At 38.4% G+C, this 72,089-nt stretch overlaps 1 long non-coding RNA gene across 1 annotated transcript; it reads right to left on the reverse strand.

Moving 5' to 3' along the window:
* Nucleotides 1-11,029: 11,029 nt before the first annotated feature.
* LOC136018982 (uncharacterized) lies at nucleotides 11,030-54,485 on the reverse strand. The gene is made up of 3 exons (XR_010614690.1): nucleotides 54,410-54,485; nucleotides 49,026-49,149; nucleotides 11,030-11,145 (listed from the first exon to the last, which is right to left on the reverse strand). It is a non-coding gene; the product is annotated as an uncharacterized LOC136018982 (long non-coding RNA).
* Nucleotides 54,486-72,089: the final 17,604 nt, after the last annotated feature.

Genomic DNA, 72,089 nt, shown 5'->3' on the forward strand with positions numbered 1-72,089 from the left:
GACAAAATTACAGTCATGACATGCACATCCCACAGGCGTACAGGTCAGGATGTATCTTTGTGGATCTATGGTATCTGTTTGACACTCATATGCCTCTGTTCTACAAACAATCAGGGATGATTTTCTGCCACAAGGAACAGCTGCTAAATCTCCCCTTTGCCTTCACCTCTCCTCAAAGGAAACAACAGAACATACCTTTGTTTTTGCTTCTTGCCCTTGCTCTGGTAGTTCAATGCTTTTTCCTTGTTCACTGTATAGCTTCTCTCTCTACCTCTCTATAGCTGTTTGGTTTTACCTATTTTATGCACAATATGCACAGAAAATTGCAGGAATAACAAATATCCATTGAAGTTTGAAAACAACAGCCTAGCTAAGATACCGGTCTCCCAATTTTAGCATCCTCTACAGGTGCCTGATGTACTTTTCCCCCCTTGTTCCACATTTCAGAGTAGGCTATATGAATGCAACAGAAGGAGACTACTTATCTCCTAGCACACGATTCATTTTTATCACTCATTATGGACATGTGGGTTTACAATCTGTAGCGGCTGGGGTGCAGGGGCAGCGAGGAACAGAACTATGGTGAGTGTCATCAAGCATTGCTCACTGATCTAGCGCTCCTCTAGGCAACAGGAGGAAAAGTGCAAGGTCACTCACGAGGAAAATTTCCCTTTTAGGTTTGAACCCGTAAGCATGGAGGGTGCGCGGGGCAGGAAACAGATTCCTGGTCAGAGCTGCAGGGCTGCACAGTGCCAGGCAGACTTTGGCCCACAACACCTATCTTACTTTCCACTGAAACCTGAGCTGGAATTGTGGGAAAGTAGGACAGTGCACCACAGCCTGTGTCCTCTCACCTCTGCCCTGCATGAGGTTTGACATACATATAGTTTTTAATCTACAACCAAGTCTGCTACCACAGTGAGAAGGCTCAGGTATACTGAGAGACCTGTGGATTATTTGTTGTTTCACACATTCATGATATTGCACTTTAAATACTGTACCTAGTGCCAACAAATTGCAGAACTAAAACTAAGCTATAAACATCTAATTTTGTTCCACAAAACAAGCATAATAAAATAATTTTCACAGACAGCTGCAAGAATGACTGGGGTTCATTGTTCCTACTAACTCATAGCACACTTAACTCCTGAAAGGAACTGACAGAGCACTGCAAGCAATAGAGAGGTGACTTTCATCTTGACAAGAAATATCTCCATACATAGACTGTCAAAAACTAATAGGAAAAATAAAGTGAAAGAACTGGAATAGGAGATATCTTCGAAGGCAGGAGGGGATCATCTTCTCCTGAAAGAAGTATTTTCTGCCTTGTGTTCTGCCCAGCTTCTCAGCAGGACAAAATTCACTGAAAACACCATTAATTAATTAATTCCCAAACAGCAACACCTCTGTGAGAGATGCCACCCTGTGCACCCACACCATGAGGCTGGGAGCTGTTGAACATAATTCAGCACGTGCAAGCGTCACCCTGTGTCTTTACAGGCCAAGCCACAGGCTTAAACCAACTTCAGCTTGACCACAGAATCACACCAGGAGATGGCTGAACTGACACTGTTGTGTTCAGCACTGCCTGAACGAAATCAAATGAAGATGTTTTTGTCCCCACTCTGAACACCCAGGTAACATGGCTCAAATACATCCTATTTTAATCTGTTGGGAACTCACGCAACAGGAAGGTTTTTATGTGACAAGACATGCAAAGGGTTGCAGGCCTGAATTTTGAACTCAGATACTTAAGTCTCAAGCTTTTCATCCTATGCCTATATCCCCCTTTTTGACCTGCAATTCAGCAATAAATAAATGTAAAAAAAAAAAAAAAAAAAAAGATATGAGTTAGTCTTTAAGATACTGAGGAAATAAGATAATACACCTAGCCTACAGCAAAGCTAACCAGTATAATTACACCCCCCTCCCCCCCCCCCCCGTGGATCTTTTGGCTACTTAAATTGGGGGTGAGGGGACACAGACGGGGCGTGCGTATCAAGAAAACCATGTTCTCTCACACTGGGATAGGACATCTTTGCTGTAACACCAGAATTTCATTTGAATAACTTGAAGTGTGATTTGCACCTAGATTTCCTGCTTTCAATTTTACTCTGTTTACATGAGGCGAAACTGACTGCTGCATCCAGGGAAGATGTTAAGCAATGGCAGCCCATGCACTGTTTTATTTTGTTACATTCACACATTATGTCTTTGGATGAGCCCAATCTAATTTTAAATCTAACGGACTGCTGTAGGATCTGAAAGAGCTGATCCTGTACGATTTGAAAGCAAGTCTTTGAACTGAGATCTCAAGAGATAAATGGCAAATACATTAACTTTGCCACCTCATTTTCTTTAGCTTACAACTTTATTGTATTTTTCATGGACCTCAGCAGTCATGTTTTAATCAGGTCCTTTTGTCCGATATGATAACTTGGTTTGCATCTTTCTTACCTTAGCCCACCGCTCCACAGAGCTAAGCAGATAATAGGATGACCTGGTACTTATTCAACTAAAGCAAATGTTAGAAATAAGATGCTAAAGGAACTTTGACTTTCCTAAAGCAAAGAATAGATTTACCAAAATTATATCTACATATTGGCAGCAAACACTAAAATAACCCCCTACCTATGCTATGTATGCAAGGCAAATGTGAAAAAGGATTTTAGCTCAAGATAACTGGCTAGACAACCTGGTCTTAAAGACAGTTGCTGTTTCTCCTAAGTGATCCCACACAGGAGGCCAGCAGGTGCCATATTTCAAATCATATGAAATTACAAGTTAGCAAGCAGCCGCTCCCCATGGGCTCAAATACTACTTCTTACAGGCTCAAAATAGGACAGAGGCTGGAGGGGAATTTTATACTCTTTCAAAGGGAATTTCTTTTGTTCCATTCTGATGACATCTGTGATTTTTTCTCCCCTCAAAATGTCCCCAGAAATCATTATAATTGTGGACACATCTATTAAATCTGCAGCCCCCCTTTGCTGTAATACCAAACTCGATACATACTTCAACTCAAAAAAGGTGCCAACAGCACCACAAAACACTCATTTTGTTTGTTTAGAATATACCAATCCTGAATAGCCTCAAATTTTCACATACTCGTCCTAAAGGTTAAAATGATGTTCTAGTCACTAAAACAGCATGTGGATTGTTTCCAAAACCTGTTTAATTTGAAATACTTTTGTAATCTCAAAACTAGGTGCTTTTTTTCCTCTATAATGTTCATAATCTCCCCAAATAAATTCCTTTGCAATTGGAATTTGATTTCAAGTAACACGTCCCATATTTTTTGCATCAGGTTCTATTTCTTTCCACTGCCTGTTTTTCAGTTCGCTTTTGTCCCCAATAAACCACATTCTAGAAATATCCTGCAGGACTATGGCAATATTTTAGGTTTCACATAATGGAATTCCATTTCTGTTTCAGGCAAAGTGTAATTTTGCCTCAATCAGCCACTAGCCACGTTCGCAATTAGACTGAAGTACACTTTACAATAAAATGTGCAAAATTATTGGGGAAAAAATACATACAACTGAGAAAGTCTCAACTGTGGGTAAAATAAATATAATTGATGCATCCTTCAGTCTGCAGCATTGATTATTATTTATTATTACAAACTCTTCAAAACAGGATGATTTTATGTCAACATGTTATTTTAGGAAGTGCACAATTAAAGGCAGTGCTATTTGCATGGATTGATTCATAAAATATGTTTACAGAGATGTGCACTTTTACTTGAAATGAGTCAGAATAATAAAGAGAAGTCAAGACAATCTTCAAGCATTATAGCTGAAAAGAATATCTAAGTTTTTAAGTATGCTTCAACTAAGAGAATAGTTTTTGTACAAAGCCAGAATCTCGGTATTTGTTTCTTTTTGTGCAGTCTGGCTGGCTAAACTTAAGGAAACAGTCACAATAAATCCAGGGGCACTTTTATCCTCTGTCACCCACTGAATCTGGAAACTCCTCTTGAATAGCAAGGACCAGTCCTATCTCCTTGCATTGATCTCCTTTCCAAACAGAATACCGCCACACTTTGATGCGGCATATGGAAGGAGAAGGAAGTAATAATGAAAATCAATGGGTCTAGATATTCTCTATTTGCAACTCACCTGTCGTTCACTCTGGTTCTGTCTGTCCCCAGGAGAAAAAGGGATTTAAATGCATCTGCACTTTTTTCATTTTAGGTTATTTGTAGCCCTGTGCTGCAGCATTAAAAAGAAAAAGGCACCTGAACTCAGGGGAGAATTGGTAACATTCACATATGTGTGCACGGACACACACACTTTGTTTTAAACATTCACAGTTCTCACATTATACTATAAAAACCAGGACCGAACATCACCCTCACTCCTATTACATTGCTGTTGTCACTCAGTATTTGCAAAAATATTTCAGCTATTTCAAAATATTAGTTTAAAAATAATTTCTAAGCATAATTTCTACTATAATCTATGATCCCATAAACACACCACTGTACAGACAGCTCAAGAGAAATAAAGGAAGGGTATAAAACAACAACCAAACAAAACTAAATCACTTCAATTGGACAGCTACCGCAAAACAAATAGAGTCAAATCAGTACAGAGCAGGTGAAGGGGGCGCTAAATCCATGCTGGAATGCCAGCAAAGCCCCTGAGGTAAAGTAGTGGATTGGGATGAGTCACACTAACTGTCAAACTCCTGTCAAGGGAACCCTCATCTCACCTATGCTTTAAAACTTTCCTCTTCTTTCCAGTGCTCGTACTTCAGAATTTATTACTCTGATTTTTTTTTTTGTTTAAAGTAAATGAGTATCTGTCTTCCCAAGCACTGGTTTTCATTATGCTTTTAACTAAACAACTCTGTGCAACAAAACCTCATTTCTTCCACCAAAAATCAGCCCAAATCAGTTCAGAAAAACCGCTCAGACAAAATAGTGGGCAGGATGAGGCAGACTGAATTCAGCTGTGAGGCCTTTGTCTGCTGTAAATCCCAGGAATGCTTCCTAACTCAGCAGTAAAGAGGGAAAGATTATTATTTTAAAGTTTTTTCCTGTAAGCTCCCAACTTCCCTGTGGTTTTGTTATCTTTGTAAAACTTCAGTTGACTGGGTTTTTTTCATAGGAAATACGGGTTTCATCACTAGAGTCTGGCTGTTTAAAAAAGAAAGTAATGAAAAAGTGTAAGTTTTGGTACAGCTGCAGTCCCTGAGCAGCTCAACCTGCCTCATACAATGGAGAGAATATTCTGCTGCTCAGTAAAGCATCAAAAAACGACACTGCCTCATTGAAGAGTTTTAGCACAATATCAGGACATTATCTGCTCTGACAGTACGTAGGGGGTCCTCTTTGCTGACACCAAAGATGGAGTGAGCAATGGCAGAGCTAGAAACTCTGTTACTATGCAGATCCACCAGTGATTTACCCTTTGAAAGACAGGCAAAACCACAGCGGAGGGTGCCTCTAGCTTGGAGACTACAGCCAAGTGGGTCCATGGCCCGTTCAAGGGAAGGTTTATTCCTTTCCCCTGCTCCCTGCACAGTTCCCCCGCATCAAGCCTCTACATTTGGGCTAGGCGTGGAGGAAAGGATTTCCCCCTGAATGCCTTCACAACTTCATCTAAAGCATTATGAATCACTACTGTTCACCAGAGACAAGCGGCAGCAATTTACATTCTGTGCAAGCCCACCAGCATCTAACTCCTCTCCACTGCAGCTCCAAGAACAACTGGGAAGACAAACCCAGATCGGACAGGTGTGCTGGGTATCGCTTCAGAACAGTTGAAAAGAAAACAAAATTAGCAGACATTCAAGTGCTGTGTGCTTTTTTACCCCCTCCGATCTTGTGCTTCAGAACGAAAGCCCAGGATTCACGGTCTTGCCGGGTGCTGCAGGACTCTGCATACCAGAAGCTGGCATGCAGTAAGAGGCTAACAGCAGGAGCCATAAGCACACGCTATCCCCTGGCTTTGAGATCCCGTGCTGAAGGCACAGGGCAGCTGATGGCAACTGCAGCTAAAGCACACTACGTATTTAAAACAAAACACCTCTTCCAGTGTTTAACACTTACTGTAAAATGTAAACTGTATTTCTGACCACCCTTTTTATTTTCCCAATAAAACTTTCTTAATGCTAAAACGCAAGACTGGAACATATTAACTTCAAAGACACATAATGGCAACTAAATGGCAACTGCTCCTTGATCTTGAATTCCATGAAATTTCAGGTCATTGTGGGGAAGCCAACAACCAGTTTAGTTAAATGCTTAATGACATAAAAAACAGAGATTGATTGCCATAAAACAGCTCCTAGGGACTACAGAATGAGAAGACTCTCAGAAGTTATTTAACATTCCCAACTAAATAGAAGAAATATTTGGTTACAAAGCTAAGTTCCTGCCAGCCAGTGAAGAGAAAAATGTATGTATTTTCAGAGAGAAAACTAGGATAATCTTAAAAAAAGTTAGCAATAAAGTTCTGTTTCATCCACTGACTTTAAAAGTATATTTCAGGAGGATATGAAATAGAAAACAATGCAGTCGCTTTTTAAGCAATGCGAACAGCACATAACTTTATATCCTACTATAGCCTACAAAAATATTTATCTTCTCCCTGCAATTAAAAGCAGAGCAGAAGTACTCCAGGACTTAGAAACAAGTAACGAGAGGCTGTCAGCACTTGTATAGGTATATGTCCCTTGGCTAGCAGGGAGATACAAGCGGGGAGGGGTGTCCAGGGTGTCCAGTGTGCTGTGCTGAGCCAGCAAACACATTCACATCACCCTAACGAGGGGGTTTGTCTCGTTGCGGGCGAGCTTTGAGCGCCTGGTCCGGCCGTAGCTCGCTCCTGCAGCATCGCAGGCACAAGACAGATGGCAGTGCAGCCCAGCGAGAGCTCCGGCTGCCGTCCTCCCTCTGGGTCTAACTCCTATTATCCACTTGTAAATTAACCTGTCAATTTATCAATCAACACCATCTTGATTCTCCCCTGTTCCACTGCCCAGCATTGCAGTGAATTTGCCTCGTAAATAACTGGGAGCCCCATGTTTGTTAGTATTGTGAATGAGTTTATTATCACTTTGATGACTGCTATGAATCACAAATGCTGCCGAGAGCCTGATAAGGGGGGGGGTGGGGGCGGTGGGAAGTACATGCACACATTAACACAGTTGAAACTATTTGGGAGATAACAGATCGAGTTCTAGTGATAGCAAATCATTTCAACTGGGGGGAAAATGGCTAAAAATTGTAGGGTTTGTGTTGGCTAAAACTCTGAAAGTACAAAATATGAAATAAAGAGGAATAGGATATTGTGTCTAAAGCTCAGAGCTATCTTCAGTGCTACAGTGCTGGGATATTTCAACTTGGTCCTAGAATTTCTGAGGCACTATTAGATTTGATGCCCTATCTTCAAGCTTCGGAAGGGAAGAAATATCCTTTGAGACGCAACAAGTATTTTATATATTTATTTTTGCCAGTTAAAGATGACAAGATCTGCAAGTCATTTATGCTATGAAAAAGCTGAAGGAATGCAAATAAAAGACACATTCAAAAGCAAGTTAAAGGGAGGAGGAATTTGAATATAATCTTTATGATGAGAAAAATTCTACATTAAGAACATTCAAATGTGTTTATTGAACAATTTTGTTTCTCCTGATGAAAGTCTCAGTGTTGCTCAAGTGGATTAACTTACTTTATAGACTCAAAAACTTTAACAAATTAGTGTTGCCTACCTCAGCATTTAGCCTTTAAATCATATTTAATAATCTATAAAATAATACCGTGAAAGTACAACCATTTTAAAGCAGTCCTTTGAGACATCAGGGTTCAGTGGCATATTTGCTCTTTGAAGCCAAATGAAACATAACTGAGATCTAACTAAATTATAAACTGCACGTTAAAAAAAAGCAGATGTTTGACTCTTTTTAAATACAACCGATCTTTTGCCAAGTGTAAAGACCAGTGACTGGCTGAAATACATTAGAAATCTTAAAATACACTGAAGTTTATTTAGAATGTATAAGCAATGTAACAAAAAAAGAGGCAAAATCTGTTATATTTTATCACTGCAATTTTTTGAGGTATTACAATGAGAGTAAATGGTAAAGTTGAGTTAAAATCTGAGCAGAGTTTTATATACAGAATTAAAGAGTCATGGGTTTTATAAAGCAGCCAACACATTCCTATCCCTTTTCCCCACTTGCATCATTTTTTGGTGTATTTACTCATTATCATAACTTTACCACATCTTAATTTCTTACATGATTCTTTAAAAGTGAGTAGAAAACATCACTAAACCTTGTAATGCTTAATTCTGGTTTTAATTTTACAAGCCTGGTTTTCCATAGGAAACATTATCTAAATTCCAAATAATTTTAGAAAATAGTGATGAATAGGCATCAGTCACATTCTTAGAGCTGGTTTGCTGCTATCTATCGAATTCCAGTTAATGTATGGACTGAGTGCAGATCCTACATAAGTTAAAAATCCTTATGGAATCTGAGTTGTCCATGTATTTTAAAGCCGAATAACCTAGTTCAACCTGAGCTGTGCATGTAAAACTACAAGCTGTGAATTGGAATGCCTGGAGTAGAAAGAGACTTAAAGGACAAGGTAAAATAAAACATATATAAATATTTTCTAGGGCTTTTTATAGCCTTACTGAAAACCTAAAAACCAGTTTATGGAACAAAGGGCAAGAAACACACATGCCCACAGAGAAACAGTTGTCACACAGCAAAATCTCTGGCACAATTAAAGTGGAGGAGCAGGGTGTATACTCAACATTGTTCTGCCCACTATATCATTGGTGGAAAAGTAATGGAAAATGAAATTATTTGCTAGAATGCAATTTAAGGAATCTGATAGGTTGTCCATTTTATTCAATTTATAATTAAGATAGTGTTTAAATTTGAAATGAATTCTATATATGCATGTTCAATAGGCTATAGCACAACAATAAGAATGGAATCACATCTCATTTTATCATAAATTGTGTAATAAGCGATAAGGTAAAAACTAGGGCTAAAATCCTGCCAGCAAAAATGAAAGAGAGCGACCTCAATTGCCCTAATTCATTCTGCTTTCTTTCTTTCTTTTTTTTTTTAAACTCTTCATTTTCCCTCTGTTCACATTATTAGCTTACACATGAGTGCATTATTAGAAAATAACAAAGCCAAACAGGGAAACTTGGAAGAAGCAGGAGATAGGATCCCCTCTACAGCTGAAAGGTATTCTCATTTCATTGCTTAGGAGTTGCAAAAATAGTTTTCTTGCCAGGGAAGGACAATGACCTCTCTCTTTCAACAAGCTTGGTGGTTGGTCTTTTGATGGGAAAAACTAGGGGATACAACATCTGGTAATTTGTGTTCCTGAGCTTAGCTGAGGTCTTAACGATGTAAGCAGATTATTCCTGAAGAAGAACAAAAAAAATTCCGGAAGACTCAATGAACTATTTAAAGTTATTAACTGGGGCATTCTGGCACTTCAACACTCTTTTCGGATTCCTTTTCCTTTTAGACGCTTGCCTTCTGATCAGCTTGTTCTAAAAAAAGAGCTCTACCACCTTCCAACCTCACCACACTTGTCTGGTGGTCCACGCATGTTCTGTCATGCGTGCCAAGTCCCCCTTTTTTCCCCTCCACTGCAAGGAAGATGATTATTTTTTTGATGAAGTTTTTCCCTGCAGAACACTGAATGCTTGTACCACCCCCTCTGAGCTGCTGTGTGGGTCAGGACGAAGAGCAGTAGCCGAGCTCAGATTAAGAAAGAAAAAGGAAGAAAAATTGATGGGTGGAGAATGAAGGAAAAGATAAGTTATGACTACTCTTGAGCAGGAATTTCATGCTGAAAACAAATATTCCAAGGAAAACATCCTCTAATTCCTTCCTCAACACCCTTCACCCTGCTTTAAACAGCTATGCACAGTTTTAGCTCTTATTCCTTTACTTGCTATAAGTCTTCCAAACATTTTAATTGCAATAGCGTAGTGATTTAAAACATCTGTTGAGTTTCACTGTTCCTTCTACATGCAATAGACACATATTACCCAGCTTACACACGAGACAATAGTCCAAGTTTAAATTAGACCTGTAGTTTACTGCCTGCAAAAAAGTCATGTTGTTGAATGGAACAAATGACCAAGCTTCCAAGAGAATCAATATCTGTTAGATGTAAAAATGGAGCAAAATCTCAAACTAAGTCTAACCTTAGTTACAGATTTTAGTAGGGAAACTCAGAATTTAAAACGAAACCAGAGAATTAGAGCAAATAGACAAATAGACAAATATTTCAACCAAAATTCAGTATGCTGCCAATTAAGCATGAAAAGCAATGCAGTCCCATCAAAAACCTCTCCTCATAAGCATTCTTAGGTCTTTTTTAACAGTCACTGCATCTTTCAAATGTATTTCAACAGACTCATAGGAACAAACTTCATAGAAATATACAGCCTTAGACTACTATGACCTGGAGCACTTGCAGTCGTTAGTACCAGCTACTATGAGCTAAATGGCTAAACACTTCATTTACATTCATCTGGAGTTGACCATACTAGGAAAGTCATGATATTCTGGTACACTGAGCTTCAAACTTAGAGTACTTTCCAAGACTTTGACAATGCTTACTATAAAACAGGAAATTTCTATTGGCAGTACTCATTTCCACACAACTTGAATGTATGTTCTGTATTTGTTCACTTTTACATTAAACTCAATATTCATTTCCTAATAGAACAAGTACACAATTTGCCATGTTTATTTTAGAGCATTACTGAACCTCTGGAGGAGTTGTTTTGTTAAATTATAGTTTTAAAAGTCCTGTGCTCATAAATTAAGAGCTATCCTATGCTAGGGAATATTCTGGAGCAAAAATTCCCTTTGGAGACTTTCAAGACCTTTGCCCACATAAAAACTGGAGGATTATTTTTTGTAATGTGCTCTGTATCTGGAAATTAACACTAGAGAGTTTCAGAAGATGACTTACAACACAAGCTCTGCCTATGGTGTGGCCTGGTATCAAGTGAAGTAAATAAACCAATACAACTCCAGTATCTTAAATCTTTATTTTTTCTCTATGGTTTTAAGATAAAAAATTGAAGTAATGCAAAATTCTTCAGTCAAGCTCTTTGTAGCAGACATCTGCCATTTGCACTGGAGGGACTGGAAAAAAAAAAAAAAGTCCATTCAACTCCTGGATGCAGAAATAAGTTCTATTTCTTTCCTTTTTTGTATACATAAATACTTTAACTCCACATAAAACGTCACATTTACCTGTAATGTTTGACAGTTTTGCCAGCAAAACAATTACCCCAAAACATACATTTTTAATTGACTCATTCCTTTCATTCTGTACCCTAAGCCAACAATAGTGCAGCGTATGCTGCTGCCCCCAAACATCATAATACACTGATGTCAAAGACGTCATCCTTCTAACCTCGCCCAGATCAGAAAGCCATCAATGAAAGACAGCTTCACGTTCTTGACAGTGTACAGATGTATTCTTTATGTCAATAAATAGATATTTTCTGTTTACATTATTGGCACTGAGGTCTTTGAACATGAGACAATTTGTAGCATGCTTCAGATGTCCCATGTAATTAAGAGCACTGAGGTTCTGAAAGACACATGAGTCTCTTGCCTATCCTAGCTTTATGGCTTTCACCTTTTGGGTAAGATCAGCAAGTACCACCCTTCATTGCACATAGATGTAACACAAGGGAACTGCTGGAATTTCAAAGTTTCATGTTTACTGGCAAGATCTGGTGCCTGTTTTTCTTCATACAAAAATAAGACAAAATCAAAGTACACAGAGCACTGTGCACATTGTACACAGCATGTGCTTCGCTTCAAGAGCCAACTCAAGTAGAAAAGAATTTAAGAGTTGCAAAGACAGATATAGCACACTGTCATCACCAGTTGCCTCTTAGTAAAGCAAATCCTGTTTTTCTAACACCTACTTCTTTGCGAGAGTGCTTTATTCCCCATTGTTTACTTTTTAGAAGTAGAGGATCAGAAAAAGTGTTGACTCTTTTAATACATGACAAAAAGTTTTACACTGAAGTTTTTCCTCTTCCCACACAGAGCAAAAGTCTCAAACCTTTATTATCACACAGCATCACAGAACAAAAAAAATCAGCATGCTGCTATGCCTTCATTGTCAGCCTAAAGGGAAACAAATCCTTGGAAAACCAGAATACCTATAAAATTGTAAGAGTAAGAACAACACTAAGATCTTTGACAAATCATGACAGATGTGGGTTTGGAATTAGGGGTACAGCCGCAAAGCTCTCGGCCTTAGTGGAGCAATGCAGACTGGTCCTAGAGGAGAGGTAGCTTTCAGGCAGCTTCATTTTCAGGGTTCTGGTTATGTTAAATCAAAACTTACTGGAGATTCTAGTTTGGCATCACAGACTACAACCAATCCACCTGCCTCTGTGCAGATACTGAACTACCCAGAGGATTCTCCTTGGTTAAATTGTGGAATTCTCTTGTAGGGCTCGCTTCACAACGTAGCACAAAAGTGACAAGCCTTGTGGATATGATCAGACTGGAAGTATTAAAGACAGATTTTGCATTGATTTACACTCTGGGCAATGCCCTGAAAGAGCAAAGAGGATTTCAAAAGGTTGTAGCGTATGCCTATAGACCATTACCATCTTTGTAAATAAAACTGGTGAAGTACAGAATAGAAAAGTAGACTGTGGTTCCGAAACTCTCATGCACAATGAGATTTTAAGGGCTAACTTTTCAAGGGGGTGGTAAAACAGCAACCTCTTGAAGATTCATGTGTGGTATTACAGCTTCAAAAGCGGATGCTTGTACCCACTCTGCACTCACTAATACTGTATATTTACAGGTGACTATACTCATCTTTCTAGGCAAACCTAAGCTATTCAGAACTCACATACACATGTGAAGCTGCCAGCTCTAGTAGCTGACACAGATACACATCAAGAGAAGGCAAAGTATCACCTTCAGAATGAACCATTTGACCTATGTCTGATACATGGGTATGCTCCAAACATGCACAAAAAGTACAAATCAACAAGTCTGCTCCTTGCACCAAGATGTGCTATTTCTTACATTGCTCAGCCTCTACTAGAGTGGGACAGAAAGTAAGTTGGTTGTTTTTGTAACACTACAACACTACTAAAGACCTGTAAGAGAGGTTGAATATGGATCTGGAAAATAACAGATGTCAGGGCATGTCATATTACTGCATACACAGGAGCATCTTCCTACTCATGTACTTCCATTTCGTTCAAAAGGACCACAATCAGAGCAAAGTAGTACTCAAAGTCACAACATTTAACAACAAAAACAACTTAGTCATTTGGCACTAAAAATAAGAAGACATTGTGATGTTTACAATAAGAGAAAACAGACAGAGGTATATCAGAAGGGGGGAAAGAGCTTTTTAACAGGCTACTTGAAAATATGTTTTAAAACAAATAACCCCTATAACCTCTACAAACACTCCTGCCAAGACTGATTCTGCACAGGCATGCAGGCCAAATATGGGTTCAATGTGTTTTTAGCCTCTCTAAAAGAGAAAACAATGTTATCACAACTATACTTAAGACATCTAATTGGTACAGTAGTGATGGCTTTTGAGATGGGTGGGTAGAGAGCAACTTACTTATGGTGACATTCAAAACACAAGCCTGTGAAATACTCTGGAAACAGACCAACACTATGAAAGATCCCAAATTTACTGCAACGATATCATCATCAGGTCTTCATCATGAAACATCTATCTAAAATTGGATAGAATTGCCACCTACCCCTCCGCCCTGATCTGTTAAAAACCAGAAGATAAAGTGAGTTATGTCCCATTAATCTTTCTCATAGAAGAATCAGACAGATGGGCTGGATGAAGCGGAGGTGAATGAAGAGAAGCACCTGCTATTTTCAGGGAGCTGAGGGAAATTGGTAAGAGAAAAAAACTCACAAGTGGGCGGAGAGGGAAGAGTATTGCTCTATTACTGGATACCTTCTGAAAAAAATGACTGATAGGCCTTATGCATCTATGATAATATCTGCTCACATCTCCTGGTGGGGGAAAAAAACCAAACAAACATCTCAAAAACCCAAGGATGGCATTAGCTTTACAGGTCACGAGTCAAAGAGGCTGATGAGCTGTCAGAAAAAATTACATAGCAGTGTGAAATACATAGGAAAATGTCTAATTGCTGTAAAGAGTCTGATGAAAAGGAGTGATGAATATCTGTTCTCACAGCAAAGGAAGATAATGCTGTCTGAGAAGTCATCTCTGCTCAGAAAAATCACATTGTGTGTCCTCCTCCAATTTGAACCTTGAGATGGAGGGGGGTTTGTAAGAGAGGTCCTGGAGAAGTTTCTCAGTGATGTTTTTATTCAATTCAATACTGTCTGGCAGATACTAAAGAAAACTAAATATACCTTGATTTATTTTATTTTTTTGTTTAACGACATTTTGCACATTTTCTTCTGTCACTGAACAGGGACTTCAAATGCTTGTGCCAAATGCTGAGCAACAGAACTTTCTAGAGTCCTGCACTGCGCCAGATGACAGGAACTACCACGTTTCATAAAGAATCAACCCAGTAGATAAAGAGCTTGTTGGAAAAGTAAAAGAAATCGCTAAGTGGCCAGTTTCAAAACTAATTATAAAACGATGAGTTTCAATAGATTTTCGGGTGGTTCTTTAACACAAGGGTAGCTCTTACTGACAAAACAGGACACATATTCATGCAAATATAGTGTAGATTTCAGCAGGTGTAGTTCAGCAGCCTCTAGCGATAGTGACAGTTCTACCCCCGAGTACCTGGGGCCCTTGTTTCAGTGAAAAGTCGTTAGTAATGACATTTACTGAGTTAGTTATTTCATTTACTTAACACCTTTGTTGCACAGTATTCCAATGAGTAAGGAGGATGAAGTGGGTTGTTTCTGTTCATTTCTGGTGAACAAACACCAGCTTGCCATTAAGTACCTCCAGTATAGCTGATGTAACTATCCAAAGCACCTGATAGACACCACACTTGAAAGTAATGCCTGTAAACCCATTCAAAAAACACAAGAGACATCTTTAAAGTATATTGGGGGGGGTGGGGGAGTGCAAGTTTCAATTCTAAAAAGGCATCTTTGAGATAATTTTGTCTTACCATGTTTCATTGATGTAAGCCTAAAAGCTGAGTACTATTTACATACATGATTTAATAATACTCTAGAACTCATTTCTAAGAATTTACTTATCTTTAAGAGTACTGCATTTAGTCAAGTTTACATTGCATCTATTTATGTAATGTTGTTTTTCTTTAAAATCCACTAAAAGGTGTTAATTAGAACTGGGTGATTAGTTCATAATGAACAGTTTAAGCAATTAATGCTCCCCCTTTTCTGACCCAGGAATTGTCTATCTATAAAGAGCAATTTTCTTGAACTTGTTATTCAAAACCTATGAAAATGATTTCTTCAGATCTGCAGCTCCTCAGTAATCAGTTTGCTGTATTTAATAGCTGGAGTTGCAGTTGGTTATTTATGAGTTGATACAATGTTCTATGTTGTTATTCCTATTCCAGCATAGGTCAGAGAGACATTTAGAATCAGGTGGTATACTAGGCACACACCCTTTTGAATCAACCAGCTTTGATAGTGTTGCAAATATTCTCAAGCATTAGCTTGAATTTCTTTCACAATTAAGGAAACGAATTCACTGGAATGTCTCCTGGTAGGAATGCAAAAGTGAGCAGTGTGAGTGCGAAATCAAGAACTTCTGAGAATCAGTGGGAGATTTTCTGCTGAGTTCCACAAATGCCAAATCAGATCATAAACCAAATTGATTAGAAATACCGCAATAAAACCAGGGAATGTTTGCAATATCTGCCTTGCTGTATAAAGTTATATCCATGCACTTCTGGCTCAGCTCAAACACTAACCTACCCTCCCCAGATGCTTAGTCACAAGGCAGGCACATACAGTCTTCAAATTATTCTTTAGAGTGAGATTCAGTCCAAGACTGATTCTTTTTTAATGATTATTTTTCTCTTCAAGGTGATCTCCCTTCTTCAAGCAAGCACCCATACACTTCTTCCTTAGCACCTAAACAACATTGTTTCAACCTTGAAAATCAGGACAACACTTTTACCCTTTTTTTACTTTACCTAATGAAAACAAAAAACAACCCCTAAACAGAACAGTAGTGGCAGTGATAACAGTCTGATGTGCACAAGCGCAGATGAAGTCCATGTGAAGACATCTTCCCCAGCCACATTCAAAATCTGCTTTTATGTTTGTATACAGACATATGTGAAAGAACAGAAGGAAAACAGCACCTTTCATGGAAGAAAATAATAATAATACAACAGAGAGGTTTTGGCATACCTTTGACTGTGGCCAGTAACTGTCTGTTAACAGCAAGCAAACCAATGAGCTGGGGATTTTTAAGACCGCATTGGCCCTGCGAGGAGGACTCTTTCATTTCCCAGACTTTGTCACTCGCCATAGAGCTGCCTGACATAATGGACTTTTACAACGAGCTCAGAAGCAATTGGCAATTAAGTGGTTTGAAGGGGTGCTTCTGGGCTGCCGTGAAAGGCTTCAGGTGTGAAACGCTTGTTTTCAAGAGCACTAAGCAAAATGTATAGTTGCTTTCAGGGGCCCCCTTGTCCTTCTGAAGGAAGGGGGAGAGATGGGGGAAGCAAGGACACTCAAGAGCAATTTGCTATTCAGTGCCTGAATGCTGTGTGCTTTTTCTCTCCCCCCTCCCCATCCTTGTGTGGCTGGTAAGGAGGGCAAATTGCGATGGCACAAACAGCTTTCGGCACAATGGCAGATCAAGAGAGAGGCAGGGAAAATGAGGCAGAGAGAGAATGGGAGCCTGAATGAAGTAAGGATGGTTTGATTGTTAATTGTGGGTAAATGTGTTGCAAGAGTGAAAAGGGTTCATGGACTACTTTAAAACTATACCCAAGCAATAAGTACAGAGTGTGGGGAAATAAGGAGATGTTCCTGACCCTTGTAAGAGCTATAGTATTGCATCTGGCCCACTTGAAAAGTAAATTGAGAACTGTTAAAAAGATAGGCAAATACATTTGTGTGCATTATATACTTCCATTTCTAAAGGAACCCTGACCAGAAAATGCACTGGTATGGCATGCACACAATATTCTTTTCTCCAAGGATTACTTCACCCATAGGACAGAACCAGAACAAGCTATAACATAAGCATGCCCCAACATACAAATATTTAAAATACAGATTTTTAAAGGTGAATAAAAATATGTTCCTATTCTAGGACAAAATATATTTGCTCTAAGACTAGCACAAGGGTAAAGAAAACTTCAAACAGAACGAAGGGAACAATATCCTTCATGAAGACTGTTTCATGTCACTTTTCCTTGTATGACCTTTACTTCTAACATATTGATTTTTATCTAACCCAGCCTTGCTTTGCAGAAAAAAGGGGTATTGAGTCTCTGAGCTGCTTACATATCACTATTGTACATGCATTCTTAAAGGTAAAGGATTCCCTTTCAGAAGATGACTATCTGACTGACAATATGATTAGAACTGTCTGAGGACTTTTCGTTCTAAATGTAGAGCCACATATATCAGTTTGGAGCAAGGGGAGGAGATGTGAAATAGCTCCAACGGTGTGAAGCTGATGAAGTATTTGTGCAAGAGATGTGCTCAGTTATGGCCTTTTGTGCTCAGCCAAGGGAAGTGAGCTTGAGGGGAAACCAGAAACGTGTCTCTGGGACCCCTCCAAGAAACTGCTTTTAGTCCCTCCATCTGCAGCCCTCACTAAATGCCTGCCAAAAGGTTTCTCTCTGTTGCTTCTGTAATCTCCCAAGCAGGCCAACACTGGCAATGCAAGCAAGCTACATCAAACCTGAAGATTTTACTTGCATCCTCACAAAACTTTGTGTGTTAAGAAATCACACAAGTAGAGCTACCATCTATTTCAAGTGGAGTCAAGTGGCTCTGGATTTAAAACATTCGATCAAAGTAGCACTTATTCTGTAACATCAGGGTACAGCATATCTTCCCTTAAACCATGCCTCCCTTGTATTTCTGTGAATCAGAAGCAACACTAATTCATTCATGGAGTGAGCCCTTGTGAAGCTGGGCTCCACAAAAAGAAGGAAGATCACGCCTGTTGCCAGCCTTCCCTTTACTCATCACAAGAGAAGTGTCATTTTTGCTTGCAAGAAAACATAGTAAATTCTAAAAGAAAAACAAGACAAACCTTCATTCTCACTCATGCACCCCTGCACTGAAAATTCACAAACCCTTTAAAGTTTAGGAACAGACCCAGTACTCAGACGTCAGTGAAAAATTTTTCCACTGGTTTCAGTAGAAGTTAAGCGCCTGTAAATTTTTTCACTCTCAGTATGAAGTAATAGTGCTCAAAAAGTGCACACACCAGGCAGGGTCTGTGCTTAGCAACCTGCACATGCAAGTGCAAGCCAAGTCACAGCACCTTTGGAACCACGGCTTTTCAGATGCAAATCAGCTCCCACTGGACTGATTTTACCAGCTGTGGGGTTCAATGCACTCAACCCCCCACCCAGAAGTGAGAATGGCACAGAAAGCTGTAAACCAACTGGTGCTCAGCTGCAAGTGTGTTGTGCTTGCGCAGACTGTTGCATAAACAAAAGAATTTATTCAGAGCATGATGGACATGAATTTATGCATGTAACCTCTGGCTTAGTGAGATGAATCTAGATCCTTTGGCTGTTGTTTTGTGCATCACTATTCCAACTTCAGAAACCCAAAATGTGTACAGGTAACATGAGAAAATAAAAATATATATATAAGGAAGACTAATTCCAAGAAATCTAAGTATTTCAGTTCAAGTCTTCTGTGTTTCAGTTAATGTTTCATTTTGGTAAAATAAGGGGAAATCACAGAAAACTTTTTAAATTCAAATAAAGTGTGATGAAAAGCAGAAAATGAGAAATTGTTTAAGCACTTCTCACCATGCATACAGCAGAACTGACATTTGTGAATGAAAACTTTTAATTACCTGTAAAAATATGACACTTTATTTTGGCACAGGGAGCTTTTTCATAGAAGGCAGTTGTTCATTTACAGAATAAGCTCAAAACACAATTTGGTTTAGAAGTGCTTGTAGAAGAGAATGCAAAATTGGTACAGCACCTACAGATGACACTCAAATATCCGGCTAATTCAACATTAAATTATGATGGAGGGGATTTACTCTTCTGCTACCTAATGGTGGCGCAAGTAGGTCCTGCTTGCTTGCACATAACCAGGGGAAGATAACAGGCCACACCACGAATCTTACACTTATTGCTTTGTACAATAATAGGAACTTTCTAAATTGCAGAATTCTAAACTGCACAGAAAAGCTGGTGCTGCCTGTAGCTATTTTAATGTAAGGGCCTGATATGTTGAAGCTGCGCTAAGTTTCCCCTATCATTTTACACTCAAACTCCAGCACAGTTGTCAGACTTTCTACTGCTCTTATTCTTCTGATTCCCACCACAATATGGGCATGCTGTAGTGTCTCTCATCTAAAAATGAAAACATACACACTCTAGCCCACTCCTGTCTCTCCAATCACTGCTTCCTCTCATTTTCATTGTACAAGCTGTTTATAGCTGCTGTCAGTTCTCCTTCCATTTTGTCCTAAACTGTTCCTAATCTCATTTCTGCCTGTTACAGTCAATTGACACAGTTCTCACCAGAGTCTCCGGTGACCTCTTCTTACTCAAAGCTCCAGCCATACCCTTCTCATTACACCAAGGTCTTTCTGACACAGTTTTCCATGATATTCTTCATTAGAGTTTGCTATTCTTTGACTGCCGTGACACTGACCCTTTCATGCTCTCCTCTCAACCTCCTAGCCGATCCTGACACTGCTCAACTTTCTGTGAACATTTTGTCTTCTCAGTTGGACCCATCTTTCTCTTCCTACCCTCATCTCTGGGCCAGTCCAGCTGAGAAATTCAACTATCTTTATGCTGCTGCATAGTTCTCCACTTACTCCGGATGTGTCTCCTGTCCAAGGTAAATCTCTTCTCAACATCACCACACAGAAATTTAGAAGGTAGCCCAATCTCAATGTAATAAACAGAGCAACAAGCATTCTCCTCAGCTCCCCCAATCTACCTCTTGTTTAGCCACCACGGACATCACCTTTATCCCGGCTATTCCTCACAACTATAACCCAGCCTTTACCTTTGAAGACACTAATTAGTTCTCAAAAATACAGCATTGTCTCTTCCGGTTAAAACTGTTGCCATGTTGCATCATGATTAACAAAACATCTTTTGCCTCAGCTTTGACAAGTGCAACCTTGCCCTGCTCATATCCTTTCAGAGTATTTCGGTAAGGATCACTTTTCTTAGCCCATTGCTTTGAGCAATGTCACATCTTCAGCCCTCTGCTGCCCTCCCATACCAAACTGCATCAAATAGAAGATACTTGTCTTCACTTTCCAGGCCCTTCAGAGATAATACCTATGCTACCAGTCATCTCTTTTTTTGCCAGGATGCTGAATCTCATCTCCAAGGAACCAGTAATGCCAGTTTAAATTGTAGACTTATTACAGTTTTCGAAAGAGCACCTTTCCACTGTCACATATTCTGCCCTTCACTCATGGGAGAAACATCTACAGAGACACTTCATTATGTGTCTTCAAATACTCCTTAAATTTTTCCTTATTTTATTTCTTTTTTGAGGTCTGTAAAAGTCCTAAGAAGGATCCAGCTGCTGCTCGGATAAGACCACTGCCAAACACACTAACTGGTATGAAGCCATTCATTATAAATCCTTTCTGTGTGCAGGTATCACCTCCCCTACAACACGTAAATTGTAAGCTCTTTGGGGTATGGATTGTCTTTTTGATTTGTGCTTGCACAGTGTGTAGCACAACAGAGTCCTGACCCTTACCAGACTCTATGAAGTAAAAAAAGTGGTGAATGGGATGTTAGGGAAAGGGTTAATCACTTTACAGCAATTAGTTGGTAACCAGATACCTTTCTGGGACAAATTATGAGCCAATTAGACTGTCCTAATGATGGCATGTTTCCATCTTGCACTTCACTTGTAAGACCACCATAGTACTCTGCTGAGGAGAGCAGGTGAGCGGAGCTTCTGAAAGCTGATCTTCGGGTTTTCATTATATTTTTCCTCTTTAAATATGCACCTTCCAAAAAACTGACATATCAAAATTTTTAAATTCAGATCATTAAAAAACTAATAAAAACACAAACCTCTTCCAAATTAGTTTTCTACAAGTCCTACTCTGAACTTGTCGTTTAGGTTAGAATCATAGAATCATACAGTCATTGTGAATTATCAACAGTAGTTAGCACTGTAAATGCTCTCCAGGTTGAAACTTCTTTGTAAGCCAAGTGTCATTTCAAAATATGCTAGTATTTTAGAAGAAAATTACCTGTAGCTGTATATCCATGAGCTTTCACTTCTCTTTGGAAGGTATGTGGCTGTGATCTGTGTAATACTCACAATATTTGGAGCTTAATATGACACACACAATTTGAATGTGCAAAGGCACACATACAGATAAGAGAAGCTGAATTTAAGGCTGTATTTTACTACTTATTGCATCAACTGTCTTTTGAAACAGTTTTTCCAAACAACAACTATTTGTCCCTGCAGACCACCAATGAACCAGCAAAACCAGAAAACTCTGCGAATGGCTCCCTCTTGCCTAAGACAGCCACAGCGACCAGACACTCAACTATTACTTTGCCCTACACTGAAATTCAACACAGAGTTAGTAATCATGCATCCCATCTGTTTGTGACCACAGTGCTTACTGAAACCTCACCTAAAAACTTATTACTTGTATTGTCCTCCTTGCAGCTTGCATTTCTTCTGCATTAGCTACTTGGAAGGGAATTAGTTCATGTACCAAAGCTTAGACTTTGCCATCACCTCATGGGTGCTCTTCAGGAAGCAGTGGATCAGCCCATGCTTATAACTTTTCATGCATTAGTATGAAAAACACCGAAAGTATTTAATGGAAGAATTTAAACTCTAGGACATGCACCCCAAGTTCTGCCACATGGCTTTTCAAATGAATTACCAATGCTGCCTGTTTTCTTAATCAGTGAAACAAAACAATACGGATTTCTTATTTGTTCCTATTTCCTTCTCAGAGGTTTTGGGTTTGTTTTTTTTTTTTTTTCTTTTCCTCCATGGTTTACTTATATTCTGGAAACAATGCTATTTTGTTGCAGCTTTAGTTTCTTCCATAGCACATGTCCAAACATGTCAGAGGGCTCAGGGGCACTGCAAAGACAGGCAGTAAGTTCCAATACATGGGCTGATCCATGTTAGTTACCCACACGTGCTGCAGGGCCCTTGTAAATGCAGAGAAATTAGAATTGGCTTGATTTCAGGCAATGTGGCCTAAACTAAGTTTAAATTTTACATATTGACCCCAGCCTACCAGTAAGCACATGCCTCCTTACCACAGATCAGCTTCTTCTGCAGTTCAGCTCTAAATAACTTATTTCTTCCTTATAAAAATGAACTCATTAAGTAAAATTATCCTATTGTTTCAATGTTTCAACACTAGCTTCTATAAAACCATCTAAGTACCAGTTTAAAACCTAACACCAAGCAGTTATTTCTACCATTACCATCTGTTGCATGTAAGCCATGTTAGACTTGTGCAAAGAATTTGTGTACAGTCTGTCCAGAAGTGAAAAGGGCAAGACAAAAAAAAAACCCATAATCCTATACCACCCCAGAGACCTTACAACAGGCTTGCTCTGGCTGCATTCAACTGCAACTATCAGCAGTTTTTCAGGGAAATTTAATTTCACGACATTCCCCAAAGGTTCACTGACATACCCTTTTCTGGTCAGAACAAATGGTGAAAAAAGTGCCTTTTTTGCTGTCCAGGATTACTGTGGCTAGTTTGCCTTCTTGGTTTTATTCTGACTCTCAGTGAATGTCAAATATCTGTGCTAATTCTTTGGATCTAAACAGATAAAATTAGGCAGATGACAGTACAATGTTATCACTGCACCAAACTAGAACACTTGGATATTTCAGGGATGAACTGATGCAGAGTGAAATATAAGCATATAGCATTTACAATGCAGCCCTACCTCAGCCATATTTTCCACCACATTATGTTAAGTGTAATAAGTTAGTGAACACACAGTGAGAAATTCCTTGCCCTGAACAAATTCTATCTAGGTAGAAGTGGCAGACAAGAGGAAAGGCATAGAGATGAGAAATGACTTCTCAAGGCATATAGCAGGTAGAATCAAAGCATGAAAAGACCTGAAACACTTGGTTCTGACTTTTTTTCATTACCATCTCTCCATAAATAGGACTTAACACATCCCCAGATGCTTTAGGTGAAAATCATGACTTGCTGAAGTGTTTTCAGAGAGTAGTTACTGTACTTGGCAAGTCACATTTCAAACGTAAAAGTCTCATTGGTACTTCAAAACAGTCATTAATAACTTCTTCAAAGACTTGTATTTGTAAACAAGGATGTTTGAATGTACACTTACATGTTTCCTATGGTAACCATCTTAAATATTTATTTAGTGTCTCAGTTTATTAATGGATTCTATTTCAAAACATAAAATTAAAAATAAAGTTGTTCTTTTGCTCAAGAACTGCATACTACATGGACAGACGGTTCTGCTGAACTGATTTCTGCTTTTAGAAGAGGTTCAGAAACTCTTCTATACCCCAACAGCAACTCAGTGCTTTAACTGAAATTAGTTTCTCACAGAATAAATTCTTATCAGTGGACTAGTGAAGAACTGGGGACTCAAAACAGAGGGTAAGCCAAGGACAAAAATCTCAGTGATCCAACTTAGTCCTTACGCAATGTCTCATTTTCTCTAAGCAGGAGCTGCATGTGGTTAAACAGTACTGCCCATACAAGCAGGGGGGGAAACCACCAAAAAAACAGAAGATATTTATGGCATTAAGATTAATGTCCAAATTGCTGATTAAGACCCTGAGCCAGGTCCTCTGATACCAGTTCATCAGCAGTACTATTTCTGTGGGTGATGCAAAAGGAAGAGGGCTATAAGTTGCTCTACCAGTACAATGCCACGATACTTCACAGCAACTGCAGTACAGCTTCGAAAGTGCTACAAAGCTGCCGCTTCGCAGCAGTGGCCCATTCTTAATTAACATTTTTGGAAACGCTGCAATTCAGCTGTATGGCCATTCCATCTCAATTGATAGCTGACTGGAAGTGATTCTCACAGCTGGGCTGCCGATCCAATGCCCAGGGAGGCTGCAATATCCCTAATTTTGCAGCACTGTTTACAGCCGTAATTAATATTTCTGGAAATGCTGCTCAGCAGCTTGGTGGCCGCACTGTCGTGCTCAGTAGCCAGTTGGATCTTGCTTCAGAACAGAGTTCTAAACCTGCACCAGCACAGTGATCTGATGACGCCACAAGTCAGAGTTTTGACATCTCTCCAGGTTACTTCCAGCATATCATAGAATGGTTCCGGTTATATTGCTGTTACTTTATAGCTAACACCAAGCCTTTAAAGTTAGACGTTCTTAGCAGTGTCTTATCCATGAAGCACAAATTTGTTCTCATCAGGAAAATTCTCATCAGTGCCTATTAAATTGCACCTCAGCAGATTTGATTTTATAAGACAGGTTTTAAAAGTTCCTGTAACTCAAAACTAGGGCAGGAACAACCCCCTGTGTAAAAATGCCTGTATACATACAAAGTAATATATTATCAGCTCATTTCGAGAAGGGAGACTTGGTTTCCTACAGAAAGAATACATACTCCTCAATTAACATCATTAAGCTGTATCAATAATGGATGTCTGACAGAATCTGCATGGGAGTTTAAAATGCATTATAAGAATTCTGACTCTGATGTATCATTGTATTGAATATGGGACATAAGACACCAGAATTTTGAAAACCAGATATTTTTAGATTCTTGCCAAAGAATTCATATTTCCAAGGACCCTCATCACCTTTATGGGACAATGTTTATGAACTCTGGGGTTTGGTGATGTCAGCATGAAACTGATAAAACTCAAATATACTCAAAATAGAAAGTGTGTGTAGGTGCTAATGCATTTCAAAACTGTGCATTAATGCTTCCTACTGAAAGCAAATCAGGCAAAACCCTTAGATTACTTCCCCCTAGATTTCTGAAGTTCAGAGATCATACACAGCAAGAGTTAAGTGAAACCTCCCAAAAGGCAGTAAACTAGAAGTCAGCTGTGGCCCAAGTTGTGGATTTCTCATTTGATGCTTTTGTTTGTTCAGGGCTTGCTTGTTTCTCTTCCGCACAATTTACAAAGTATGGATTTGATGACACAGATTGCTCATGTGCTTAATGCTTTTCAAGGCAAATTGCATAAAAGAGGAATTTGCTCTATACACATTCTGCTTTGTAACAGATATTCCCTTGCTTACTTTGTATCTCTTGTTATATTAATCTTGTTCCCCTGGAATGAGAAAGTGCCTGTGAGTGGGGTGGTGGATTGATTATTTGTTTGTTTTACTTCTAACCACCAACCGAAACCAAAGGCATTAAAAGTGCCCAATGAGGGGAATGAGAGAAGATCACGAAGTCAGCCACTAAACAAAACAAAAGTGTGTATGGGGGGAGGGAGGAGATTAATCTTATTAGGATCGTATATCATGAGGTTGTCAGGTGTGAAAGCAAACGAATGGCCTCTGTTTATCTGAGCTAAACCGTGTGGTTCACCAAAAGACTCACTCCAAGCAGGGTTGTTGGTTTTTTTTTACCCTTAATAAATTGGCTAAGTCGGTGCAGAATGTTGATAATGAAGTATGTGCAAGGGAGGTCTGAGCTCTTACCTTCCAGTGTTTAGATGCAACCAAGCCTTTTTTTTTTTTCTCCCCCTCTTTTTTTATCACAGCTGATTCAGAAAGCCCTTTGGAAAGATGAAGTAGGTAGAAATCAAAATAAATGGATTCTATTAAAACCAGCAATGCATCAACTGCTTGATAAAGTGATTAATAAACAGCTTAGGATGGTGATTGATTAAACTCTTTAATCAAAGTGCTAAACTGACTTAATATGGATAGTTTCAACATGTTCAAAGTATACATTTTCTCAGCTGAGGGTTCAGAGTTGTTTATGTAACTTTTCTGAAGTGTATCCCATAGGTCTAACCTGCAGATAGCTGGGACTGTGGAATGTGTAAGTATTATAAAGTGCCACACAGACTGCATTAGTGGCTGAAAGTCCGCAAGCAAATTATTCTGGTTTTACCATACAGTATTTCTCCCACAAAATTTTAGGTGCAGCATCATTTTCTATTTTAATAAGGCTCATGAAAGAGCACAGTACAAAGTAAAAAAATCAGATTTTAACCATTCTGTTGAGCACAATAGGGCCAAAAAGGAACAAGTGAAATTTAAGCATAACAGTGGCAGAAGAGGATTACTTTTTGTGAAGAAGAGTTTATGTATTTATACTGCAAAAGAACATATTTTATTTGCTTCAATAGCTGATGTCATTTTTCAGTCATCAGCTGGATTCATTACCTTAATTCCCTATTCCAGGATACACAGGAGAGTCTGTGATTGTGAAACTCAGGCACACATGTGCCCAGCATCACCAAGGTCTCAAACTTTTTCATCTGAACACAGCACCGTATCAGCTGTCATTCACAACAGGAAAAAAAAAAAAGTTTTGAAGTACAACCTAGAGATATTTAAAAAAAAAAAAAAAAAAAAAAACAGGCCCCAAACCATCAGCAAACTAAAGTCTGACTTGTTTTTTATGCCAGTATCAGGGGAGGATGGGGAGGGAGGAATCCTGACTCAGAACCTTTCCAGGCTGCCTACTGGATTTGAATATCGAGACTTAGAAAGTTTTAAAGTCCCTATAGATTTCTTTTTAGAACTGGAACTTCGGAGACTTTCTGCCTTGTTTTTTTGTTTATATCGAACTGGTGGCTATTAAAACTAATGAATAAGCTGCCTCTTAAACTGGCCATTCCACCCAGTAAAAACATATGAACAGAGAAATGCAGGAGAAAGAAAGGGAAAGCTCCCACTGTGCTTGCTTCAGTCTGCAGATGCGTGATAGCTCTGGAAGTCTGGACTGTAATCTAAATGTCTGTAGCCTTGTAAAAAGTAATAAACGTTGGTACACCTTTAATGCACCATAACAATTGTTAAGCTCAAACTATCAATCACTATTACATAGAGCCCTCTTCCAGCTCACATGCCAAAGTGTTTCAGGTAGCAATATAATTATCCTGTTATGAGCACGTATAAAACAAACACACCGTATAAGACCTTGCAATAGCAAGGTGCTTCACATTGACAATCCCTGGAGGAGGGGAAATTTTGCAAGAGAAAACTAATAATGTGTAATGGTCTGAGTGAATCTGCACAGGGATTTTCAGTAGTCTCATCACTGTAAAATATATGGGACAAACAAATCACTTAAATAGCCTGAAAAGTAGCTGTGCAATGTTTTATAAACAATCAATAAAGCTTTAAAATCAATGTCTTGATGAGCCACCAGCATTGGAGGTTATTAAGCAGAGTGACTTTTCCATGAGGAATATACAATTGGAATAGCTATTTGAGAACAGATTTAAACCTGCCTAGCTCCACCTCCTGCTTTCATCACTGAAGTAATCCAGACACCTACATGAAAAGCACCATGCCACGTGCACAGTGCTATGTAGCGGAGCAACTCCTTCCTTGCTGTATCGTCACCTCCGCCCTGAACTATTAAAAGACTTTAGGGCTTTCTGTAGAGTTATAAATTCTACAAGTATTAGGTACTCAATTTCCCAGATTTGCTTATAGTGCTTTCATTCAGAATGCCAAAAGATGGAACAGGCATTAAATTTGTACTGCAACTACAGGCTTATTTCTGAAGCAGTAATCAACAAATGCACATTTAACATGTAAAATCTTCAGTGAATAAAATGAGGAACTTCATTACCCAACAAGAGGAACCCAGAAGAATGTGCCCATAGATGAAACCAAATAAAACAAGGGTAAGATGGGGAAAGAGGATGGACACTGACACTGTAGAAAACAATTCCACAATATCAGAAGCTGGACTTGAGAAAGGATGTGGAAGTACCTGGTATAAAGCTATCAGCATCATGCAAAGCAGAGGAAAAAAGAAGATGGTTTGACAGGTATAATGAAAGGCCAAAAGCCTCTCACATGAGCAGCACTTTTATTTCTACAGTGTAAGTGCCTGATACCCTCAACACTCCAGTCTCTTGAGCTGTTCTTAATTGACATAAACAATTCACAACACCACCCATCAAACACAGCTTTATAAAAGAGACAAATTAGATAACTATATGCACAATTCTGTAATGTATCTGGGAGTCACATATGGTCCTTCTTGCTACTGTTTTCAAAATAAGTCTATATTTCAGACAATATTATAATGCAATTAATATTGAGTAGCTGTAATTCTGTAATATTATTTCTTCAGTGTCTGAATTTAATAAGGGCACCACCATTTGGAGTTTTCCCTTTGCTTACCTCTTCTAGAAATCTGTATCTCATTTCAATTTGCATGTACTGCAAGACTGATTCCTTTTAATACCTTGTGTTATGGCAGGTTTTGACGAGCAGGTGATACTCAGCAGAGCACACTTAAGACCTAGAGGACCATGAAGAAAGGAAGATTCTTTCCCTTAATTCTTTTATTATGCTTATTCCTATCATGTCTTTCCACCTCTGGTTACTCCTTGTGGAATTTATAGATGAATGCACCCACATCTGCAAAAACTCTTTTCACTGAATAAGGAGAAAAGGACAGAGAACAGCAGTGTAAAGAGATTACAGTCATGCTCAGTCCCAGTGAGATTCCTGAGGACTCTTTTTATGGGCACAGACTTGGGACCAATTTGCAAATTACAGTACTGTGAACTCAGGTTAAGTTCTGAATACTGTCAATTATCATAACAATATGAAAACAACTGCTTAACTGGGAAAAAGCTAATCAAACATTCTCAATTTCTGTCATTTTATGCAACTGACTGTTTTGCACATATAGCTTCCAGGAATAACAAATACCTTACGCAAAAGTCACGAGCACTGGTACAAGAAAGCAATTGGCCGTGCACCATTTAGAGTGCCATTCAAAACAAATCACCTCTGCCTGCTGCCTCCTGCAATACCAAAGTAGTTGGATTTAGGTAGACCTTCCAAGTGAAATGCCTCCAACAGCAACTGCAGCACCTTGCAGCTGGTCATAAAAGGAGGTTCATAACTCTCCTCTTCTAAAGCTGAGGCATGACACCTGACTGTTTTAGTCTTGGATTCATATGATTTTGAACATAGAGGAGTCTTTCCTCAGTGTGTTGTCCTCAATTAATAAAGCTAAGCACTTTAAGTTCTTACTGGCTGCTGCTGAGAGACTGATGAAAGTCATAGTTCAGTTTCCAACTTAAGCAAAATACAGCTTTTAGGATCTAAACCAAAAGGCATGAAAGTCAAAAGGAGCCCTTCCACCTCACAAGCCTTGAATATACTGGAAAGACTACATATGGTCTTTGACTGTCCCATAATACATTCACTACTCAACTTTCTGGCACTCTTGAAACTTAAATACGCCAGATTTTAGACAAATGTCTGCATCAATCCACCTCTGTCTATAAATTTAAAGTTTTATCAAATCAGGCTCTTTTCACTTCTGTGGGGAAGAGTTGAGCTTTATCCTTCCACTTTTTAGGAAAGCAGCTTTTAGTATAGGCACCTAGGGCTCTGTATTCAGACAACAGTGAAGAGAAGGAAGCATTTGTTCTCCATCATCTCTAAACTATCCAGCATGTCAAAGTTCAAGAAGGACTTTACCCTATTACTTTCAAGAACAACTGATTCCAATACAACCACGCTATGGATTTCCCTTTATAAACAGATTGTATGAGGCAAAGAAAGGGAGACCCTATATTATAAGGGGAAACAACATTTCTGCATGTGTATGTTCAGGGCTAACGAGGAACACCATCTGCAACGCTGGAATATTTTCACACTCCTTTCTATTATACAAAACAATAAACCCTCTCCAGCTGATTTTTCTCATTGTAGAATGCAAATTGCCTGTAACAGACCTCAGGGTGTGAGAAGACACTTATCAAACAGATATTACACATGCTCTCATACCAACTATGCTATCAACTACACAATTTTAAATGTATTAAGGATAAAAAGGTATCAACAAACCTGCTTTTTGTTGTTATAATAATCACAATCTGAAGCACCTCTGCAGGCAAGCCAGTGCTTAGGATACCAATCTTTCTCACTTTAGGTCTAAGATAGCATCTGCTTTATGCTAAGTGTAGAAGTTTTTGTTAAAGGAGCTGAAAACAAAATTAACTAATTTTTCATGTGTAAAAAAGAACACACTTTCACCTTCATGTAGCAGATGCTATGACAGAACATCAAAAAGCTGCATCTTATACAACAGTTTGTTGTATAAAGGTAAACATACTCTTAAAGAAACTCAGTTCATCAACATTTTGATGCAGAATCACGTTTCTAAAAACTGCATTCACTGGTTGTAACTGAGTGATACAGTCATGAAGGAATTGTCTTCCATGAAGGAACTCATTTCTTGAGTTTTGACTGCAAGATCTTCCCTACCCAAGTAATTCTGAAAATTTGGTAAATAGTGGAGTATTAACAAAGTAACAGACTTAGCAGAACAAACCACATGAGTGTCATTAGCCTAAACTGCTCAAGCACAAGCAGCAACCATTTTCAGTGCTACGGGTTAGTTTTCTTTCAATTAATTTTCTTCTAAAGCACAACAGTTAAAAGCCAGAGAAAAGACTAACTGTGGAGTTCTCCACAACCAGAAATTCAACTTTCTTGTTCCTACAGGGAAGCAATTAAGATGCAATCATTTTTAATGCATCATAAATAATCTTCACACTTGCTGTTAAGTTAATTAATATAATCGGTAATGCCAAACGCATCAAAATGAAACTTACTTTGCAAACATGCAAAATGTTCTGCCTCATCGCCTCTCCATCAAAATTAAATGTCATTTTGCTAACAACTTCTGCAAAGTTTTAATTTCGATCCCTTTTGATAGCAAATTGTACCCCAAAAATTATACAACTAATCCAAAGTATAGTTGGGTTTTTTCCTGATAAAGTCCAAGTGTCATGGGAATACTACTTGAGCACTTACAGCCCGATTCTGTAAAAAGTTCTGGGGTCAAGTTACTTATGTCCTTAAGTGTTTCAAATCAAAGCATTGGGTATTATTCATTGACCTTCAGTGAATTGCCAGAAATTGCTTTTTATGTGAAATGGGAGTAGATGGCTAAATTGTTCATTACTATCACTGCAAATAAAAAAAAAGAAAAGAAAAAGATAATTATCCATAAGAATCACAAGGAAAATAACCCTGTAACATGCAAGAAGTGAAATCTCACTTTAGGAATAGAAAGTCCGTAACTATTTTGATGACCATGGACCTGCACTCAGTTTTCTCATTCTCTGCACAGAGTTCACACATTCATATGATAATTGCTCAAAACCAAAAGATACAGAGAATAATTGTAGGGTCTATTTTGTGGGCCTGTGCGCCCTGGGAAATCCAAGTGGGGAGAGGTTCACAGGCTGAGAGGCGCCACTGCGATGATGTTAACGAAACACAGGGATACAGTGAATCTGTATGTGCCTGATATGTTACAAACCTTCTGGGGTCTGGTCCGGCCTCTTCCAGACCCTCCATTAAAAGCGGTTTCGTTCTCGGCTCCTGTAAAGCTGCCTAGAATGCTGCCTGCAGAGTTTTACACCTACCAGCAGAGAGTTGAGTTTCTGTCTGTGCTACATTATTCACTGGCTGTTCTTCCGCATATGTGTGTTAAATATTGACACAATGAAATTCCATTAAATAATATTCAGGATCCTGCCAAAGTGATTAACTAAGAAGAAATGCCCATTTCAGTGATGTTTCCACTCAGTAGAAGACAGATATTTTTTAGGGGATATTTTATGTACTCTTGCAACAATTAGACTTGTAGGAAACTTCCACAGCCAGACCCATTTTATGCATTAAAGATTATTAGGAAATCAAGAATGATAGTGAAGAAAATAAGATATTTGCAAGAGTGGCAATCAATGTTCCTTGCAGGCTGACACCTTTTGGGTAGTTCCTGTGTACATACAGTGCTTGGTTCTTCAAGACATTAACATAATTAGTAAAACCGTTATAAAGAACATATTGAGCACTGTTTAAGTTCCCTGTTTTGTGGAACACCTATGTACATATCATAGATTTTAACAATTCACTCTAATTACAGATCTTCAAATAAGTTTGCTAGCTGTTACACGACATTAGTTCTTCCTCAGAATGTCCATGGCAGGTACCGAGCAAGAAAACATTTGTAGCTGAACTGTGATATTTGCTGTTAAGTCACAAGTCTATTTCCCCAAACAGAAAACAAATCTCCCTTCTTCAATGCAAATAAAGTTTCCTTTTCAAGTTTAACACTGCTTTCCATCACCAGTGTACATCTAATATAATAACCAGTGGTTGTTTTTATAGCAGCCATCATGAACTCAAACTTCTCGTGTTTCAAAAGGAAAGAAAACAGTTGCTCCTTGTACAATATTTTAATTTACTCTTACCCACAAACAGAAATCCAGGGTGAAACACTAAGTCAGAGCCCCAAGTGATTTTAACAGTTCTAAAGTTCTACATCACAAATTTATTCCTCATCAATGAATTCTGCATCTTTCTAAAAGGCTTATAAAAACTGTAAAAAATACTGCTCATGGCTATTTCTTTGAACTCCATTTATGCAAATGCTCAGGAACCAGGACCAAAGGGAAATGAACACATCTAATCAAAACCTCAATTGCTTCTAATTTACAAGCAAGTTTTTCTCTAGTTAGGCAAGACCCATGCCTCAATTCTTCAGTGACCTCCCCAGAGTGAGAAGGAAAAAATTCATCCAGGTCTGAGCTCACAGGGAGATAGATCAACACCAAGTCAGTGCTGAAGTTAACAGTATTGTTGGGCTTGAATTAATTTTAATTTCTTTATTAAATACCACAAAATCCAAATTATCTGAGCAAAGACAACGCAGCCAAAACAAACCCAACTCATAATGCTTTACGGAAATAAATCATGTTTTTAAATTGAAGTTGCTTGTCCATTAGCTGCAAAACCTACAGCAGATGACCCTAACAGCAAGTTAACAGCAGATAGCACTTCTTTTATTTCCTAAAGTCACTTCTTTCACATCAGAAACAATTTACCTCCAGCCAGGTTTTAAATCAGCTATTTTCTGTCAGTGCACATTTGCTTTCAAATAATTACTTTATTTTAAATACATGCAATTCAATGTAAGTTGAAGGATTTGAACTCAAGCTGAAGTTTTTAAGAGCAGACACAAACCATAGAACAGAACATACCAGCACGCTATGCACCTTTGCTGCAACCTTTTACTTTTAATACAAAAAGGGATGACTGAACTCACCCATTGTTCCAGAATCCAAGTCAAAGTCCTTCAATAATACCTTCCCCCCAGGAAGACCTGATCTCCGCTTCTGAACTAGGAAAGTGCAGACAGACCTGAACCTCATAATGGCATCCCACCTCTGCTTAGAGGGAGGAAACGTACCTTCCCCCTGCTGCTGGTAATGCTGAACCAGCACAGGTTTAAGCTGATGAATCTGGGCATTGCAAACACCTGCTGAAACGTGGTGAAAAAAGAAGGTGCAGAGCAAGTGCACTCACTGTTTAGTCTCAGCTGCTTAATTCTGAGGTGCATCTATATAACCCATAACACCAGGAACAGCCAGCTGCCCAGGGCTGGAGGAATAGGAAGAAAGGGCAAGAAAAGAATTAGTCCAGAGAAACTACATCACAAGGTTTGCATTCCTTTATCTTTTCACAGAAAGCCAATCTCCTGATGTGAGCACAGATCCAGCAGGAGAGGTGACCCTGACATTACTTCTGCAGTTGAGACTGTGAGTCAGAACCAATGTGAAGCCCACTACCTTTGCTTAAGAAAAGACAGATGTAGCGCATCTGCTTATGCCTTTTCAGAGACTTATGTAGGCCTGAGTACAGGCTGGAATAAGAACTTTTTTGTAACACTGGACTTACTTTTCTGCCAGGGTATTAATTCATCCCAAGGAAGATAAACCCTGGATACCAAATAACTTCAACTTTAGAAGAAGCTCATGAATTTCAGCCCTGGCAAATACAGTCTCACTCATGCTTCTTCAGCGAGTGCAGAAAATGTTAACACTGCTTTAAATTCCAAATACGTAGAGGCCAAGACACTCACTGACTTCTTGCAGGAGCAGAATCTGGCCCAGATACATGAAACATTTCAAAAGAAGCCTTGACTTGCACCAACGATCAGTCGAGACAAAAGTATTTGAGTCAGGGCATTGCTAGACAATCTTGCTGGTTGTCAGATCTGCAGTGTAATGACATGTCAATTTGATTCCTTTTGTGCATGAGCTTGGAGCCTATCTTTGGGCCTGAATTCTTCTGTACTTTAGGTTTTCTTTTGTTCCACTGGCACTTCTCCCAACATTACTTGACAATGAGTGATGCTCCACAACCCTGATCTTTCACACCCTGTTGGTGACCTATAACTTTTCATGCATCACCTTTGACCTGGGTCCTGACAGTTTGATTTATTGTCCAGTGTTATGATTTATGAGTATCTTCTCAGAATAATTAACGGACAACAGGTGGCAGCATAATAATTTTGATTACCCAGCGGTTCATGAAACCACTACAAAGGTGACTTCATTTACTGAATAAGAAAAGGACAACAATTAAAAATAACACAAAGCGATCCTTTTATGCCTTTTTGGTTTTCACCCTTTGTCTGGGGAACACAAGACTTCATTTAGGCTCATTGCCTCCCTTCTCAAATGCCTGGAACTCAGATTCTCTGCAGAAGACAATGCTTCTCAAATCATGGTGCTAGTAGAACTATTTCGCTGCTAGAAAACACTTCAATTTCATGTTGTCAGCTTCTATAAAACCAGTAAGTTATTTTAAAATCTGTTTGCAAAGCTTTACAATGTGGGCCAAAGTTCATTCCAAAGTGTAGGGTTTTGTTAACTTACAATTTTGTGGACTGCTGAAGTGTTGTGTCTTGGATTCCACTTACCTGAAGTTAGATCCCCAGTCAAAAAGAAAGTACTTCCGCAATTCGCCTCATGTATGCAGAGCTTCTCTCTACAGGCTTTTTCCCCATCTCTGGTGCTCACAGAACGAAAGGAAACTTTGCCTCTAAGCGTCTCAAATAATTGCTTACATTAGGTTAAAGGGCAAATGCTCACAATCCTGGCTTCATGCCCCATGCTCAGACAAATCTAGATTGGCTAAATCTGCAGTACCTTCCAAATACCTAACTTCATCCTTCCAGGCAAGCAGCTCTCCTGTAGTCATCTAAGCTAGGGCTACATACAGAAGCAGCAGTTCAAATAAAGAATGCATTTTCCATTCAAATAAAGAATGCATTTTCCAGACTCTGCAGACTAATAGTAATGTTGACACATACATACAGTACCCCCAAAAAGCTGTAACATGGCACTGATTTGCCTGTTTCTGAAAACCAGGCTTAAGACAATCTGCATTTAGAACATGTTCAAGCTTCCATATATTCTATGTATTCCATGCAATTCTAAATAACTTTTTCTTCTAGAAACTTCAGACCACTATGATTTATTCCTTCATCACTATTCTAAACACTACCCTCCCCCTTACTTTGGTTGATCACAATTCCTTAGCACTTTTGATAGACATATGTTGATATGGAACAGGACAGAACGATACCATCCATATGGACAGTGGAGTCCACAGCCAGACTTTCAGAGCTAATCAGTAAGACTTCCAGTGAAGTCAGTTGGAGTTGCAAGTGTTTAGAACTTCCAAAAATTGAACCAGTGTTGGAAAACAAAGAATGGAGCTGCCATGTGTTTGCTCACAGGATATACATCGCAGAACAAAGGCATACTTTAACTGACATTGTACATTCAGTTATTCTTAGGTATTCTATTAAATATTGATTAAAATAAGTGAGATACATGGGGTTTCTTAACTTTATTAAAATATAAAGAATCTAAAATGTAGTGGAATTCAGTGCAGTAATGCCAAGAGACCACAGCCAGCACATACCATCTTGGACAGTGGAAGAGAGCACATCTTTCTCATGCCCTTAAAAATAAACCAAACAAATTTCCTGTCCAAATTCTAGAGAATTTCAGGAGGAAACTTTGTTTGTCACAATTTGTCTGCATGCCCAAGACAGCATATGCCAAATGCATTTTTGTACTATCACAATGACAACATTATAGGCTTATCATTTTTTAATTGACTTTATGACTTATAAAAATATTCCTACAATCCTGCTTTGCATCAGTTCTGTAACAATTTAACACACAGCTACGAAATATTTATGCCTGGTGCATTCAAATTCTGAAATATCTTATGGAAAGCCTGGCTAATAAATAGAGCTGAGTTAACAGAATATTAAAAGCGCTCAAGCTTTTGCAAGGATCCTTAGTGGGAAAATAAACACACTACTGCTTTTGAGATTAGACTTCTTCCCCTCCCTTTCCCCGAGAACTCAAAGACACCCCTACAACCAAATGATATCAGAATGAGCCAATTTTGTCCTTAGTAGTTTTATCAAGCCTTTAATACCACATTAGCTGCTTAATACACAGTGAAAGTAGCAACAGAAAAGCACCAGCACCCAACTGCATTCTCAATAGAGATGAAGGCAAAATTTGCAACAAATCATTTATCAGATTTATGCAGCTGCTTTTGCTACTGATGAAATAGCCACGAGCTTTCTACAAATGGAATAATAATAAAAACAGTCACAAAAAGCAGTGTGTGTGCCACAGTTTGTTCTGATTAACAGTTTAATTTGGGACAGTGTCTCAACGGTGATGTGTCTGGTGTATCACATGACACCATTTTCCCTGCTGATTGGGTGCTGCAAAGGTATTGATGGTACAAGGTTTACATGCGAATCTTAAAGGCACAATTGCAAATACAAATGAACATAACTGGTTTTCCCTGCTAAGACATAGTTATGAAAATGCTGACATGCATTTAACCAGAGCGATTTGTTTCAACAAAGTGTTTGAATATTTTCCAGTTGCTTCCAACTTTTATTCCACACCAGCCATAATAAATTAATAAGAAAATAAAAGCTCCTACAATGAAATTTCACCAGGTTTACAGAGATGCGTGAAGGTACAAAGACTCTGCATGTTCTGTGTCATTGACTCCAGCTTTTCTGGTTTGATTCTCACACGGGAAGTGGTGAGCATTAAGATTGTGTATGCTCTCAAATCATGATGTGATTTTAGTACTTTGTTTCCCATCAATTTTTAAATTAATTATCTGGAAGCAAGCAGTGGTTCATTTTTGGTCATAGACTTTTTGATTAAAAGCTGTGACCCTTTATGCCTTTTTGGCATGCTCTATACAACACCAATGACATGCAGCATGACCTCTGACACCTGATTCAACAAAAAGTAACTCCCAGACAGATCTTTCATATTCAGCAATCTCTTTGTTACACTGGGACACTTACCCAATTCCATTCCTTAAAATCCACTGTGTCTCCCCATTTGCTCCCCTGCCCCCTCCTACTCTGAAACTTATTTGGTAGCAACATTTTTGTCCTTCCATTTGTGTCTCTCCTTCTGTTTTTACAAACTTTACACTATACCATCGTCCCATATGTTTGTGCTGCACACAAGGAGGTTTCTTTAGAAAGCGCTGATGCTAATTATAAATTTAATTTGCATTTTAATTAGAATGGTAGCAAATTAAAAGCATGGCAGCTGGAGAATTTTGAATGCTTTGCGGAGATTTGGTGTCAGTATCTCCCTGCTTCTGACTTCACTCTCTTTTCATTTTTCCCCTCACTATCTTTCATTCACACAAACATATTGGCAATTTTTCTCCTCTCTTGTTTCTTTTTTTGTCTATTTTTTATTTCTCCATTTCCCCCCCAAGGATCAAGTTATAAATTATTTCTTTTTTGTACTGATAAACAGTATACTCTTGTCTTGTGCCAGTACACCGTGTACTGTAGTGATAGTGCAGCTTTTAAGTGAGCTTTTGTGAGGCTCTGTCAGTGCTGCCCTATTTTGCTATTTATAACTGCAGTTTATTTACAGGTAGGAATCTGTTCTATACCCCCTCAGCTAATTTCAAATTCCAGCCCATAGCAGCAAATTCTACCCTAGCCCTAGACATTGAATTTTTTTATATGCTACAAATCTGCAGTGAGGCTGCAGAATCTTAACAAAAGCCATTCAGAATGCATTGGGGACTGCTCAACTTTATTCTTTACTTAGCAAATGCAGCATTCAGTGTGCTTTTGGACAAAAGGCTGAAATAACCTCCCAGTCTTTTGGTCCATATAATGGCATATATGCTGGCCCTAGCATCTCCCAGTGCTGTCTTTCATTTGCTCTGTGAGCATGTCTGGTTTTAGTACTCACGTGAGCACATTTAGTCAGTTCTGTCATTTTCCCTATGTTGCATCTCCATGGTCATTTTCATTCCTTCTGTTCATTTCCCCCACGGTGTCCTTGCTCAATAATTTTCATTAATTGATTGACAGCTCTGATAGACCCAACTAACCTCTATCCCACTCTCATGTCGGTTTTTAAATAAGTACTTGTACGTCCAATGACCTTGTCGCCTCATCAGATATCAGAAAATGAGCATGCAGATATGGAGGAAGCTGATTAGCAAAATAAGGAAGATCTCACTTCTGGCAGAAGTCCATAATAAGCTCTGACAACTAACTCTAAAGTTAGGCATTTGAAACAAAAGGGACCTACAAATGTAAAATAAATAGACCCAAACCAGTTTCCTAAACGCTGGCTATAGTAAAAGGAAGATTCAGAACATCAGGAATGCAACAGTCTTTCTAGAAGGCTAGAAAACAAGCTTTATTTCCAACACAGGAAATATGTGTTGCAAATACTCCGACTTATTTTACTGTTTATAATTCTATTTTCAATTAGTTGTACAGCATGACTTAGCTTCCAAGATCCATTCATGGAAAGAAAAGTGAATGTACAAAGAAAATTACATAGTATTTCATTTTATTTAGCATAAAGGTGAACCTTTACCAGTGACCTTTCCCTTGGTAAAATTAACTGAGCCTCAAAAAACTTCTAGGTTTTGTTATACACATGCATCTGAATCACAAGATAAACATATACAAGGTATTCTATGTATTTGCATTAAGAATTGCCCTTGTAGAAGATACCAGGCTTTAAACAGACAAAGAAAAGAAAAAAACCAAAAAACCCCAAACAACCAAAAAGCTTTAGTCTCATTTTAAATATGGGAAGCTGAGGCACAGTGACACATACAGAGCTCTTGCAGATCAGAAGTTAATCCAGCTCAACTCAGGGCAAGTCTATCACCTTTCTCCACAGGGCCACCCTCTTTGCGTACCTCAGATCACTGCAGCATTGCAAGTTCTCAGTTTTTTTGAATATAGAGCTTTATCTAGTGGTATTTCAGGGGTTTTGATATGAAGTGATGAAGCCAAATGACATTCTCTTTCAGTGTGATTAAATGAGCTAGATTAATAGATCATAAAACAACGTTTAGCAAACTGTAAAGCCTAACCAAGCTTTGGAGCATCTATCCAAGTTGAAAATCTGTTAAAACCAGAAGATATGATAGAATATACTTCATTGATGAAGGGTAAGTAAGTCCATTGCAATTTCACTTCTACATTTTTTTCCATAGAGTCACTATTGATTTCAGATGAAATTCACCCAAGAGTATAAGGCCTTGAAACAGAAATGGACTGAAAGTGAGCCTAACAATATTATCCTCAAATACAGGAGCACCTTATTTCTCTCATACTTTGGCTCTTGCCTAGGTGAAAGACTCTAGCTTTTTTTTTTCCTAGGAGATTAAGTTATTGCTTAGCTTCAACTGGACTATTTCTAGTATTAGCATAAAGTTCTGGTATTTATACTCCAGTATTTTATGGAATGATACTTAATGGGATCCTGAAATTACCACACTTTTTAGTGTGGCAACATACTCTGAATTTCAGAAAGCACGATGCCTGATGTAGGCTGAGTCTGGATTTACATATAGCCAGCTGACAGAAAACAAGCTGCATTTTCATGTAAATACTCTACCTTGGCACATCACTAATAAGAACATCAAGAACAAAACATGAAAAATTGCCTTTAAAAAAAAAAAGTATGTGGCAGAAAGTCATAGATATTTTTTAGTACTTTTATGAGTTTTAAACACAACAAAATCTTGCAAGTAAAGTCAAGTGTCTTTTAAGACATGCTACGTTTTTACATATGCAATTAAAAGTCTTCCCTCCAGTTTCCGTCCGTACAGGATTCAAATCTTACTGCCAGGGGATTTGGAAATAAAGGCTTATTTCTGAAAGTTCCCTGACATGAAGAATTTGGCTTGGGTAGATGCTTCCATTAATTTCAAAGCCTTCTGGGCTATCAACAAAAATTCAGTGAAAGTAATCACATGGGTTTTGACTGACTATTTATGTGAGTATAGCTTTGCAGAATCTAAACCAACTAAATTATCTTCAAGATCTAACTTCCGTAAGCGGTAAGTAACGTTAGGCAAACTGTTGATATTTGGTTGCCCTGATTAACCTATCACTGCACAGCAAAATTCTAATTTCTGTTCCACTGTTATATGCCCTGAATACCCTTCTCCTCTGGAAGATAAACAAACAAATCAAAACCAGTTCAACTGTTGAATAAATTCTGGTCAACTGAATTTCTTTTAATAACTTTTTATTATGAAGTTGGCCATGGAGTAAACAGCATTCTCCAAATTACAAGTCTTCCACCTTGGCACTTTGGAAAGGCTTGGATTTTATTTCATGTAAGTTTTTTCAGCTGTACAAAATACTTTCATTAACCCAAGAATGGATTATTTGGAGTGCTAATTAATTGATTCTTCAAAATGCCAATTGACATACTCCTAGGGAAAACCTGATCTAAGCAACTATGTTAATCAAGCTATTGTACTTATGGTTCTGTCTGAATATCAGACCATCTGAAATGAGGAGAACTTTGCCATTACTATCCTGGACCTCTTGTGGGCAGCTAATTAATATGAGTAGGCTATGACAGTTGCACTTGTACATTCACTGTACTGCCTGACAATAACTCTATAAAATTAGATTTCAGCTAAAGAATGGAAACAGTGTTAAATACCATTATTTGCCTTCCTTTGATGTGTGAGAGTCATTATGAAAGCAATTACAGCAGTTTCTCTGTCTGTATGTCTACAGGGTATTTATCTGTATCTGTCTGAGTCCTTTGCCAGGTGGAGAATATATGGCATATTAAAGACAAGGGAATTCAGCCTCAATTATCAGACTATGAACAGAAGACGAAACAAAATCAGAGTTTTGCAGATGATCCTGCCAGAAAACAGTAATTTAATATTAGAGGCAGGTAATCTGGGGAAAACTTGCCCAGTGCAGAATCTTTTTATTCTAATATTACTGAATTCCCTCTCCTTCCATTGTCCTATTTTGTTTTCTATTCTTTCAGCTTCCATGTTTTCCAGTGTCTATGCTCACTTTAAATAAGCTTATGCTAGGTTTGAGTGTCATGAACACAAGACTTTTTTGTAAGCTGTACTTTTTGTTTCTTAATTACATGCAGATATTCTGCCATCTAAGAACTGCTCCCAGGAAACAAGACTCCAAGTGGGATGATTTCCATGCTGATGGTAGAGTTAGGAGCTTTGTACTACCTATAGAACACCACATATTTCATTCTGCCTTTGCCCAATTACTTTACTGACCCCTGTGGAAGTATGACTAGGCCCGCAAGTTGGCAGATGGATAAAGAGACTACTCACTTTACACACAGAAGGGACAATGCTAAACTGATCTCTTAGATTCCTTCAGCTGTCTTCCCAAAGCTGACTGCTGGACAAAGACAATCCTTCCAATTGCTTTTCTATGCCGCCAAGTTTAGAACTGACAAAATAATGTTACGCCAAAAGCCTTTGAAATATACTAATCTTTTTAACCAAACATGCATACAGAAAGCATGAGTACCTTGCTTTTTCACCTGAAAAATGCACTATATATTTATATATATATATATATGCACTATATATATATATTTCTATATATTGAAGGTACATCCATTCATCAACAGCTTCACAGTTCCTACGTAACTTGCAAGCAATGGATATTTTATTCACCTTGTCCTTCTATCATTCTATAACACCAGTTCTGTAATAACAAACCTCAGCACAAATCTCAAAACATCAGTTCCATCAAGAATTAGGACTTTTAGCATTATCAGTAAACTCTTGTGATGAGAGCCTATAGCTGTTGTCTGTACCAGGAAGCATCAGAGAAATTATTTGGTTTCTCCAAATGGATTACCCAGTTGCACCATATACTCACAGGGAAGTTATATTGCTATGGATGAAAGCTGTTTGCCCAGCTATTCGGGGCTGACAGGATGCTAATTTATCTTAGTTGCCTGCTATCCATCATCATTTGACAGTCTAGTGAATGTATCGATAACAGCCAAAGATCCTCTTCCTTTGGTAACCTAAGTTTTCTGATGCTTTGTGCTGTCTTTCATTTCAAATAGAAAGGCAAGAACATTACCAAAATGTCACACTGCTCATCAAGCATGATGCCTATTCTGAAATGTGTGTAATATTTCTAGGAACACCTTTTAGCATGTTATTAAAAATGTCTCTGGGTATTACCCAGAGATTTTCTGGGTGGAAAAAGTAATATTTGAAAAGATTCTAGAGACATTTTATAGAAAAAAGATGGTGTTTGACTATGTAAGGTACAAGCAGATGGAGCCTGGCCTAGCCTTGAAGAAATATCTGGGACTGCATATCTCATTCCTTTGCACACCTTTTTCCTAAGGCGGATGACTATCCTAACGGCAAAGTGGGGATTAAAAAAGTATAAAAAGTATGACAACAATTTCTTTATTTTTGCATAACCACATGGAGGCAGTGGACAAAGCAAGCTAGGGCATTAGTTTGTAGTTTGCATTAAGAAACTCTGAAGTCCTTCCACCCATGTTCAGTTCCACTCAATTAGCAGTGGCACTCTTGAGCACTGAAGACAACACTTACCCATGGCAAAACAAAACTGTGCTTCATCTGCTTTAAGCCTGATGCTACTAAGGCCACAGAGATGATACACACCAAGATGTAACCGGTAATGAATCCAAATTACCTATTATACACTAACATCATAGCCTTTAATGCATTGAGTATTAGTTATCATGTGCATCTTCCTCAAAATTCTTAGAATCTTTTCCAGCCACACATTTTTGTTTAACTTTTAAAGAAAGCAATTACTAGGCTACAGACATTTCCTTATACCATTCCCAGACATTTTATCAGCAGTCTCATGTTACAATACTGTTTCCATCCCGTAAGGGCATATTCTGATAATGGTCATTGGAAATCTTGCTATTTAACTCTCGCAAACTGAGAATGCTTACAAGCAATGTGTTTGTGTGTGTGTACGTACATACATATATACAGCAACAAGAATTTTAGTTAAGACAATTAATGAATAAGTCTTATTAAGATCTTAATACCTTCTGAGCAGAGATTCTGTGTGGCAAAGGAGGAAAGGATTTAATGATATATTAGACATTTTACAGTATAAATATATTCTTGATTAATTAAATCTGTGTAGTCTATTACCTTACCCTGAGGACACTGATATTCAACAATGCTTTTTTTTAATAAGAAAAAAAAAAACCTCAAACAATTTGCTTTTGATATTTAACCTAAGAGAAAAGACAGAGGAAAATATTTTATGAACTTGTATAAACAAATTTAATTCTTCCTTTTAACTAAAAAGAAACAATGCAACTTGCAGGAAACACGCTTATTTTCTTCAAAAGGGAAGATTAATAAAGGTTAAAAAGTCTTTCTAGTTTTACAAAATTAATAATGTGTTTAATTATATGAGATTAAAATTTCATTATACATTATACTTTAATTGGTATAGAAGGGGCCAGAGGTTAAAACCTTTGCACGAGTTACCTTTTGTGCTGTTCCAATATCTAATAACACAGTAGTTTTAAATTATAAACCCTGACAACATTTAACAAGTTTCTTACATGCTTTAATTTTAGCCTAGTAATCTTTCATGTGGAGCAGCAGTGTTCCTGAGGTCATAGTCCTGGACGATGAAACAAGCAGAGACAGAACAGATTACAAAACTAAAGTGGCTGGACATTATTAGATTATGGTAAAGGTGCTACCTGGACTCCAACTATCAGCTACAGGTTTAGATGTAGTTTCTTCACAACATCGCAACAGTTACATGCTATGATGGTTAAACACTGTGTGTAGCAGCTTTCTACTTCCTAAACAAGCAGTTATACCTTCAAAACCACTGGGAACTTCTCAGGAAGAGATCAAAGAAATCTGTAGGGTCCTTCTAGCAAATGAGTAAAGTGTTCTTGAATGGTTTAAACCAATAATGCCATGTCCTACAAGTGGGATTTTCAGAGGGCTCCAAGGGGTTTAGGCATACAAAGCCTATTAACCTTCAATGGAATTAGGATACCTATTCCAGAGGTGCTTGGAAAACCCAACACTACTTAAAACAATGTTTCTCAAACATAAATAACTGTTTCAAGGACAAAATACCTCTATTTTAGAAATTAAGCATGCCATTTTATTCACACGTGTGAGTACCAGTTTGCTGGTAAGCCAATGCCATCGCCACCCTAACTTCCCCCTGTGATGAATCTCTTAGAACAGTATTGGATCTAGGTGGGTCTAACATGCTGATGTGCAACCACAAGAATGGATAAGAGCCTTAAAAGTGCTGACAAATAAGTTATTCTTGCTACACCTGATCATTTTAACAGCCCTCAACACTGAACAATTCAAGGAAAAAATAATATTAAAAAATACATAAATGATATGAACCTGATAAATTCTTTTTATAAAATTCTTGTCTGGCTCACTAACTTCTCTTTCCCAGAAAGCACAGGGAACATGGAAAAGCTTCTTTTAGAGAGTTAGTATTAACTGCTGCCACTACAGGGACCCAAGAGGCTATCTATTATTATCAAATTCAGCGATTATTGATTACTCTTTAGTATTGACAACATCAGTGTGTATACAGATTACCTGCCATATAGCTGCCAATCATGTGAATTTAAGATCTGGACCAACAAGAACCTGCAAAGTAACTTTCCAAAAATGTATTTTATTCATTGTTCCCGTACCTCTGTGCATATGCCTCTTGAAAATTAAAACTGACTGCTGCAAATCCAGGCAGCTCAGCATCACGCACACTGCATACACAAATAACTGTGTTGTTTAGCACTGTCCCAGAGTGACCTCTAGGAAAGGTGTGTTTGCTCATGTTGTTGAACTGAGGTGAGAACAGAGTTCTAATTACCTGCCCATTTTTCTGCAGTAGTTTACAGTTGAATCTCATTACCAGATACCTGTTTAATCACCTCTAAAAAGTACAGTGTAATTAGTACTGCAGCAATATAGACAGGCTACAAGGCACTTTCAAGAATGGCAGAAGCCTATTTGATATTCTGTGAATATCTTATTTGAACCAAAACTCAGACACTGAAAAGTACGTATTTATATGCTTTAAAAATGCTTAAGTCTTATACTACACCTTCAGACTTTAAAATAGTTGTTCAGAGTCCCATTTGAAGTAAATTAACAACTTCATTTAAATCAGAGTTGTACTAATTTGCCTCGTTAGAGAATTTGACCCGCACTCCTTTTCAGTATCATACCACAAACTATGGGCCTCATAATGTTTTCACTAAAAAAAGAGCACTTCAAAGGGATTGTGTGCTTAATGAAATTCAGAATGAAGCCTTCTGCAAGGAACTACAGTGAGCAATTTTAAAGTATCTTCTTCATTAAGAGGACAAACTTTCAGAGCCAGCAAATGAAATTCTGTAATTAAAAGATGTTTGTTTAAAAAAAAAATAATTCTGGAGAGGTCTTGGACAGTGAAATAATATCCTTTAGATTAGTGTTTAATTGAAAACAGTATTTACTGCTCTAGTGCATTTGATAGAGCTCTCTACTGTGCTGCTTTATGTATAATTGTGTTTTGCAACCAATTTAAAATAACCAGATGACTGCAGTCCTTATATAAGGTGAAGATGAGTCCTTGCAAGTATATCAACGTCTACAGGGGTTTCTTTCTAACAGATATGAAAAAGTAATTTCCATCCTGCTACTTTTGTGTGATCCTTTCTGCATATAAAATGCCTTTCACATACATACACACAAGACTCCACACCTGAAAAGAGTATTTCCTAAAAATCAACATACCATACTCTAATATTCTCTGCATCTTTGATTTAAGGAAAAGTTAGGTCATTATAATAGCAACTTTTCTTCTTTTAAAGTCATAATTCATTGATTTCATGCCTATAGTCTTATTAAAACGTGAATGCCACAATTTCAGCAAAGAAAACAGGTACAATTCTGACTTGACAGTGGTATGTGTTAACAGACTAAAAGATTTCCAAAATGCAAAACAGAAGTCCAGGGTTATGGACACTTCTCCCCAAACTATTTCCTGTCTTTGAGGTATCACTGGTAAAACCAAACTTTAAATTACAAAGCTGTTTAACCTGGTCTTACAAAAAGCCTGAAAACTCTTTATCGGGCCACATCACTAGAAAGTTTAATGATGATTATCCAACCTATTTTCCCATCCCACTGATAGTTTGTCTCATTGCATCTTTGACCAAGTTTCGTTTAGCCACACTCAGGTCAATGACCCCTGTCTGTCTTCAAGCTCATAAAAGGTGAGTTTAATATGCTGCTCTTGAAATAGTAGTACCAACATCCTACTGCACTGGGAGAAATTCTGCTACAGATTAGAAGATTTCTTGGTAATATATTTTTAAAGGTGTTTTCAAAAGCAGGGAGAAGACCTCAGTATGACTTAGTTGTATGTGAGCGCCAGAAGCTTTTTCCGTATGTCCCCATAGCCTGATTGCATTTAGCGTATTGGCCTATTGTTATAGACAAAAGAACATCCAACTCTCTCAAGGTTAATTGACTGCTGTTCTTTGAAATATACATGAGAAACTTTATTGACTATCTCACATCCAACCTCACCTGTCATGCAGGAGGAGAGCAGTAACAGGGGAAAAGGACTCCACAAAAAGATGAGAAGGACAAAGGTGAAATGCAGAGGGCTGCACTAAATTTTGACAGATCTTTTCTCTGTTGTTGCCGGGTATATTTTCCAATTCAACTTTTTGTGATTAGAAAGAGTCCAATTTTAAAAAGAGATTTAGCCTAAAAATTTACCAAATTAACTAGTTTTCCTGTTGCCGTAGGGCCTCAAGGCAACTCAAACCAAACAGGAATATGCAGATAGTACAGATTCATTTGCAAAATTAACATTAGTAGATTTTAAACCTTTCCTAACAGCAGTAATTTCTTCACATGCAACAATACTTTCATAACATTTTAAAGTCTTCTCTGATACCAATGTTCATAATTACTTCATCTCGGATATTACAATAGCAGAACCCAAATTACCTGAATCATGTACAGATAAAATGACAAACCTATCATGTTGGCATAGACACGTTTCTGACAGAGACCGTAAGGAGAGTAAACTAGACCATCTCTTCATCCCTGAAGTGATACATACAACTTTCTGAGCTCTTTCCCACCAAATTTCAGCCTTGCAATATTAAACCAGAATACCCAATTGTATCTTCAAAAGTGTATAATCTACCTGCAAGAGTTCTGTGAAGGAAACAGTGCTCCCTCTGTGACCACTACATGCTGTCTGCATCCATGCATCTCAGACGTGTAACATCTCCTGGAGATACTATTTCTTCTATGAGGTTTCACATAGGAACTGACATTCTAAAATGCAATATTTCCAGGCTTAAATCTTCAAGGGATAGAATTAAATTTGGCTTAAATATCATACAGCTTCTTGTGTTTTGAATGTTCTGACACCAGGATAACAGCTTTAATTGATAAACCTCAACCCACTTTGAAAATAATTCCATATAAAACTGGAAAAAAAAAGGGGTATTTTTTCCAGATAAAAGCAAGAATCATTTTGAACACCACACTTATATATCGCTACACACAACAGCAATTATTGTTATGCTCAAATTGGAAAAACAGTTTACCTTAGATTGCTGACACAGCACTACCCACACATCACCCTGAAGAGCATTTATAAGCTAAACACACATCTCATTTTTAGCACAGTCCATGACTTACATCACCACAATGACAAGCCTACATAAGACACATTTTTGATGACAAGATAACCCCATGTAATGCCTCCACCATGATAACCGGATTCTTGCTAAGCTTTCCATGACCAAATTACAGCCATAATGATGACACACTGCACACCACTGCCAAGCACCGTAAAGTGACACCTGCTTACAACAGATTGAACTGGAACTTGTCAATATGACCAGAAACATTACCAATAACTGAGGACTGTTTCCTAAGCTTTACTCATATTGGATAGTACATGCTTAGCTTGGCATCGTTATAGAACCAGAACCTTGCTTACAGCAACTAGAAACTCGGAGACCAAAGAAACATTCTTATGTTCCTGATAGAAGAAAAACAAAAAACTATCCATACCATACAAAGGAGTACCAGTAAGACAGATCCAATTAAATCTCTGGACTGCATTCAACCTCTATCTAGACTCCATACTACAGAAAAACCAAACACTCTGCAAAAGCCAGAGGTAGAATATTTTCATTACTCAGTTCAGTACTAGGAGGTTAAAAAGGCCAGTGTCCTATTCCCTTTTAAAACCTCTCATCTCCTACCTCCCTACCTGCCAGCTGTATAGAGTATTTCCCTTGTCATTAATTCTGATAGCTTGCCCTAATTAACTCATTTTATCTTTTGGTACAAATCAATTACAATTAAAATATAGTTTGTTAAACCTCAGTGGAGTATTGTTTCATGTTAAAAACATTCTTACTCATGAGAGAAAGTGTGATTAACTTCAATAGAAAGCATAAAGTTCAACTTACTATGAGCTGAGGGATTCAAGCACAATTCTTTTGGAGAACACTTCAAGCTTCATCTCACTGGAAGGAAATTAAAGGAGTGGAGGGGTTTACGCTGGTCACTCAGATCATCAGCGTGTGGCTGGATCTAGGAAAAACAATGTTGTGTTGTCTAAGGCTTGCTTGTTTAGGTTTAAAAGATCACAGAATCGTGACTCAATGCAGATGGTCCAGATTCTTGTTTGTTTATGAAAAGCAAACAAAACACACAGGTGGTGAATAAGATCACAGAATCACGCTCATGAAAGAATATCCAACACTTGAAGGAACAAGCCCAAAAAGCTTCTTAGGCATCATGCTTTTTGAAACACGCCTGAAATGTGAAGCACTGTATTTTAATTTCAGGTGGTAGATTAAAATGCAACAAGTCCAATGGTCCGCTATAGATTAAGGAAATCGATTTCTTTGGCCATAAGTCCGTAGTAGCAGGAAAGTCTGTCAGAGCTTCCTCCTTTTAACAAGAGTCAGAGAGAGGTCCAAAAAGGGGTCTTACCGCCACAGAAACCATTTTAGAATCATAGAATAGTTAGGGTTGGAAAGGACCTCAAGATCATCTAGTTCCAACCCCCCTGCCATGGGCAGGGACAAACATACAGGAGATTTTAATATTTTAATCAAATACACTGCAGAAAAACCTTCCATACGTTATACATTATAGCACATTATGTTCCAAATAAACACGATAGATGGTTGTAACAACAAGAAAAAACCCTTACCTAGGTAAATGTGACTGCAACAACGATTATTTCCCCCCCATCCTCGGAATATGGTCACACAACCTCACAGTGACAGACTACAACAGCGCAAGTCCTGGTGTGACAGAGTTCAGCGGTTATTTTGGGTCTAAACAGCAGCGTTTTGGATGCCGAGCCTGCAGGGCGTCGTGAGGGAGCGAGGACACCGCCCCTCAGACCGCCCCGCGCCGGTCCCGACCGGTTCTGACCGGCAGGGCCGCGGCCAGCCCGGGGGCACGCGCTGAGGGAGGGAGGGAGCGGGGAATGAAGGACCCTGAGGCGTGAAGGGCTGAGGAGAGGCGCGGGGTGATGGAGGAGGTGGAGCGCTCTGAACGGAGCAAGGGAGGCTCTGGGAAAGGGACATGGCCGGGGACTCGGAGGCACGCCATGCCTGAGGGGGACCGCACGATGCAGCACGTTTCCCTGAGGGGCTGCAGCCCATGACCAATCCACGCCAGTGCAAGGACATCCCTGTGGAACAGCGCCAGGGCACATCAACAACCTGCCCTAGCAAGTCTCAAGGAAAATGAGAACAAACATGTTTTGTAAAGATTCTTCCACCTGGTTCAGACTGTGAATGGTTGACACCATTATTTGCAGCCTTTGCATAACCCGTGGGCCTGCACAGTCTAGGTTTACCTGTGTTGGAATGCTATTCTGAGGACAAAAATCTGTGACTGTTCCAGGAAATACTTACAATGGTTTAAAAACTCATAGCAGGTATGATGCAGAACATAAAAGTGTACGGCTACTGGTAAACCCAGGACATGCATTTTTCTAGGAGTCTCAAGAAAGCATCCTTACTGTTGTTGATTCATGCCAAGATCTTAAGGATTTGTGCTTTGCTGCACAGGTCTAATTGTAGACAGCACACAACTTCCTAAAACATCTGCTACACACAGTTACTCTCCTACATTAAAACACCTGTGTGCCTTTGTAAGTACTGACCTAGTACAAACCTCATCTACCCTTTAAAGCCTGTTCACAAACCCTACAGTGCAACTTTGTCTCAGTAGACCTCACACTAAATACAGTGTCGTCTGTTCATGCCACTTCACCTCATTTTAGGTCAAATGTCTACCTTCCTATAGGGGGTATAAATCTTTTTTTACACTTTAAAACCTGTTCCTTGCTATGCAGAACAGTGAAAATAAAGCATGTGTGTGCCATGAACATGTATAGGTGCACATATACATACTCATACAGCATTTTCCCCTGAGAAGCAACAGACCAGCACCCTCTTATTTCTATGAAGCTATGATTCCACCCAGTAATTCCCGTACTGCTCCAACAGTCCTTTTCAGCACCATGATTGTAAAACTCCTAGTCATCATAAAACTCAAGTGGTTAAGATGTAAGGTGACTTGGGGCATCATCAGATCTCTTGTATGTGAGCACAGAGCCTGCCCAGCCCACCCTGCCCTGGGTTTTCTGTTAGGTGCAAATGATGTTCAGCATCCTCAAAACCAGCACCGGAAATCCAGGTGACTATACTAAAAGTCAAAGTTTTTATTCCCGCCAAGGAAACTGCAATAAAAAGGGGGCATTATTTGACAAATGGATTTTTGATGCGCACTGATAGTGTAATGAATAAGATCACTGTATCTGCCATTAGGTGGGAGGTTGTGGTGATTGCTTCTACCAGAAGCTTGAACTATTTTCTTTATGTTTTTATCCTGTAAGGTTCCACGCGTATTTTACTGCACATTTGTAATAAGTACAGCTCTAGATTAGCAAACCACAGTTTTGTTTGACCCCAGCTACCATGTAAGCTTCTAGTTTTCTCTGGTCTAAAGTACACTGAAGTATTTTTCTGCTTTCCTGCAGTTTTTAAGTAGATAATAAGTCCCAAACTTCACCAGCCTTTAGCTGAAAGAAGCTTGTCACGGTGGTTGGTAGCTAATGAAGATCCTTTTAGTTTATCTTCATCAATTGTCAAATATTTGAGTCCATGAAGTGGTGTGATGAGGTACAAAGACAGATATTTGAAGGGATTTTAACTCATTTGAGCAATTACATGCTTAACTGCCCTGCGATAATCTGTCAGTCTGAGTCTTTTCTACACAGCAGAAGTGGGGAGTATTAGAATAGCTGGATTTAGAACATAAAGGCCTGGCCTGAATGGAAGAAAGGCACCAGAGAAATTAATTGCCAGTAACAAACAGCAGGACTGCTTGCAAGTTATATATCACATAGTTACCTACCAGCAGTGGTAGAAGCCAGCTGTAAAATAACATACTGAATTGAGACAAAATAGTCACTACTATTAAATTCTTCATGGTATTCACTGATTTCAACTAATGTTGGCTAATCAAGTACATTGTATTACTTAAATCATATAGACACAGAGATAAAAATCTTGTTTTATATAAAGATTTACTGAATGCAATTTTCAGTAAAACAAGTATGTTTTTAATTACAGCTCTGAGTTTTAAGAAGTGATCTTCTAATTTATATGCTTTTGTTTGTTATTATGCACAGGTTTCTGCCATACTCAGAACATAACGATTACGTAGATTCAGTAATGGAACAATGAATTTAACAAAAAAAGGGGGGGGAAAAAATGTTCCTTTGCATGTGATTGTTTAATCCTGAAATAATCACATTAGAGCCAAATTATTAGGAAGATTGAATTGATGCTGTGTATTGCTTATAATGGTATAGTTAGGACTTCCTTGGGTCCCATAAATTCTAAGGGGAGCCAAGATAAATAATTGCAGAGCAGCCATCTCACTTTAGTCCAGGCTCAGGGTTACTCTGGGCCACTGTTACCAGAAACCTGCCTAACTGTCCTTCATTCTTTTCCTTCCTTTCTCCGTCAGGTCCCTGGTGCTATCTCCTTGCTCCATCAGTTGCCTCATTTCTTTCAGAGCCTCCCTATCCCCCGCTGTATGGCACAAGAAGACCTCTTCAGGTAGGAGTCGGTGATCTTGACTGCCAGACAGCATAGCCATGGCACAGCAGTATTTTCTCCAAAAATCCCACAGCAGCTTTCTCCTATACTCATGGAAGTCTGTAACACTCTGGAACTTCCTGCAGTGGGGAAATACCAGTCCCAGTTACAGTCTTTTTACACCAGAAATTAAGTAGTCTTTGACTTGTGCACATTTGGGTTTGTTTCTTTATCCCCTTTGGAATTACACCATGAAACCAGCATAAGGAACATGGACTTGAGACTACAACTAATGCAAGAAACGTCAAAATGCACATACTGAAGTCTCTCTTTGCCTTCCTGGTAACATTGGCCATAAATGGCAGTGTGTTTCTGTTCAGAGAGGGCCATTTCATTCATATTACGTGTGTTAGTTATGATATTTATTTTAGATTTGCTGTCTCCCTAAGGTGCCAGCTCTGAGGGAGATAGTTAGCATGGTGGTGTTAGGTACAAAGCAAAAGCCCTTCACTTCGGGGACTGTGCTTCAGTTCTGACCTAAGGTCAGAAAGGAAATAAGATAGGTAATCTCAGCTCTGTCCCTAATGACCAGTATTCCACATCACAATGCTACACATGGCTGTCAGCTTCTGCTCAGGAGAGGCCCAGGACACATCCAGCATGAAGAACTAATTACCCTCCCAGCCCAGGGAACAAATGGGCAGCCCAGCTCAGCAGGCTGAGATCACTGGTGAGGTACTGCAGCAGGCTAATAAAGTGGAGGAGTGTCACATGCATGGCTGTGGCATACAGTTCATGAGGCGCTTTATTTTTCCTTCATTAATGAGCATTTTATTTTAGGCTCACTGTATCACATTAACATGTTAAAAAAGAAGAAGAAGAAGAAAAAAAAAAAAAAGAAGAGAATAGAGCAGATTTATTCAGTCAGCCTGGTGCTGCAAACATCACCTGCCTTTTGTTTCTACAGGCCTAATTCACATGGGCCAAATTAAGTCCAGACTTTTATGAGTGGGGCATAAAGGGCACAAAGAGCTGCTTCCCCCATCAGTGGAAGGAACCATAAATTAGCTGCTTGCACTGAAGAATCCAGAGGTAGAAATCATGCAGTTCAGCAGCATTACTTGGGTCAGACAGTTCATGTCTGAGCAGGATGGACTAGGATGTGTTCTCATTCCCTCCCAAAAAATAAGGCAGGGGAACCAGTAAGAAAGCAGAGTCTTCAAAGAAACTGATCTTTAACACTCTTCCCTGGCACCCCTGAAGCCACCACCACCCCTGGGTATCACTGTTCACAGGCACAGAACAGTCTCCCCTTCCACAAAGCATGTGAAATTAACTAGCTCACAACCTAATACTTACTAGGATGAAGCAGCTTACTGTAGTTGCAGCATTCACTAACTGCCTAGACCAAGGAGTACAAATACCTGGCACCAGAAACACAGGTCACAACCAGAACATGCACACACAGGTACTCACAACTCTGTTACAACCAGCTTCAACGCTAGGAGAACCAGAAGGACATTTCTTGTCTTACTATAGCACAGGACATACATAGAGCTTCCAGCAAAACATGGGGCAGTGAGCACAAAGGAATGGGATATTTTTAAAAGTACATGTTTTTATGGCTCTTAGAAGAGCAAAAGCATTAATTAAAAGGAAAGTAGATACTGAAGGAAGCTATTAGACATTGGAAAAATGTGTAATAATTGCCAGAAAGTTACCTTCACACAGAAGCACTGGAGCCACGCATCCGCCTCTGCGCCAAAACCAGCAACCCACTACCCCAAACGCGCCCCAAGTATGCCCTCAGGCACCCACATGTGAGCATTTATACCTGGGAGCAGGCTGTGCCCTCTGCTTCCACCTAGGTGGGATCCTGGGAAATGTAGTCTGTCAAGTGGTTCTTCTTTTGCGTGGGTTACCTTGACTACATTAAATAACGTGATTTTAAGTATTTATATGAGTATGTGGGCTGCTGGGCACTTTCACAATTAAAAAGCAAATCTGAACTTTTTCAGGTGATGGGAATTATAAATATGTCTTTTAAAAGTAGGCTGGTCAGAACAGGGAGAAAGCTGAACCACATTTATCTTCACCTGGCACAGACGCAGCATCGTAGGCTTCAGATGTTTGCCTTTTTATTTAGAGTGCTGAATTTCAGAGTGCACTGCAGCACAGGTGAATGCCACAGTAGTCACATGCCCTTGTTCTCAGAAACAAATTTAGGAGTAAAGGAGGGGAACATTAAAACAACAGCCGTCCAATGCAAATGTATCAATTTATTGTATATTTACCTCCTTCCACAACAAATGGGTTACTATATACATTGCAGATGGATGTTCTCCTTTGTATGGACCACGAACCTGAATTTTAAGAAACCCAGGTGAGATAACTCTATACTTTCAATAAGAAAGTATGCACTAGGTCAGAATACAGCTTCTTAGTGGCATTTTACCTTCTGTTTCTATGACAGCTGGAAGGAACACAGTGGAGGAAACAAACCAATTCATGATAAGCTACCAACTTTGTAGATTTCATGTTTATCATATCCCTAACAGCATCAGTATGAGAAAAACACCTGTAAGCTTCATTGAGAATCAAGGAAAATAAATCATACTGTTCCCAGCCTTTCTGAAGAAGAGAAACCATTTGCCACTTGTGCGGACTTTTCCTTCAAACTATATGTCAGATAAAAATGTCAAATTGACTGGGGATTAGATCTGAAATCAGTCTAGAGTCTGTTTCACTGGAAAACAATTATCAGCAGCCTTCTTAGAGCTATGGGGAAATCTGTACAGACTATTAGACCAAGAAGACAAGCAATGCACCCTCATGGGGTTTTTCTGTTTTGGTAAGAGCGTGTGCCTCCACTAGAAAGCTTCATCTAGTTCTTAGGTCTTGAACTAAGCTTAACCATTAATTTTACTTGCTGCAATGTCATTAAGCCACAAATAAATGCAGTAAGTTCCAAAACTGAATCACTCCTTGTTGAACCCAGTCCTGGCAGATGCTCATGTTTTTCTGGATGAGAAACAAAACTGGCAGAATGAGGCACAGGCTGGACTTTGTGTCTCTACACCCAGTAGCAGAACTGAACTGGCATATTTAGGAATAAACAGTGATGAGCACAGATCCAACACAAGGATGCCCTGGTTCATAGTATCCCTCCCTGCACTGTAACACAGAGCAGTGATCCTTACAAAGGACAAATCTTGATTATATGAGTTTGGTCCCAATTTGATAGGGAAATGGGATACTGGGAAGTATGACAGTAAAAAGTTGAATTGTATAACTTTCATTTAGATGACTGGAAATAAACTTTGCAAACATGGGTAGTGAATGTTTTTATGCTGCTAAATTCAGTAAGGATTTCACCCTACATCTTCTTAGTTTAACAGTCCTATAAGCTAAATTTACTGACATTCTGCAGAAAATAGGACTGAAGTAGCAGGTGTACTCTCATCACTTTAATATATCTAGTTGGTCTTGGTATAATAGAGATTTCCTATTACAGCCAAGCTTTTCTGACAGAGGTAAAACAGTCTTCCAGTAACACTAAAAGTTATCACTTTCATTATGATAGCACATGGGAGCTTCAGATGATGGCTAGAACCTATCACAGACAAATACGGAAGACAGAGCGAGAAAGGGGTTTTCAGAATGCAGCATCTTCTATTTCAAAAGTGACAAAGATAGCCCTCTGAAATTAAATCTTCAAGAAAGATGAGAGACAGAAGTTTTGCCTGAGATCTGTTTCGTATTCTTATTAGCATTGTTCCCCAGGGGCAAGTAATTTTGAGTGCAATACAAAGTTGATAATATGCTGAGTATAATTATAATGAGGATTGATTAAGTTGGTAGCCAAAGTACATTAGCTTTCTAACTGAGAGAGCATCATAAAAGAAAACCACATTAAAAGTTTTGGAAAGAACTATACACAGGGATTGACAGCTAGCTCCCTGGTGAAATAACATCAAAGCTGATATATATTGTATGCAAAACAACCCACAAACAGAGAAAATATTCTATTTCTTTTAAGGCTTCCATGTCAAAAACTTAAAATCTGAATACATCAGATGCTGCAAAAGAGAATAAAGTATTGACAGCTGTAGCTATTCTATGCAATTAAGCTTGACATGCCCCTTTTTTCAGTGGCTGCTGAACAACTGTGTTTGCCTTTGGAATTTTCTTCTCAGTTTCACAGGAACATTTGGCAACAGAAACAATTTTTTGAAGAAATTATTTCAGGAACTGATTCATCCCTGATTCTAGGGGAATTACAAGAGCTAACTGGTACAAGGACTCATTAAGACAGTCCGCTGTTTTAAAGTACTTCCTCCTTTTGCTTTCTGTTTTTATTTCACATTTACCTGGATCTGACATTTGAATGTATTTTGAGTTTGTAAGAGCGAATCAACCTGTCTTCAGTCAGACAAAAATCTGAACATTTCACATGCCTGAGTCCTGCTCCTCTGATGGGTAGAACCTGTGGATACAACTTTTTATTTACCATTTCTAGGTCATGATCACTTAACAAAATATGATCTGTACGCAATATTATAAGGTGGAATAAACACAAAGACTTTTGAGTCTGAATCTCTGATGGGCTGAAATACCAGCTCCAAAACAGTGGTGAACTTTTTAAGTGCCTTACTTTGCAGGAAGTCATTCCAGGAAGTGTGATTCAGGATGCCAAAATTAATGGAATGATTGAAATGCTGAATTTAAAGCATCTGCTTTGAAAGATCAGCATTATCAGACCAGCATGCTCGTTCTAGTCTAAAGTATGAAACAGGTTTGTTTGCTTGAAAAGGTATGGTACATGACCGTGAAAATCCAGAACTTTTTATGAACTTAGGACCTTCTAGTTCATCAAAGTCATGTCCCAGTTACTGCAGGCAACTATGTCATAAAAAACAATTTAAAAGTAGTAAATCCCATCTCAACATTACTAAACCAGTTTACACCTATTGCTTCATTGCTCCACTACAGCAGTTGTTCTTTTTCTGATTTTCAGCCTCAATGTATTTGTAGCTTATCATATCCATCCTGTCCAACTGTTCTTTCTCTGATCTAATATCATCCTGTGTTACAAAGACCTTGGACAGTGTCTACAGCTTTTAAGAAATATGCAAAAATATATCTTCGAGGTTTACCCCAAAATGCAGAGCTTTAATGAGCAGGGTATAACCACATGAAAAAAAGGGGCAGAAGGGATGCTGAGTATCACTGGACTGGATATTACAGTGTTGATATATAAATACAGCATAAAAAAGGGTAGTGCTGGCTTGTGCAGCAAAATAATATTGACACAATTAGTTGGATGCTGGTTTTAGAGTTTAGAGAATATGACCTCTAGATTTTTCATCTTCAAAGGTTACTTCTAATTAGCATCCAGTGATAACATGTTAGAGATGCTTCTTTAAAAGATATCACAGCTCTAGCAATGAGTACTGACATGGTATCTATCAAAGTCTCATGGTGCCTGCAATTCTGACAAAAGGCACTCCAAAGGACTGGCACGTATCACCTTATTTGCATTTTTGCATTTCATTATGCTCATAATTGCATACCACCACAGCAATTCTTCCTCAATATCTCCAAAAACATTATCAGCAACGTCTGAAATAAATGCTTAAATGTCAACAATTGACGAGCAAGAAAAGCTGACCTTTGCAGGATCTCATTCTTTTGAGAATTGCCCTAGTATGACTCACTCCTTAACTTTCTGTTTCTGTTTGATAACACCAAAAGAACATAGTTTCCGTATGGATCATTTTTGTGTCTTGGAAATAGAGAGGAAGTCAAAGAACTGCAGAAATACAATTCATTTATACTAGCAGTCAGCTGGGATTGACTGAACATTCACAATGACAATTCTTAAAGTCACCAAAACATTAAAGTAAGTAGACAGTAACATCAAGCTATAAATGGAATTTATATGGAATTGGAAATTCTTTCCTCTTAGGGTGGTGAGACACTGGAATAGGTTGCCCAGGGAGGTTGTGAGTGCTCCATCCCTGGCAGTGTTCAAGGCCAGGTTGGATGAAGCCTTGGGTGGGATAATTTAGTGTGAGGTGTCCCTGCCCATGGCAGGGGGGTTGGAACTGGATGATCTTGAGGTCCTTTCCAACCCTAACTATTCTATGATTCTATGATCCACATTAGAATTAAAGTGAATTTATCCATGATTAATGTTACGACAATGAGCACAACAACCTTTTGTCCACAACATGATAGTTTACACAATCATAAATCACTAATCTAAAACCAAAGTAAACTCTTCGCAGTCATCTTATATATACTGCCATATTGACTGGCCTTCACTAGACTGAGCTACCATGTTACTATAGTTTGTGTTTCTACCATCATTTCATGGCTCCATTTACCTTGATTTGCATAGCAATTTTGGTGCACATTTTTCAAAAAAAAACACTAATCAATTTTAGCTTAAAATAAATTACCCCACCACAGAAATTGCTGCCCCTGTCCAAAAATGCTAATCAATTTTGAAAATCTACATCATGGCTTGCGTCCCAGATTTGTTCCATCCAATCCACATCAAAAAGAAATGCTACAAAATTATGTTAGCATGTTTGACTGCTTGTTTGCTTGTTTTAGTTGAGGCATTGGTTATGCTTCAATGGCAAACTAATTGCCTGTTTGGAACCTCATCCAGTTTGTGTTACTTTTTGTAATGGCAGTATGGAGATGCTGCAGAACATTTCAACATAGTCCATAGAGGAAGTTTTAGATTCTCTAACAGGAGCATTTTTTACATCACTTTCAGAGGTATTAGTAAAAAGAAAATTAAACTGTTAAGACCAGCTTTGCATTCTTCCATGGAAGGACTTCATTTCCTTGTGTTAGAGTTTGTTCTAATTAGGCAAAGAATACAACAGATCAATCTAAAAAAAAATCAGACCTCTGAGGAGTATCATATTCTCAAGGCTTATAAAAGATCATTGGTAGGGTTTTTGATGTTTCAAATGAAAAAATGATCTTAAGCCAGTGTTTTCATCTAGTTCAGCTCTTTGGTTCACTCATAGCTTTCAGTACAGAGTGGGTTCCTTTTCACACAGCTTTCTCTCAGGTTCACACTTATTCTTAATTACTATCTGTTATCGTAACAAGGCTACCTGCACTTCAGTCCCCAAATTATTTGTCTTGTGGCGACACCTTTTGTGAATATATGGAGACCTTTTTTGCCTTACAAAATAAATATGTAGTTCAGTATCCTGTAGAAACAGCTGAGCTACTTCAAGATTAATTAACCTTAGTGAATATATGCTAACAGAGCCATTGAGTTTCGGGTACTACAGCATATCTCCATTTCATGGGTGCATTGCTTCTAAGTGAAACAGTGTACAGATAAAGTAAGCACCAAAGAGAAGATGAGCCCAACAGTATCCACAAATCTAGAAAGAAAAAAAAATTACCTCTTGCTCTCTGCAATTAAAAGTGTCTTCTAGAGATTTATTTCCACTGCCAGGACTATGGTTCAGTCTATTAACTGGTCAATCCCTATTTTGAGAAGCATTCAACAGCGTTAGTTTCTCAGTGTTCATACATAGGTGTATGCTATCTTGACTTTAAGGGACCAGGATATCATCCAAGGTTACTAAGGACATGGAAGGATTGGACTTGGAGGTAGATTTCTGTCTGAGGTTTTACCTGCATGTCACCTTGCAGACAAAATGGCTCTACCTTTAGAGATAACTGGTAAAAGGCACATAGGAGATAATCAAAGATAACTAACAAAAACATGCATTAAGATTACATTTTAAAGTCCTATTCTGTTCATTCTGCAATGCATGAAAGAGATTTATTTTTCCAAAGAAACCATTGTGTTGCATGAAGTCATGGGGAGCTTCCTAATTCACTGATTCACCTTGTTTGAACTGGACATCTTTGCTGTTGTTGTAATAAATTACGCAAAGTACAAATCTCTTTCAAGATGGCTCCTGTGAAACAGGATGCACAAGCATTACATATTGCATCACTGTTTCCTTATTTAAATAGGAGAAAAAAATAAGTGGGAGGATGATAACAGTAGACTTGAATCCACCAACTATGTTCATCATCCTTATGCAGTATGAAATACTATAGACCATGACAAATTCCAATAGTACCAACCAGCATTTTCTAAAAAAAGAAATATGCATTAGTTTCCCTCGTTTAGACATTAGAAACACCACTTTTAAAAAGCACTTCAACGTGATTTCCATTTATCTGATTTTAAAATCTCCTAGACCTCATTAAGATCGCATTCTTTGTTTCTGGCTATTGAGAGAACTCCAATAAAGCTGAGACTCCTCATTATAAAATATTCTGCAACATGATTTAAAACAAGGCATGAAAAACTATCTATAAAAACAACTTCCCACATGGCTATGATTAACAACCAAGATGGAAGCATTTCTTGTTGTCAATAACAACTTCCAGTAATGATTAAGACAGTCTATTATAAATGGGGAAAAAAAAAACCAAACATAAAGCATTCCCCACATAAAAAAAAAAAAGCAATATTTTATATGAAAAATAGCACTGGAATTATTTAAAGCAATTCTTAGGTTTATGTACTTATTGTCCAAAGTTGGAAAATGAATCCTTTTTTCAGTTATGGTGTGTTTACTATAAAAACATTTGTCACTGTTCTTCATTGAGAGATAAAACGCTGGAAATCCACTGTGCACTTATTGGACAATTTAACATGCTAGGGTCAGGCACTCTGAGACATCACAGTAGCACAACAAGAGCAGATATTGAAGATGCTCAAAATCCAGATTATGGCTTTCAGAAGACATGGTGTATTGTTCACCCAGGTTGAAAGCAGATGTATGTTTATATACTTTAATCTTGGCTCAGATGTGAGCTACCATGTTAACGATTTTGTTGCCCAGGCTGCCCTGGCTTGGGATTTAAATAAAAACAAATTACACGTCTTAACAGTGATAGATGGACTTCTCTTACATTTGTGTGGAGTATTTTTGCCTTAAGATTAAAGGCTTACGCATTTATCTGCATAAACTAACCCCTGGAGTAGGGTACTGCTGACATTTTCCAAGAAAAATGAATATCCTAACTTATTCCAAAGAGAAGACTTGGTATTTGTATGGCCAGAGTGACCTTTGCAAGTGCCCTTTCAGATTAGGTGCACTACATGGAAAATTGTGCTCTTACAGTACTCCATAAATCATACCTACCAATTTTCTTTAAAGGGGTATGTAAATATCAGTGTACCAGGTGGGTAAACAACACTAACCTCGTACAAATGGCTTGAAAATTGAAGAAAAGCACCTTATTTTGCTGCTGAAATTGCTTTTGAAGCCCAGCATCGTGGCTTGGGTTGTAGAATGCATGAAATGATTTGTGCACTGGGAATAGAAAATGGGTTGATGATAACCACACTCGACACAGTTCCCATGTTTCTGAGTTCTTTCAATGATCAAAGATATCATTGCTGTATATTACTTTTCTTTGCAGATCCCAAATGCATGTGAATTTCAAGTGACATACACATTATCTACATGTTTCCAAAATGGACAGACAGCTTTTTAGTTTGTATTTCTCATTTGAGCTAGTTAATGTTTCTGGTCCAGTTTCAGTCTGAGCCTCCTTGAAATAGTTATGTAGCATTTCCATGTAATAAGAACAAGGCAGTGAAGCTCATGTGCCAAAGAAGAAAAAAATATGAAGTTACAGCCTTTGAAACTGTCTAAAGTGTTAGTAGAATAAGTACCAACTATGAAAGTGAGAAGATGTGTTAATTGTTGCTAAGCTATAACAGATAATAGAAAAGATTCTGAATCAAGAATAAAGCCCTGGGTTTAGCCGCATCAGTAGGGTAACACACACACCATGGATATCAAAGCATCTTGGTGAAACTCTAAGAACCAACATAAATGTGATCCACACAGGATGATTTCAGTTTAACCTTCAGCATTCGTGACATCTATTAATTCTGAAGGTCTTATTTCACCAAATATGTTGTCATTGTGTTGTTGCCATTGTGCTGCTTATCCCACAAAATTCCAGAGGATTTAGCATAAATATCTACAGAAAACACTTGTTTTTTTTCAATCCATTACAAAATAACTCATTTTATAATAGATATTTAAAAGTAGAATTTAGAGTGTTCTCAGCCAAGGTCTGTAATCCTGACCTTCCCTATAAGTTTCTAAGACCAAATGCAACTATTGGATTTATTGAAGAATTGCCTTGACAACTACAACCCATAGGTTACATAAATCTAAAGATGTGACTTACATTCAAAAACTTTCTATATCCTAGAATCCAAGGATGTAGTAAAACAAATATCAACCTGCTATCAGTCATCCGAAATACTTTTTCAGTAGTTTTTTAGGCCCAATTCACCTGTGTCAGTAAAATTACTTGGGATCACTCTTTAGCATGGCAAATGGAAACTGTAAGAATGTATGAATTATATTTCCAATCACTTTGGCTTTATTTTTACTATAGATATTTTTACTACAGTGACTTCTAGAAGTCCTGGGCTCGCTCAGCTTTGTTGCACTTATTGATGCTCAAACCCTCTGAGGACCAGGCTGCATGTGCCAACATGGAAAACAAAAAACCCAGACCAGCTCCTGGACAGTTCTGAGCTATGGTCCTTACTGGTCTGATTGCAATCATAGGTAGTAGAAGCTGGGAACAGAAACAGGATGTAGATTTCTTGCCCACTACATGATGTTGAAATAAACAGAGGAAATCTGTAATCAACCATTTGGAAAGATGAAGTGTCACTAAAGAATAAAAGCCATAATCCATTTTTAGCATATGCTTAAGAAGGTGCCTTACAGTTACACTGTGTATCAACATTTCCAGTGTCCCTGTTCAAAATCCTTAAATCAGCTCAGCTCAGAGTGCCTTTGGGGCATAAGACAAAAGACAAAATTGCTCACAGGAAAGTATCTGAAGCATTTCTGAATAAGATTTATTTTTCACAAGGGGAAATAAACCCAGCAACAGGAGATATCATCTACCTCCCAAAGGAAAACAGCCCTGGAGGGAGGAAACAGCTGAAAATGCTGTAAAACCAAGCTTGAAGCATTTCTGGCAAATTTGTTCTCACTGAGAAGGGAAAAGGAATCATGGAGGGGATGAGGGTAATGTCTGAGGACATCCCCAGCCTAGAGACTACTGAGAAAATCAGTATCTATCTCCTAGAGTTGCATCCCTGCCAGCAGCTGATCAGTCAGTCATTTTACCACAGGTTAGTTGAGTAAGTACCAACAGCTTCAGCCGGACAAGTTTACAGAGGAGATCCCACGGCAAATCCACCATGTTTAAGGCAAGATTTAAAAGCAGATTGAAACACTCATAACATTTCAAGTCACAAAAGGCCACACAAACACCCCTAAGGTACAAACTGCCTTGTTGGGAATGTGCCACGTGTTTATCAGCTGTTCCCATCTCCTCAGTCTCTGACTGGCTGTGCTCAGCAGCAATCTGTAGTTAGTTTGGAGAAACAGTGATGCAGAATTTCTGCTCTCTACAGCCAGTACCTAAAAGGTATTTTCTTCCTGCTGCTACTCTATTGTGCTTTTTTTTTCTATTGCTCTTTCTACTTTGTATTAGAGTTAAAATGTTCTGAGAAGTTAGTGTACCTAATGCACTGCATGGGTAAACGTCAGGAGCAGTTCCATGGCTCAGGGTTAACAGGCAGAAGTTGCCATAAATTAGGTCCTCCACTGCATCTAGAATATAAGGACGTAGAACTTCTTTCATTTAAGATTAAATCAGAGACAAGCATATTTCAACAAGGGACAGCAGAGCCCTATTTTGTTATGATAAAATATGTGATATATTTAAAGAAACTATTTAATCCTCAGAACCTTTTGTTAATGGAAGTCTCAGTTCTCATCTGTGTTTTGCACTGATACTGATTTAAGACAAGACCAGAAATAATTAAATTCACTATAAAGGCTTATATTAGTATCTGGAAACTTGCACCATTTAATCTAGCACCAAAAGGGCTCATTATAACAGAGAAGTGAATTACCCATGACTTTAAAAGTCAGAAGGAAACACCTGCGAAAAAATGGCATTTTGTAGGAAAAGGACTAGTTTGTGCGGTTTTGTTTCGGGGTTTTTTATCAGTGCCTATGTGAGGTAGGTAGTATAGGGACTTATTAACCCACTGATGTTTGTATGCCTAAGCAACTGAGATGTTTGTGAGATTTCCCACCTTTTACAAACACGTGAAGGGAGTAATTTTCAACGGAGCTTGTAGATTTCACAGAGAGGTGTTCAGTTATTGGTAGATTTAGATTTACTCACAAGCTGGTGAGAGTTCAATGTGATTACTCTGAGGTATAAAAAGTAAGCAAGTACGCACACGTTTATATGCTCAAGGCTGAAAACAACCCAGGACGCAGAGGCAGGCAGAATACGAATATTTTCAAGGTGACTTCTTCATATTAGAAGCATTTGTTGAAGGCAGCACAACATTGCATACGGTATAATGTTGCAGAGGCTTTGGAAAGCGTGTTATTTTCTCCAGTGGGGACTGGAAATAAATATAATGTTATTATTAGTTATCCATTTAAAGCATCTTTGAGCTTAGGAGGAGCTGCATCGTGCCAAGATTTACAAACATACACTATCTTCAGTCTCCCCAGCTCCCAATAGTTAAGGTCTCATTCTTTATCCTAAGGCTTGATCCAGTTCCCAGGGAAGTCACTGATTTCACCACCCTGTGTGAATGCAACTGAAGCCACATCTAGCTTTCATTAAATCACCAATTAGAAAAGAATGTCTGCTGGCAAAAATACCATCTTAAAATGTTTACTCTGCAAATACCTTGGTCAGACATAACTCATTTTCATTTTACTGAACGCTCAGAACATCACGTGACCTTGTATCTTCTTGCACAACAGAGAGAAAAAAAGAAGAATTGTATTTGACAGGCATTGCTAATAATGAAAATGTTTTTAAATGTAAGCTCTAGCTGTGTACCAATCACTGCCTAATCAGGGTTATGCTTTTCAAATTATATTGTGTCTTCTTTCACCTCCTGCCTATTATGCGAAATAAAAAGAGAAGTGCTTTGGCGAATCCTTGATCTGTTCACATATATTTTTAATATTAATATGTCAGAGCAGTGGCAATAATAATATTAGGCAAATGACGGAATTCTCCCCCCAGCTGGACATGTTAATTGAGAAGCCAAATTTTAGAGGCAAAGTTCACGTCTGTGCAGATGGCAGGACAATGCCGGATGGCAGGCCTAGGTCAGTGTCAATCCCAAACCGTACTTTAATGGCTCACTTCTCTGCTTTTTCAACATCAGCTGGTCCCCTGTGGGGTGTATAAGTTGGGGAAGTCTGTCTGTGCAGTTTTTTCTGCCCTTGACTCTGGTGCACTAATTTCATACAGAGAAGATGCTCCTATGTGTGATGATAAAAAAAGAAATTTATGCTTAGAAGACCAAATGAGATGTATCCAGCATTTCCTTGAAAGCTGAGGTAGCAGTGTTAAAAGTGATACCATTCTCTTGCTCTGGCAGGGCTTCATCCAAAGTTTGCTGATGTCAAGGGGAACATATTCCCCATTGAAATCCAATCACGTGATATTTCCTAAGTACAATATTTTTGGAGGGTGATGCAAGGAGTGATGGGGGTGTTACTGTCTTTATTTGCATTTATGCTGAGGCCACTTAATATTTTGGCCAGTCTGGTCAGATTTTAAGATGCTTTATTCTACTGCAACCATATAAAGGCATTTTGCCCTCTGTCAAAAGGCCCTGAACACTGTTCATGTTTATATGAGCAGTATATTATCTCCATTAATATGATCTGTGAATCAAAAGCTGAATGTACATGCTTATATATTTAGAGAGAAATATAGCTATACAGCGTCAGAAAAAGACTTTAATAGTTTCAGTTTCCTAAGTGATATAATTATTTATTATCTCTAATTAAAATGCAGAGCTTGGCTTTCTGCATGAGACTAGATGAAAGCCTTTTTAATGAAAAGAGCAACTATGAGCTCTAAATTTCTTTATGGAAGAGATAACTTATGTAATCACGGGTAACCTTTTTCAAGAATATTATCTCACTATTTATAAAACAATACCTTCTTTACTTCAGAAATTCCCATTTACATATGAAAAAGAGCTTTATTTATTGATGCCTTTGACTGATGTGATTCTTTCAGGAATACCCTCTTTTTCTAGTCTTACATATGCCAGAGCACCTACTTTCCTTTTGACGTTACCTGCAGTTCTCTGCCTGAGCTATCAATAAGCACAAAATCACTTTACATAAAATCACATTATATATCCTTGTTTTATAATGTTATATTTAAAATGTTTTCCATTCATATAAGGAAAAAAGTGCAACCTTTAACCACTAGGAGCAGGTACGAACAAAGGCAAAAACATTTCGATTTTTCTTTCTTATTGTAAGAAACCTTTTCTTTAACACATTCCCCAACACACACACACACATATGCTGGTTTTATAAATTTAACCACTTTATGTATCAGGAGGACATAAACAACAAAGGACTTAAATACATGCCAGTAAGACTTGCCCACATCTACATTAATAATTAGTAATAAACTTCTATATTAGCATTACTTCTTCAACTTTTTTCCAAAGAAGGCTTGCTATCATTTATGGAATAAATACTAAAGAATTTGAAAGCTTTATGGACTAGTATTTTTCTCATATTTATATGACTTCCAACACACCCACAATCCAATTCTGACCCATCTTAAGCATCTATTTCTGCACATGTAACAGAAAATGTGAAGTGAACTAGATTGTTAATCAAATATCAATAAAATACAAATATACAGTATAGCGCAACACAGATTCATGCAAGGCCAAATATCTTATGGATATTTCACAACTATATAAGTTTTGATTCAAAGCTAACCGGTTAAAGGAAAGACTTCCAGTGATTCTAATGGGTTTTCAATCAAGCTCCTGACTATGCATATTTTTTCATGAAATGGAAAAATTCATCATCCTTGGAATTGTCTGGTCTGACTGAGGGCAGCAAATGAGTTCACTGATGCTGCATTTGTGTAAACCTGGGCAAAAGCTGACCTTGTATACTGACAGATAGGAAAAGAAATAGACAATGTGTTTAACTAAACATCTCTGTTGTGCTGTAATCATCTGGTCTTGTGTTTCACTAATTAATGGCTGCGTAAAGCGAGAGCATTCAAACAAACATCATTTTAAAATCCATTTACTCTTTACAGTCCTGGCTTTGTAACTTTTACTGAATATTGATTGTCTCTTAACCTACCTCTTCCCTCTCTCAAACAAATACCAATAAGTAATTCCATTTCTTTTCTCCAGAAAAGAAGCCACCAATTTTGCTTGAGGGCACAGTACCAGCCTGTGCAGATTTTATGCCACAGACTTCATTATCCAACATTTTTCTGGACCTCCTGTAAAGCTTCTGCAGGCCTCTCTGGGAGTGAATCACAGAAGAGTATGGGTTGGAAGGGACCTCAAAAGTCACCTAGTTCCAACCCCCTGGCACTAGCGAATACATATACATAAGCAACGTCCATATATCTGCAAGTATATGTGTGCAGGTACTCCATGACATTATCTAGGCAACCGTACCAGGTTTAATCTTACAGCTAATGCAGTCAGGGAATGGAAAGTAATAATCTATGCAAATCAGTTTAAACTTGGGCAGTCTGAATAATGCTGTACACAGGAAACAGTATGCATTGATCAAACAAACACTTAATGCTGGTTTACAGACAGAAAATGGGTGTGTATTAAGTTACCTTTAATTTCATTCACAACATTGTTAGCTGGATTTTATTCTACTAATGAAAATATAACCATACATCTTATGGAAGGACAACAATATCCTGGAAAACAGATCAAAAGAGCACAGAGTAATACAGAAAGAGAGCCATTCAAGTTTGCATACATGGGGAAAGACAGGCTTGGTGCAATGCCTTAGCAGTCAATAAAAAGCCACTAACTCTAGTGAGCTTTAGGTTGGTAATAAAACTGCTTGACTTTCAAAATGGGTAACACACAACTGATTCATATATTTGGAGCTGTACATCTTTGAAAGGTTTTTATCAGATATCATCCACTAATTCCAAGAAGCTTTGCTTCAATAGTTCATACCATTATAACCAAACCTCATCCAATTCATTTCATCTTCCTCTCCTATTAACAGCACTAAAGGTTAAATCCATCCCCTACAACAATAAACTTCATAATTCTCTTCAAAGATGAGAGGTAAAAGATGGACTTTGCATGAGACCATTACACTTACATTTGCAAGTGCCATGCAGATTGCCTCCTTGAACAGGCACAAGGCATCTTTATCTAGCAGATAAAGTTAACTATGAGTAAGCATCTGTTCATAATTGTCTTAAACTGAAAAATCTCTATTTGGTAAATTACACTGGTCTGTTATGGGTCTGCTATTACTGTGTAATAATTCAGATTCCACTACTTTTTGTGATTAGCACCTTAAAAAAATTCACAGTCAATTTAGTAAGGAAGAATCCATATGCTAGGACTCCTCAGGTGTGCGTTAATCTCAGATGATGCAGATTTATAAAATCACACCTTGAGAGCTAAAAAAAGAACAGGCAATCCAAGGAAATCTGGGGAAATTCAGACCGTTCTTCCCATGTGTGATTCAGGTAACATTACACAGGCTTAATATTTTTCAGCCTTTTTTTTCTGTTCCTGTTACTCTTAGCAACTGTGTTGAACACTAATGTGGTTTGTGCAGTATTGCCAACGGGAAATCCCTGGCATCAAAGGATTAATTTTAGTCTTTGTTTTGCTCTAGTAATAGGAAATAAATTTCACCTAGTCATTGTCCTAGTCAAGTCAAATAAAGAAACTATATCTGCTGACAAGCCGTTATTATCACAGTCAAATAGATTAGCATTGATTTACTGTAGGTAAGAGCTGTTGAAGGGTCCGTTCTGTATGCGCTCTGTAGCAGCATGATTATTTACTGTAAACCTACCCTCTGATTTTCTCCTTAGGCTAGTATCGTTATTATTAAAGCTAATTCACATGAAATTATGGTAGCTCTCCTGGTCTACAGTCTTTGGTCAGAGACCTAAGCAGGTGTTTGCTTAATAATTTGGTCAAAGATCAGTGAGTTAAAGGTTAGGCCATGGAGGGGAAGAATGGAGAGGTCAGAGCACTTGCAGGAGGGGTCTGAGACTTGATCTTCCTGAGTCTGGAACAGCCGAACCTCAAGGTCACCCATTAGTGATCTTGCTTTAACGGACTGTGAGATGTCGACCATAAATTCACCATGCCAGCACCTTTAACCCTATTAATACTTTGACTACTGGAAATAAAAGCAAGGACCCAGAAGGAACCAGCCCATGGAGAATTATTCACAAAATGTCTATGAGATTAAATTTATCTAATAAAGCTTACAACTCTCAATACAGCTCTCCAAGGAAAAAACTTGTCTTCCATTTCTCTCTTATAGTCATTACATCCTATATCAAGATGGTAGATAAATAAAGACCATTCACATACAACATAAATACACATGTAATAGTGTCTAAATAAATATAAATATATATTTTACAATATAAGATTTTTTCAAATAACAGAAGTAGAAATTAATGAAAGTAGAAACAAAACTAAACCATCTCCTGCCCCCAAAGACTGTACCTGTCCATGTATGTGTAGTCAAAGTTTTATAATGACCATCCAGAATTAGAGGCTAACACATACTGAGTCATACACCTATCAGGAACAGACGTGTTTTCTCCATCTTTGAGTCAATAACTATGTTTTGATGGTCAAGTATTTTCCTGTGTATAAGTATGGGATCACTGTAACGGTTAATTGGGAAAAATGATACTGTCTACTTAGGAGTTTCACATTGAAAAGCACTTATTTCCTTCCACTCTCCAACTCCAATTCAAGGTGGAGGAACTGCAGGGATTCAGGTGTTTTTAATATCTTAGAACAAAACAATTTGGCCTAGTTCACAATTTCAAACATTTTCAGATAAAAATAATCATAGAGTCATAGGAGGCTTTGGGTTGGAAAGGACCTTAAAGATCATCTAGTTCCAATCCCCTGCCATGGGCAGGGACACCTTCCACTAGACCAGGTTGCTCTGTTTATTATCACCATACACCACAACTCATTCTGGGGAATCCCACATCTCCAGACCCTGGGAGAGTCATCTTTTGCTGTGCCCAGGATCTTCTGGACTGCACATGACCAGAATAAATTCATATTAATAGAAATTGTACTACAGATGTGCATGGCTCTCTTCAGAACAAATAAAGGTGTTGTTTTATCTAGAAGAGATTAAAACCTAGATCAGAGCCAGAACAGCATATAGCAACTGTTCATGTAGAGGAGAGAGAAAGGGATAGCTGGTGGATGGGTTTCTCAGCAACCTGAGAAATCAGGGTATTTGGTTAGTAAAACCAGTAACATCACAGACCAGGTTATGAAAATATTTACTGCTGTGATGATCAGGATGTCTGTGGGACAATAAGACAATGAACTCCTTCCCCAGAGAGTTCCCAAGGACTCCTGGCAAGCAGCTCTTTCCATTGCAGGATGAGGACACAAGAACTTACAGGCATCACAATATCATGAAAGGGAGCAGAAGAGTAGGAAGGGTGAGACATAAAGGAACCATCCACTTGAGATAAATGAAGACATCATAGAAGAGTAAAAAGAGATAACAACAGACAGTTAGGTGCAGAGTGCTAATTGGGAGTCTGATCTGAATCAGTGGCCCTAGCCCAGCATTAATGAAATATTCATAGACGGCCACACAACACACTGTCAGTAAAGGACAGGTTGCTTTGCCTTTTAGTAAGAAGAATTTTACTCTATCACTGTCCCTTTGTTTTCTCTACCCTCACAACTCAGACTGCAGGAAGGAAAGGCACAATTGCTGTAAACTGTGTTTTCTCCATGAAAATTTAATACTGAGTACCTTGGCAGTCCAGGAATAAAAATAATTAATTTTATCATCCGTAAAGGACAACCACATAGGAAATCGATATCTCCTGAAACTTCACAGATATCTTTATTTAACTTCTAGTCATCTTTAACTTCTAGCAGATTTCTGTTTCAATATCTTCCTATCTTGTGAAGCCTCAGCAAACGCCTGAGCAGAAAGAGTTTTTCATATGTGGGCAGGAGGGAGCATGGTGTTTCAATAGAAAAGTAGCACTCCTGTTGATAAAAATTCATAGGTATTTCAAACTGAGAAACTAATCCCGACAGAGGCTGTCGTCTGACATGGTACAAAGCTCCCACAATTCCTACAAAGATCAACAGGTTCTGGGCGCCATCCAGAGCCCCTCAGAACTGAGCCCTTCATCCAGAATACTTGGCTTCAATTCATATCACTTGAACTCACATTGTTCAGATGA

Source organism: Lathamus discolor, chromosome 8 (assembly GCF_037157495.1).
Source record: "Lathamus discolor isolate bLatDis1 chromosome 8, bLatDis1.hap1, whole genome shotgun sequence".
NCBI classification, from domain to species: domain Eukaryota; kingdom Metazoa; phylum Chordata; class Aves; order Psittaciformes; family Psittacidae; genus Lathamus; species Lathamus discolor.